The sequence below is a fragment of the Protopterus annectens genome, chromosome 13.part0, assembly GCF_019279795.1.
Source record: "Protopterus annectens isolate FY-2018-M chromosome 13.part0, PAN1.0, whole genome shotgun sequence".
Taxonomy (NCBI): domain Eukaryota; kingdom Metazoa; phylum Chordata; order Ceratodontiformes; family Protopteridae; genus Protopterus; species Protopterus annectens.
Window position 1 is genome coordinate 1153243947 of NC_056747.1, and position 72089 is coordinate 1153316035.

General features: G+C 38.1%; 1 protein-coding gene and 1 long non-coding RNA gene across 4 annotated transcripts; one reads left to right on the forward strand and one right to left on the reverse strand.

Moving 5' to 3' along the window:
- Positions 1 to 5119: 5119 nt before the first annotated feature.
- On the reverse strand, positions 5120 to 36829 carry COL1A1 (collagen type I alpha 1 chain). 3 transcript variants are annotated; one of them, XM_044055149.1, is made up of 51 exons: positions 36629 to 36829; positions 33886 to 34065; positions 32913 to 32950; positions 32708 to 32743; positions 32499 to 32591; positions 32314 to 32385; positions 30239 to 30283; positions 29806 to 29859; positions 29422 to 29475; positions 28569 to 28622; positions 27607 to 27660; positions 27165 to 27218; positions 26936 to 26980; positions 26444 to 26497; positions 25764 to 25808; positions 25071 to 25124; positions 24294 to 24392; positions 24144 to 24188; positions 23944 to 24042; positions 23458 to 23511; positions 23245 to 23352; positions 22460 to 22513; positions 21420 to 21518; positions 20254 to 20307; positions 20019 to 20117; positions 19371 to 19424; positions 18688 to 18741; positions 17988 to 18041; positions 17820 to 17873; positions 17048 to 17092; positions 16836 to 16934; positions 15972 to 16079; positions 15748 to 15855; positions 14689 to 14742; positions 14534 to 14587; positions 13519 to 13626; positions 13364 to 13417; positions 12967 to 13020; positions 11868 to 12029; positions 10977 to 11084; positions 10513 to 10620; positions 9458 to 9511; positions 9247 to 9354; positions 8881 to 8934; positions 8663 to 8770; positions 8072 to 8125; positions 7662 to 7769; positions 7263 to 7548; positions 6710 to 6900; positions 5881 to 6123; positions 5120 to 5679 (listed from the first exon to the last, which is right to left on the reverse strand). In XM_044055149.1, the coding sequence occupies exons 1-51, from the start codon at positions 36708 to 36710 to the stop codon at positions 5533 to 5535; spliced, it is 4356 nt and encodes a 1451-aa protein (XP_043911084.1). In that variant the 5' UTR covers positions 36711 to 36829; the 3' UTR covers positions 5120 to 5532. The 3 variants fall into 3 exon arrangements, with proteins under 3 accessions (XP_043911084.1, XP_043911086.1, XP_043911087.1); XM_044055151.1 differs by lacking the exons at positions 12967 to 13020; positions 13364 to 13417; XM_044055152.1 differs by lacking the exons at positions 20019 to 20117; positions 20254 to 20307; positions 21420 to 21518; ... (2 more) ...; positions 23458 to 23511; positions 23944 to 24042.
- Positions 36830 to 36924: 95 nt separating this feature from the next.
- Positions 36925 to 41219, forward strand: LOC122788170. The gene is made up of 4 exons (XR_006362615.1): positions 36925 to 37634; positions 38684 to 39170; positions 40061 to 40098; positions 40570 to 41219. It is a non-coding gene; the product is annotated as an uncharacterized LOC122788170 (long non-coding RNA).
- The last annotated feature ends 30870 nt before the right edge of the window (positions 41220 to 72089 follow it).

Genomic DNA, 72089 nt, shown 5'->3' on the forward strand with positions numbered 1-72089 from the left:
TTTCCTGGTTAGGGGTCACTACAGCGAACCACCTATCTGCTCATGATTGTCAGTGGAGTTTTACGGTGTTGAGTTGCCAGCCCGGTGTCCAACCTTCCACAGAAGGCACACACATGCATGCACTCATACCTAGGGCCAATTTAGAGTGTCCAAAGCACCTACAGTATGTCTTTTGGGATGTGGGAGGAAACCGGAGCACCCGGAGGAAACCCACGCGACCACAGGGAGGACATGCAGACTTTGCACAGAAGGCACCCCAGCCGAGGATTGAACCGGAGAGCCTCTCGCTGTGAAGTGGCAATGCTAACCGCTGCTTGCCTTATTTTTGTCTGAAGGGCACACATCTGTTAATCATTTACACTTTAGTTACTTTTTGGTGTCCAGTTAATTATTCATAGGTTCATAGGTTGGTACTAGGCTATCGGCCCTAGGGCCTATACAAACCTAACCATAACAATTCCCTGGCTATTTCTTCCCACAATATTTACTTCCCTGGACCCCTGTCTAGCAGGGCGAACTCTTATCCGTTTTCAAAACTTTGACTAGCAAGATGGATTTTAATATCTTGCACGCAGCTGCATTTAGATAATAACTTTATTGTTGTCTGATCTCGGTGGTGCAAAGCCAAAATCAGTGGAACAGAGCTGGAAGCATTTTATCTTTACACAGTTTAGCTTATATTCTGCAGAGCTATCCTTGACTAATCTGTTAAAATGCCCCACAAGAACAATTACATGTTAGAGTCTCTCCAGCTGTGTGGTGGGTGCAATCCCTGCTTAAAATCATAATGCTCTTTTGTGACACCCAGGACTGCTGTTATGGAACAACTGTGAAGTTACGAGATGTGATAATCTTAGAGCTGATCACTCTGTAAAACTCAAACAAACCATATTCATGCTGATGCCGCAAATGAAAAACAAAACGAAACAAACAAAAAATAGCTTGGAATATAGAGTTGTTAAGCATTATAATTAGCTTTGTGGCTACCTAGTTGCCAAGAATTTGCAGTACATTTATGTCCAGCCAGCTACTAAGAAATACAAGTATGTAAGGATTCTGCTATTTTGGATTATATCATCTTCCAGTTACCGCAGCTATACAACCAGAACAAACATTTCAGGGAACATGCCCCTGTATACTTAATGATGACATAACAGCAGCCAACATGTTCAGAAAAGGTGTAGTTGTAATGGCACCTTCTGGGGAATTCAAGTAATGATATCAACGTTCCATATTTTATTAGCTGCTTTTGTCATGTGTACAGTACCATGTGCTAACTGGACTGAGATGCAACAAGTGTGAGAAATAATAATTTACATTAACAGGCACACTAATCCTATAACCAATTGCTATGTTAACCCTCAGCTTTTATGTGTCTTTTAAAGATCTTGTAATAAAAGATAAAAATAAAAAAGCACCTACAAAGCTGTGCTTTTGTCATAATGATCAGGCAGCGATGTGCTTGATAAGACTGTACATGTTTTCATTTTTATTTATTTTCTTTCATTTATTTACTTAGTGTTGCCTGAATTAGTCTGACTAGGCTAGGCCTGGACTCTTTTAAAGAGATAACTATGTACTGACTAGGGGTAATCTGACCAGAACAAAGGGGGGCTTCTCTTAACTCTTTTCAGTAAATGCCATGTGATCTTTTCCATCCATTTCGGTTATCACCAGTTCTGGTAGGTGGGACCTTAGTTTAATATTCCATCAGTGGATCGGCACTTCGGAAATGCACCACCCTCTTTTGCTGCTCTACAGTGCTTGTACTGGAACACAAATCCAATCAGCCTTAGATCCAAAGCCAGTGAAATGGAATTATTAAAATGTGCAAAACCTAGTAACTTTTCTTTTTAATCTAGTAGTAGATAAACAGTTTTTGAAGCAAAGGATCAAGGTTGCATTTAATGAAGAATGATTGCTAACAGGTATCCAGTTTTTCTGTTGCGGTTTGATTCTTGTGCAATTCAAGTTGAAGGCAAGCTATTAGAGGATCCACTGTTTATATTTTCTTTTGTTATAAACACCTGTTTTCCCCATTGCCAGCATTTGTCTAGGTACCCATTTTTTCAAGTGACATTGCTTATGTACATATTTTCTAGTGTGTTTTTCTCTCTGTACATACCCTCCCTCCATCATGACCATACCTCTCAGGTACTAGAATCTGGCTACAACACTTATGATTTTGTCCTTGAAATTCAGCCTCGCTCCTCCTATGTTTAAAGACTTTTTTCCATAAAGTTAAGACTTTTAAGAGTACATATATTATGCAATAACTGAGCTATACATATGAACATTCTCCTTCTGTGTAATTATATACAGTTTAGTATTTGAATACATTTCTGTTCTGAACAATAAGGAAGTGCTCCTCTTTCTGTCTATCCTATGATGTTTAAAGCTATGAGCCTTGTACCTCAAAGGTTGAAAGCTATTATAATGACTGACTTGTCTGGGCACTTTTTTTCATGGAGTAAGAGCCTTATACAGCAATGTTTCTCTACTGACTATTTTCTTTTATACCAGTTTCTCTTCAGATGTTTTGATTCACATAATTTTTTGTTATTTCAGAGATAAGCAAAACTTATGTTATTTTCATGTTTTGTTTCATTTTAATATTTAATATATAAGCATATTAGTGTAGTGTGTCATGAGAGAATTATTAATCTTGCTGTTATTATATTCGGTTGCTTCACTTGGAATACACATTGTTATTTAGGTTACATGCATGGCATGTCTTTCTGCTGCAACCAGGGGTGAAGACAGAGATTTTCATTTTATACTTAAAAGACTCATCCTGTTCCCGCCATTCCAGTTCACATTCAAAATTGTATACATCTGTCCAAATGTAGTCACCTGTACAGGTATTAAATGTATGTGGGTGTGCATATGTGTTATGTGTATGTATATGCATATGTATATGTGTATGCATCACTCCCCTTAGCAATAAAAAATAAATTGTTTTTGGTGTTAATCATGTCTGTACCCATGCTTTGAATAAATTTCTGTCATAAGTGCAAACAGCTGTTGACTTTCTATCTCTGCAAGTCATAACATTTTTGAAAGTTGTTCAGAAAGAATATACTCTGCTAAGTACAAAGGCTACGTCTGGTTACACCCTTGGCTGCTGGAAAGAGTACAGCAAATGTTTCTTTGCTAAATGATGAATTTGTTTTAACAAGTGTTTTCTCCATCAGGTCTCTCTTGATCCTCAACTGCCAGTTGGAGGTCTATTCATACATTCCACCTGAGATTCCAGCTTATACCCCTCAGACCAGGGGCCACTCAATGATAGGTAGATGACTGAGGGAAGCACAGCACGGAACTATCTTTTAGGCTGAGGGGGCTACACAAGTGACTTCTGCTGGTGGTGTCAACTTTGGGGATATCAGTTCTCAATATTTTGGCTAAGATTAAGTGTGTGTAGCCATGGTAGCCTTGTTTTTTTTTTTTTTTGTCTTACCTAACTTATCTTGCCCATGACATCTGAACAAGTGAGTGTCTCTCAAATCCAGCAGCTGACCCATACATGCTTAAGCACATCTGTCAACCTCAGCTACACTGAATGGACACACTGCCTGCTGGGTGCTTGTCCATAGCCTTTTATGCTGCCTTAGTGAAACACCCAACCTCCAATGTGATTCAGTACTGCAAAAAGACTAGGCTGTTCCCCCCAGGATGGGTAAGGTGGTGTTCACTACTCACTCCAACCTGCCAAGTCAGTTCCTCTGCAGCCTGAACTACTGCTTGAAAATGGTTCACTTGGATTATAGTTATCCCTCTGAGATAATAAGCTGGGTAAAAGTATGTTTGTTTGCCTGAAATATCTCAAAGGTTATTCTAAAAGGTAAGTGCCTTTCAGGATAGTGGTTATAACACACAACTGTTTTACTGATTTAATTGTAGAAATTTAGGAATGGCACATAACTTGTGATAGCCTTCTGAACTAATGGACACATGCCTGAATCATAGTTCTGCCTTTATTCACAGTGTAAACTTGAACACAACAGTTTTCACTCCTTTATAATCCCTCATGTTGCCTGAATCATCTTTCCATGCTGAGTTTCTTCAGTTTATTCTCCCACTATGTGGATTAATTGAAATATTTAGAATAATCTTTTTTTTCTCTTGTTCAGACAGTACTTAACTAAACATTACTTATTATGCACTCCTTTTAGTATACATTAATTTCAGTGATGTATTAGGTGTGCATAACCTGTTCAAAGATCTCCTATGTGGCATACTCTTTATGTTAACTTATTTATTTTTTTATAATACTAGTATAACAACTGACACATATTGTAAAAAATATGATAGCCCTTTCAGGTGACAAGAGAGGCAGAGAAAACTCCAAGTGACAACTTTAAGTTAGATCATTTAACATGCTTTATTTCAGCATTCAAAATAATTAAAAACATCTCATATTATTATACATATACAAAATAGGTACAGATCCTTTGACGAAACCCCCAAAGTGTCTGCCTCTTTGGTTTTCTACTGTTTGTTTTGTTTTCTTTGTGGAGCCTCGTTTAAAACAAAAATGAAAGAGAAATGTGGGAGATGTGATGAGGCAGTGTGACAGATGCAGGAAGGAATGACACAGAGAAATATGCATTAGAAACAAAGAGCGGAGGTGAGTGAATGAAGGAATGAATGAAAGGGAAAAGACAGAAGGGTCCACCTGCTTAGCTCCGAAGATGAAGGCACATCAGGTGTAATTCTGAAACCAGCTATTGTCCCTTCCCCACTAGGTAAATAGCATAGCACCTTAACAGAAGAAAAAATTAAAAGTTATCCCTGGCAGCAAGAAGATGTTCCTTTTTTCCCTACATATTTTAGCACCATGGTACTGCTACATTATTGTGCAAACCCTTTCTTTAACACAACTTTAAAACCTCAAAAAGAGGTAAAATAACACATGTGACCCAATATTAGGATCATTAGCCTGGAACTGTTTACACTTGTAAGTAACAGAATGCATGAGGTAGGTGGAATATCTTTCTTTTTTTACCTTGTTTGTTAAACTTTTTTTGAGAAAGCCCCTTAAGTGTTAGCAAACAGCTTCCTCCCTGGCAGGTGATGGAAATGATAGGTGCTCAGTGAACGACATATGACACCTGGATTTTGGTTTTCAGATTTATTATTGCCACCTGAAACACGATACAGAGCATAGTTTCACTTGCGTTCAGTGGTTTTCTATGACACAGAAGTCACCTTGCAATAATTAATTAATCAACTTCTTCATTCCGGGGAGGATGGCACAGAAGGGAAATTATACATTTCTTAGAAAAAACAAATTTACAAGTTTATCATGTTTCTTATTGCCATGGAAACAAAGATTTTTTTCAAAGTGTCCCTTGTGGTGGTTGTGCAAGTAGTGGTCCCGGTTCATCTACCCCCATCTTCAGGGGCCAAGTTAAAGCAAGTGGACTGTCAGCGGTCAAATGAATTTTAGGTTTTTTTTAATGCATAGAAAACAAAAGTTTAGAGATGATGGCTAGAAAAACAAATTCAAGTCCAAGGCAAGTTGTCTTTTTACAAGAAGCAGACTGGTCCAATGTCAAGGCCAAATTCTTGATCTTCTGCTCCAATGTCCATGGGTGCAATGTCAATAACTGGCAGGCGAGATGTTTTAGATGTCTTGTACTCAATAACTGTCTTACCCCATGCGCCGGTGTGTCTCTGAAAAGGTGGAAATAAAGTAAACAGTGATCAGATTTCAACTTCCTTTCAATATACTAATTATTGTACTCTCTGACATTAAATTGTTTCAAATGTGGAAAGGGATCTACTAAATATAGCAAATCAATCCCAGTTTACACACTTTTTAGATCAAGTTAATGACAGTTAGAGGAGTAAAGAGATTATGTAAGAGATACTTACTGTGCAACCATCCTCAGTGACACTGTAAGTGAAGCGGCTGTTGCCCTCAGCACGGATCTCAATCTCATTGGCTCCCTGCAGCAACAAGGCCTTCTTCAGATTGCCAGCATCTTGGTCCATGTAGGCAATGCTGTTCTTGCAGTGGTAGGTGAGGTTCTGAGAGGCCTCAGTAGACATAAGACGCAGGAAAGTCATCTGGATGGCAACATCAGCTGGGTCAGATCCCTCACTTCCATATAGGAGCTGCAGGAGAGACATAAGATAGAATTAGTAAGCAACATAAACTTAACCAGCACTTTACAAACTGACTTGACTTGACTTAGAATTAGGCTTCATAACGAGGGGTTCATTGAGATTACTGCCTTTTCTGATTGACAGCTGTGCTATGCTGGGCATAAAATGTCTACTGCAAATGTTGCAGCAATATGAAGGTGATGCAAATGCTTAGACTAACAAGATTTACCTAAGTGCTGGCTGCAGAATATGAGTGAAGTGGTTTCCTGCTAATGTGACACTTATTTATTATACTGTATCACAGGGCACAGGAAAGCATGATAGTCACTTTAATGGTAAATCCAATGCTAGCTATTGCAAGTCACCATCTATACACCATTTCCTTAATCTAGGTTTATGCATGCCTTTGCAGAAGACTGTCAGCTTTGCAGTTGTGTCAGGAGGATCAGTGAGGGGACAGAACCCAGTTTGTAGAAAGCAAATAGAAAGGATAAAAAAAAAAAACAGCACAATAATTTGTCTTTTGTCAGTGCATTAATGTAATTTAGCTAATAAGAAGAAAGTTGAGACTTTATTGTATTTGATCACTCCATACCTGGAAGCCATCGCTCATAGCCTCGCTGAACCAGACATGTTTCTTTTCCTTGGGGTTCTTGCTGATGTACCAGTTCTTCTGAGCAATGTTAGCCTGGGATGGGTAGACACAGGTCTCACCAGTTTCCATGTTGCAGAATACCTTGATGGCATCCAGAGTGCAGCCCTGGTTAGGGTCGATCCAGTATTCACCTAATAAGGGAAGCAGAGGCAGAGTTTACATTAGTTTTCAATGCTTACCACCTAGCTCCTCAACAAACCCTTTCAGGAGTTATTTGGTTTAGTCAAAAGACTGTAGTAATAATGTTGCTCCCCATCTCAGTAGAATTTGCAAAAGGGACAAGCTCCAAGAGTTTAACTGGTCATATCAGGGAGCTAGATATGAGAAGCGGAGGATTAAGCCTGGCCAAATTCAGTATGTAGTCAGAAACCACTAAATATTGCTCTTTCATAGATCATGGCAGTTGCCATGGCTAGAGCTTCTGTGAAACAATACTTGCATCTTTGCTTATTTCTTTTATTGATTTTCTTTTTTTTTGTCCTCTACAACTTACCGCTCTTCCAGTCAGAGTGGCACATCTTCAGGTCACGGCAGGTACGGGCTGGGTTCTTCCTGGTTCCTTCAGGGCTGCGAATGTTCTCAATCTGCATACTCAGAGACTTCAGGGTAGTATCAATCTCCATGTCACGGTCACGCATCACATTTGCATCATCAGCTCTGTAGTGGAAGCGCAGAGGATCAGGGGCCTTCTCTTGAGCTGGTGGAGCCATGAAGCCCAAGTCGAATCCACCACCAGGTGGGCCAGGAGGACCAGCAGGGCCAGGAGGTCCAGGGGGACCCTGTATAAGAAGAAGAATAAGTATTGGGCATTACTTCTTAAGCTCCATTTTATTTTTCTTGTTAGCGATATACTAGAAAATGAAAAGAAACAGAACAGGTGTTCTCAACTTACAGCAGGACCGACGTCACCAGTGCGACCACGAGGACCAGGTGGGCCAACAGGACCAGCAGCACCATTTGCACCATCTTTGCCAGTAGCACCAGAGGGACCAGGAGGACCCTGGGGATAGACAGCAAGGAGTAATTAGTGTGCACAGTATTTCTAAGAAGAATCAGCACAGCACAGTCCTCATTAGACTCAAATATTTTATCAGAAAGGTGCTGCTAAAATTAAGAATTCTAGCCCTTAAATAGTTAGCTTTATCAGCAATAGTGAATGTAAAACACAACCTTAACAGCACTATTTTATGCTAAAATTACATGACATACTCAGTGATTTTTTTTTTTTACTAAGTCTCAATTTTCTTGCTATAAGACTATCAAAGCAAATAGTCGAAGATGTTACTGTGGAGCAATACTTACTCTTGGACCACTGGGACCAGATGGACCAGGTGGGCCTTGTTCACCAGAGGAGCCCTATAAAAATAGAAAACAACAAGACAGTTATAGAACAGATGAATACTCAATCATTAGAATGATAAAGACAGCAGCTAGAGTGGCCTACTAGTGACCAGTCTAGAAATAAATCCTAGTAGAAAACTACTGCAATCGTTATGGTGCTCTCAGCTGTCTCCCAATTACCTTGTTAGATGCCAGTTTGACAAGTGAATTCTGCTAAGCCATGTATACTGCTGAAAGAGTTTATAATGCCCATTGGATAAAAATGTACTGCTGGCAACAGGCTTTAGCAGGAGATGGTTGTACATACTATGCAGTTATTTCAACTTACTCCTATTGTGTACTTCCACAAACATGACATAGTAAAGAGATTATAAGTCATGCCCTTATCACATGACTGCAGAAACTAATATTGCAGCTTTTGCAGGAGTCCCCTTACAGGTGAGCTACACCTATCAGTTGGGGGGGGGGTGATTTTTTTTTTTAAAGAAAAAATAAGTACTGTGTTCCTTGCTGTGTCACCACAGTAAATTGACAGAAAGCTGGTGTACTTACAGAAGGGCCAGGAAGACCTTGAAGACCAGTGAATCCTCTGTGACCTTTGATGCCTCTTTCACCAGCTTCACCTGTTTCTCCCTTGTCACCACGGGCACCTTGAGGACCCTACAGAGGAAAAGGCAGACTAATCAGTAACAAAGTAGCATATTATTGAATGGATGAAATCTCCATCAAGCCCCCTAAAATATATGTAAAGTAGAAAATCCAGTACTTACAGTAGGACCACGGACACCAGCAGGACCGGCAGGGCCAGCAGGGCCAGCAGGACCCTATAAAAGACAAATACAACAATAGTCAGTACCTGAATCTTATTGCATTGTGGCTACAATCTCCAACTGTATCTTCAAGCTCTATTGCCTTGTACTAGCTACAGTGCACACACAACATGCTAGAAAATATGTTAGCAAATTACTGACTTCATTACATTATATTTTCAAATTGTAACACAGGGCTGTAGGCCTTACTGCTAACTGTCATAGACTTGATGTAGTCCTAGGACTTGTAGTTGACTGTCATAAGTTTCATGCAGTCTCTAAGTCTCACAGCTAACGGCAGTGAAAAGAATGTATTTTGCTACTTACAGTTTCACCACGTTCGCCATTCTTTCCAGCAGGACCGGCATGGCCAGGTGCACCAGGAGGGCCAGGAGGACCAGATGGACCAGCGGGACCAGCTTCACCACGTTCACCCTTGATAGGTAGAAGAACAGGAAAAGAGAATTTTAATGCATAACTTTAGAGGGGGAAGCAATGTCATATTTTGGTGCATAATATGAAAAGCAACTACTCTTACCCTCTGACCAGGAGCTCCATCACGTCCGGGAGCACCTTCAGCACCAGGAGATCCCTGAAATAGGTAAAAATCAGCTTAGTTAGCAGACATGTATTCATTAGATAGTATTACTTACATTTGTAAGAGAACACACACACAACAATGGCAGTGTTAATGCATTTAATTTTATAAATCTCAGCTGACTGATTAGCTATCAGAACCATTGCAACATAAAAAGAAAAAAGTCACTTCATACAGTGGAGTCACATCAAATGTAACTAAATCACTGAAAGGTTGGCATGTTCAGTTTAATCCTTTGTTAATAATGTTCCAATGAATGATATCTCATTAAGTGCTGGTGGATATTTATTACTGTCCTCTTTCCTTTGGCTAACTGCACTATTCTGCTATGTAAGTACTCTACAGTGCATTACCTGGCATTTTCTTAACTTTTTTCTTCTAATTATAAAAATAAGTCTGCTATTTGTGCTATTTCTGTCCTGCTCTAATGACTTGCTGAGATTTACCTGATTGTATTTTTATTTTAAGAGGTTGCATTTCAAATGAGACTACCTCACCATCAGTAATGAAATAATACTAATAATGATAAAAAAGTAAAGCAGGGGGTATATACATGATTGCTAAAGACAAAACAAGAACTTTACTCATACACTGAGTTGTCAGGTTTTGTTACCTTCACCGTCAGGTAGCCTGTTTATGTCTGTTGTCACTGCTGGTTCTGTGGTCATCACTGGTTTCATATTAGTATGCACAAGATTACTACTCTCAATCATTTTCATTTTGTGAATTCCTGTGATGGTAATCTTATAGAATTTTACAGCTCTACAAGAATACGAAATTGCGAAGATCTTGACAGGATATTTTACATCACCCACCCATACATCTGAAGAATACATGTGCAGTAGGTAGAGGAAGCCAATTCCTTGCTACGTACCAGTCTAACCTACCACAATTCTTTGTGCATAAAGAAACAACCCGCATTACTAGACTGGGAAACAATTTTTGTTTACTTTACACACCAACTTCTATGAAATCATTTACTGGACAGTACTTACTTCACGGCCAGGTTCACCAGGAGGTCCAGCTGATCCAGGAGGTCCAGATGGTCCAGGAGCACCACGTTCACCAACTGGGCCAGAAGGTCCTTGTTTGCCAGGTTCACCCTATGTGGAAACAAGATGCATTATTTGTAAAAGTAATCCAAGACCCAACAGTGAAAAAATTAAAAATAATATGAGAAACAGCAGCGATATGAGCCAGTGAAATGTCTTGTGCCAGCTATTGGAATTATTACCTTGGTCACCATAATAACCACAATGATACTTTATCTTTGTAGTGATACTAACACATCAGTATCATCATATGGAGCAAAGTGACCACTTATCTGTATGATGCAACAGACTGTAGTATTTTCTAAATTATATTATCACTGTTAATTCCAATCAAGTCAGTGTTAAAAGGTGTTTTGTTTTGTGACTAGAGTATTATAAATTTGACAAAATTAGGAGTTATCACTTACACTTGGACCTGGGAGACCAGGGAAGCCACGTTCTCCTCTCTGTCCAGGAAGACCAACAATACCACGTTGTCCAGCAATACCTTGTGGGCCAGGAGTGCCAGATGGACCCTACAGAGAACAGATGCAGACAAAGAAACAGAAGTCTGTGTTAGATGAGCAATAGATTCACTGAAAAAATATATCTAACACAATCTTAAAAGTTCCTGCTATCAGTGGAGGTTTTGTTAAACAAAAAAAAAACACATATAAGAACAAGAACTCTCAGAAAAGCCATTATTAATGGAATATTTGTAAATGCTGGTTAGGAAAGTAAATATATTATGGTTATTGATAGTAAGGAGGGCCTTTGTCCAGGATGAAGGTGAAAGGTAAATGGAGAAGGGAAAAAGAGGAAGTCTGGGCTATCACATTGCTGAAATCAATAGTTTGCGCTGCCTTTCTGTGATCCAGCTCTTTTGCTTGAGTATGTGGCATAAGATTGTGAAAATTTGTGGACTATTTTCCCAAGCCTCACCTACCCACTCTGAAATGTACAAATACTCTTTATATTGATGCCATAATAATAATAATAGTGAATTCTTATAAAAAACAAACTTCTTGTTATCTGACACTTATCACACCCATACCCACAATTTGTCCTGACTCAAGGGTGGGAGATGTCAGCAGGGCCATCTGCAACACAAGAGCTAAGCTCTGATAAACTGTGCAACACAAGAGCTAAGCTCTGATAAACTGATGCAGCCTAACTTAGCCTGCATGAAAAAAACGTACTGATGCATACACAAATGAGACATGCTTTGTGCAGTAGATAGACCTAAGGCCTATTTTATCTTCACTATGTACTAGTTTAACAGGTCTATGATGGGATGGTACAAACACATGGCTACTTACGGGAGGACCGTCAGAACCCTGAGAGCCTTTCTCGCCAGGAGGACCGGGTGGACCAACAGCACCAGGCTCACCAGTACGACCAGCAGGACCAGTTTCACCACGAGCACCCTTAGGACCTTCTTTGCCAGCAGGACCAGATGGGCCAGGAGGACCAGCATTACCCTGTAAAGGAAAGAAACAGAGAAATAATTCAATCAGATTGTCTGTAGACCAACAGCATGGTGCAGGACAAGTTAGACTCTTCGAAGGCCTTCCTTTTAATACATGAAATACAGGAACCCAAAAGGCAATAAGCTCATGAATCGCACTCAGCATTTTTGTTATAGTGCTTTTCCAGTTTCATTCATGTTTTCTAACAGAGTGAGATATCATCTAGGTTAAGCTCAGAACATATCTTATTCTGTTGTACATATTGTCTGTGGATATCACCTGATAAAAATGGTTACAGCCATGTTGAATGCTCTGGGGTTTTTGTGTGGTTTTGCTGTATGCATTCAGAGTGCAATATAAGGAGCAGACTGCATGCTACAATAAATGTATGAAGAGTATTCTTTCCAGCATGTTTGGAAATATATCTGCATACTGGTTGTACAGCAGATAAAGACTAGGAAAAAGAAAATGCGCATTATTAGGTTTATGGGTCATGGTGGGCAATGGTATACCCTGCTATTGTTAGCAATGCACAAAGAATGTTGCTTCATTCCTGTGATGCAACTTGAAGTCATATATATACTTGTGTGATATTACTGTCTTGCAGCAATAAATTAAATAATTTTACCTATATTTAAAGGAAACCAGCCTTTCAAATACAGTGCATGTAGGATATCCCTTCCATGAGTGGCATGGTAGGGTAATTCACCTAATAAGAATGGCAACAGGCAGTAGGTGGCAATAACAGGGCTGGACTTGCAGTGTACTTCCTAGGAGCTGACTTCCCCAAACAATGAATCTGAGCTACTGAATACTGCACATTATTTCTACAATTAAGGGCCCTAGCTTATCAGTCCCTGAGTTTGTGTTTTGACAACAGACTCTCTCTTAAATGACAAAAATATAATTAAAATTAAAGAAAAAGAAAACAGAAAAAAATGATACATACAGCAGGGCCAGGAGGTCCAACTCTGCCAAGAGCACCAGGGAAGCCAGTTGCACCCTACAAGAAAAGAAGAAATAAAATGATATGTCAGCATACGTTTCTGAATTACTAGTGTAGCTCTACATTGATTATTGCAGACAAAAATGATTTTACAGATCTGTACAATATTACTTTGGATGTTACTACTATAGTAAGCAATGACAAAATACCCTATAAAGGGTGTATGTTTCTTTAGTTCTTATCTATGCCCACCTCTAATATACTACTTTTATAGACTTAGAGATCAGGGTGGGTTAGTTGCAAGCAACACCTTCGAAAACCATAGTATTGAAGATGTGTAAGTACATAGAAATACTAAAAGTAATATTTTTAATAGTAAATGACTTTAAACTTTACTTACAGGAGCGCCAGCAGCACCACGTGCGCCTTTGGGACCGGTAGAACCAACAGGACCCTAGAAAATGAAGAAGACATGTAAGTAATGGAAATCTGATTCTCCTGGGAAGAGGTGAGTCAAAACGGAATAAGGTAATAAATGGAGTGACAGATACATACAGCAGGGCCAGGAGCGCCAGTTGGGCCGGCAGGACCAGCAGGACCAGCATCACCTTTGGCACCAGCATCACCAGGTTCACCCTTTGCACCAGGTTGGCCATCAGCACCCTATTAGGTGGAAAAAGAAGAAAAGGAGATGCAGAGTTGATTATTCATGACTGTGCAATATAAATATTAACAGCAGCACTTAAAATACCAGAGCAACAAAGCAGTGCAACTATATTTGCAAAGTTGGGACAAAACTATATGCCTTGTTAGCATATGTGGCTTCTGGAGTGTCATTGTGGCCTACACATGGAATGAAAGCAAGCCTCACTGGGCTGCAATTGCTTGAAGGCTTCTGAAATGCAAGTCTAGTCTACATACAGAACTAAATGGTGCTGCAATGAGCAGCAGTTGGTTACTTTTACATATCAGAATGCTCTTGCTGCATGCTTTTTATTCTTAATGCTCGTATTTAAAACTATATGGTCTAGGACACATGAGTAAGTCCCAGTTAAAGTAGAGCAGGGACACAAATAGCAAACTAACTCTGTGCCAATAAAGTATTGGCCATCTTTGTGAAAGTCAAAAGATAAGTAGCAGAGATACTTCAAGGATATGGTACCAAAGGCCTTCTTCTAGATCAGCTATGTTTATTTATGTTGCTCATAAAGCCATCAGGCATAGATTTTTCTTCAAGGCGGCCTAAGGATTAGGCTTCAGAGAGGGTAAGAAAAAAAAAAACTAACATCACAAACTATTCTGCAGCTTAGAGGATTTGATAAAATAGCAGTGATATAAAAACACTAAACAGACAAGGCAACACTAAGTGCAATGGAACTTAATAATGTGTTATACTACATGAGAGGCCTTATAGTAAAGTAAAAGGGGAGTGCTTATATAGACATGCACTACAGACTGTCCTGTTTAAGTAGGCAGAGGCTCAGCCTAAAATGGCGTAGGCATATTCATTCAGCAGAAGTTATCGCACTTTTAACAAGATGCTTTTGCTCGAAGATGTATTTATACTTACAGGAGGCCCAGCAAATCCAGCAGGGCCAGGAGGACCAGTTTCACCTCTCTCACCCTGAAAGGGAGAAGAAGAAGGTTATATGATATGATCAGGCAACCAGTGCTTTATCTGTAAAATGTGTATAAATAAACAGAAAAATAAATACTCTCACTTACAGGTGCACCACGAGAACCAGTAGGACCAGCGGGACCAGAAGGACCACCTTCACCCTATCAAGAGAAATGAAGAAAAAAAAAGCAATGTTAATTTCAGAACTGACTATGTATATGTTAATGTATATAACTATAAAAAATACACATATTTCCTAAAATCATCATTGTTTTATCTGTTTAGTTACAGAATCTGTTGCTTAACATAATAAAAACCTTAATTACTATTGTCTTTCAAGTCAAAATACACAGACAATGGATAATGTGATTATTGTATAATCAATACATAGGATTATAGGCAGTGTGTCCATGAAAAGGCAAGCATTATTACTAAAATGAAACAATGGCCCTAACTTATGCACTTTGGACGGTATGTAGGCCAACTTTCGCTTCATTCCATTTATTATACCAGCCGGATCTTCGGTTAGGCAATCAGTAGAGCGACGAGGGCCACAGAGGCCTGGATTCATTTGTCAGTACATCTTTGCACAGCCATGCTAAGTGACTTTCATTACATGGCTAGCTCGGTGCTGGTTTTCCTAAAACCTTATGAAGCATTCAGGAATTGAGGCTTTACAGGCCTCAGCTTATCCTGAACAGACGGCTGGCAACTTTGCTTAAATGGAAGTGCATATCCCTAAATCTAAAATCCAAGCAATATTTTTTTGTGATATTTCAAACAGCTGCTGGTGCATAACATAGTAGTTAGAGGTTAACTCCTCATATCCTCAAGCGGAAATAAATCAGTGCAAGAAACGACTGCTGACTGTTCTTACCAGTTCACCATATGGCAGTGTCTGTCATTTAACCTGGGTATTACAAGTACACCTAACTGCTAATTTTTCAGAACTGACACCAGCTAGCAACTCATACTGTCTATGAGATATGAAATAATGAGATCCCAGCACTGGAGATACCTCTCAAAAAGTCCATTTTGGCTGTGTTATTACAATACATTAAAGAAAATTCTTCAATCAGTGTAGCAATTACGTTAAAGCAAATGCTTCACTAAGTACAGCTTGTAATCTCTTCTTGTTAAAGGCTACAAAGGCTAATTTTTCTCACCTTTTCACCAGGAGCACCACTTGGGCCTGGAGGACCAATTGGGCCAGCTAAGCCTCTTGCACCATCTTTGCCAGGAGCACCATCATTTCCTCTGGCACCATGATCACCCTAGAATACAGGAAAAAAAATGGTGCTATCATTATTAACTATCTGATGAAATCACAGCAAACTGTTTATTTTACTGGAGGGTGGTTTGGGAAGTTGGAAGCAGGGGTAGTACTTACTCTGTCACCCTTTGCACCTGGCAAACCAGCAGCACCTCGTTCACCGGGCATACCTTGCATACCGGGAGCACCTTGAGCACCAGGAGGACCAGCAGGGCCAGTGTCACCCTATAGGAGACAAAACAAGAGACACCAAGTCATAAATACAAGTTGTTGACTCCATTTACTTTCTGCATATCTAGTTTACTCTGCTATCAGCAATCTTTCTAAACATTGCCTAGACAAAAATGGATTACACTGCTGCCAGTGCAAGACTCATAGCTATCCTCTTTTAAATGTAATCATCAATTTTCAGTTTAAGATCAGTTGGTATATATTTACTACATGTTCCTTGATGCATTTTCTATGTCTGTCTCTCTCTCTCTCTGTGTATCAGCAAGATGATTCCATTAGTTTTTTAACTAGCATAAAAGGAAAAGTCAAATACTGCTTACAATATTGTTAGTTGACTTAATTTCCATGTTTATTGCATGTAAATGAATAAATAATCCTTATGGCTCCATAGCAGATTGTGTTTTAAAGAGCACCAACATCAGTCATTGATAGAACAACTTAAGCTGTTGTGCTCTTTTGGGGAGAGAATGGAAAATGCAGTTCCATGATATAGATTAAACATCGAAAGCAGCTACTTATGACAAACTCTGCAGAAGCAAGCTTCATTCTAGATGATATGAGTACCTATAATACCTTTGAAACCCTTCATTACTATAAATCTGTGCCAATTTGCTGGCTATCTAATCTAAACATACTTCCTAATGGGTCTATGGAGAGACAGTAGCTTTAATGATACAAAAATTATTCCCCTAGTAGAAAACCATTAACCATGTTTTGACAGTGTTTGACAGCAAATATGCATTGATATACCTTAGCGCCATCATTGCCAGGAGAACCAGGAGAGCCACGAGCTCCAGCAGGTCCAGCAGGTCCAGGAGCACCACGTTCACCAGGAGAACCTCTCTCACCCTATAGTGGGGGCAGAGCAAATAGACAAATATTATAAGACAGAACAACTTAGATTAAAATAGTGTTATAATTTCAAGTAATAAGTACAATATATCCAGCAAAATGTAACTTACTCTTGATCCAGAAGGTCCAGGGGCACCAGCATCTCCAGGAACACCCTACAGATGAAAAGAAAGGATTACACTCATCAGCTCCTAATACTTTTATAGTAAATTAAATTTCAGTATTACTATATCTCATGCTTGTTACTGTTTGGCACTACATACAGATAATGCAGAAAGCCAGAGGAAATAGTGATTTAAAATACTCTGCCAGACTCATTTTTACCAGATGTAAGTCTAACCATAGCCTATGCCCATAAATGTCAATCTGTTTTTGTAATGGACATACATTTTCTATGTTAATCATAGACAAGAATATGTGATCTACAATCTCTCCCAATTTACCTTTGATCTCTTCCCGTACCCTAATTCACCGACTTCAAGGTCAAAGCATTTACTAGTATCTACAAGCAGCTACAGTTTATCTGCCCATGCATGTACATCAGACCAGTAGGTATAGTGCTTCTGATTTACAAGTCAGGTGGATCTAACAGAAGGAATACATAAAGAGTATAAATATTTCCATTATTAGTTATCACTGCCCTGATGAGCTATGAGTTGGTGCTAGGTATTTACACCATCCCTATAAGACTTATACAGAAATAGAATATTCTAGGCCTGACAAGTGCAGAGCTTTGATTTTTTGATAGCAAAGTCCCATTCCCTTAGCTCCTGCAGAATGACAGTATAAGCTCTACTGAAACCTTTGTTAGCTTGACATACTGAGGCCCTTGCAGAATAACACACTTGGTTTATAGTGATTCCATAATTCTGAAACACTCACTTGTTCACCAGGCTTGCCAGCCTCACCAGGGGGTCCGGGGGTACCAGGAAGACCCTATAAGAGAAAGGGAAGGATAGAAAAAGTTTTAGATGGTACAAAGGACATCATCAAATCATATCAAAACTGGAATTACTGCTTTGTGTCTCTGACTTTTTAAAGGCAACTTACTTGGAATCCAGGGGGACCAGCGGGTCCTTGTTCACCTCTTTCACCAGCAGGGCCCTAAAAAAGTTAAATTTGAATTAATTGCAGTTTTCAACTTCTTACATATGTGATAATGATAAGTAAAGATATTTATTATTTGGTTTAGAAAAACAGTTTCCTGTTTGTTAATGGGGGCAAGAGAGCTCTAGAGACACGCATAGGTCATCACTTAATTACTTATCTTTCAAAAAACTGGAGGTGAATGGATAAGTCTGGGTTATGACAAACACCATAGTCACTGAAACTAAGAGTAACTGTGCTCCTGTCTGAAGAATTAATTATCATACAAGGGTCTGATGTAGACTATGATAGGTTCATAGATTAGTACTAGGCTAAAAGCCCTTGCGAGCCATTTTAAGCCTAGCCACATATCCCTTGTGAGACTCAAACCCTGCACATCGTGTGTGTAAGGCAAACACCTTAACCATTAGGCCACCCTCCCAACCAACTAGCATTGAGGATGGGATATTTAGATGACATAAAGCCAGGGCACATCGACCACTATTATAAGGCCTAAGTAGCTAATTATCTTCAATAGACAATGAACAATGGGTACAAATCACTCTACAGATTTAAGGAGTTTTTTGGCTAACAATGCCTTACACCCCTGCCATGACTACATTGACAATGGCTGAAATACCCCATTAACAAGAGTCGTACTTACGGCAGGACCAGGGGGACCTTGAGCACCAACTTCTCCATCTTTGCCAGCAGGACCCTGCAGGACAGAAATAGAAATTAATCAATAATAGTAAACCATCAGGGTAATATCATCATTAAAGTTAACCTCGGACAGATCTAGCCAACAATGAACTCATATCACCAAGAAGACCAAGGTTAGACTACAGTGCTTTGTCACAAAATTTTGTAAGGAAGTCCATGGCATACTGGTCTCAAGACAAAGCATGCTGCATTTTTGTATACATTAACTGCTTTTACATTACAACAACAGGCTTAAAGGCCTAGTATGTGGACCCCTTCTCTCAGCAGTTTACCAGTTAGTTTTACTGACATCAGTCCTTTGATTTGAGGAACTTGGACGTATTTCTGTTAAAGCACATGCTATTACATTGAATTCCATCTTTATAAGAAGAGAATTTCCCCACTTTCTGTATTATTGTCACAACTTAATATCAATACTGGGAGAACAAGACCCTGATAAGTATTTAAAAGTAACTATAATGCAAATATACTATGCAAAGCAGGTATAATGGGAGTGTCTTTAGAATTACACTGAGGTAAACTGTGTTTTTCTTCAGAAAATAAATTGAGAAACTACTATGACATTAATAGGAAGCCATTTGTCAAACATCTATATTCAAATGTAAATTTAAGGATGATACTTACAGCAGGGCCAGGTGCACCAACAACTCCTCTCTCACCGTTCTTTCCAGGCTCACCCTAAAAGAGAAGAAGTGCATTATTGTTACTACTGGCATTTATGTCTTGCTTTATATTATCCATATGCCAGCTACTGGAATTTTATTCTGCAAGAGTATTTTGAGTCAGTGACCTGTACATTGTCTTCTAATTGGGCAGTGTCAAAAGCAGGAAGTGACATCACAAGAAGGAAGCTACTTTAAAGCAGTGGTTGCAAAAGTAGCTTTATAGTTGACTGGATACCATTGCATATTAGAATGATAAATTCCTATCAATTAATTGTTTATAGAAATATTTATTTTTATTTCAAAATGATAAATGCAAACATAGTATGTATAAGTGCATGTGTACATGTGTTTGTGTGTTTGCACTTCTATATTTAAAAAGAGGCTAGTTGCATTTAAATGTATTAAACCTTTTTCTGAACTATTATTTTTCAGTAATACTAAAACAATTTGTATTAATCCAACACTAGAAGCATAAAACACTTATTACATTTATGTCTTATCAGTGCCTCTGGTTTCATTTACTAAAAGCAATCAGTCTGGCCATAAGTGAACACTTGAAGCCATTATCAATTTGAGACAATCAATAACATGATTAGCTGTTACTCACAGTTGCGCCCTTGGGGCCAGGGAATCCCATAACACCAGGTTGTCCACGGGCACCAGCAGCACCAGGGGGGCCAGGGCGACCATCTTGTCCAGAAGGTCCCTAGAGATATTGAAAAGAAAGATAAAATGCAGATAAATTACTTTCTGGTAGATTCTTAGAAGGCTAACAGAAGAAAAATCAGTGAATTCCATGTAGCTTAATTGTAAGAATTTTATAAATATAAAGTCCTACTTACAGGTGGACCAGTCTTGCCATCAGGGCCAGGAGCGCCAGGACTGCCAGTCAAACCCTATGAAGAAAAAAAAATTAAAATTTTAAATCTGCGGACATGAATAAATATAGGTTCGTACTAAGCTAACTGCCCTTGTGAGCCATTTTAAGCCTAGCCAATTATCCCTTGTGAGACTCAAACCCTGCACCTGGTGCTTGTAAGGCAAACACCTTAACCATTAGGCCACCCTACGAACAGCATCATTCAAACAAGTGAACCCAATGTGAAGTTTAGATCACCATACAACTCTTAGGTGTGCAGTGTACCTTAGGGTAGATAACAGGTGTGAAACATATTCTGAACACTACTGTTGTCAAGGCAGGTAGGACAGGTACAACCCTGTGTAAAAGCTTTAGACCTTAACCTACAAAGTTTTAGACCTTAAGACACATTATCAGATACTGATTTATGTTAAACTGTCTCCTCATCCATTTACTGTTAATAGTGACACTGTATACTGAACTTCTGAATATCAGAACTATTTCTCAAACAGGTTTCTTCTGGGGCTGTGTATGTAGTATCCTGCTTATGGGGCAGGTAATCATATGACCCAGGACAGCAAATTACAAACAAGATAAGTAGGCCTGTAGGAAGCAGGAAGGTAGTGAAGGAACACTAGGGTTCTGTTGTTGGCTTTATAGGCAAGAGTAAATGGGCCAAATACACTTTCCGTTTTCCATTTTGAAGTTTAGCATTAGGCCAAAGAGAGAAGGAAATTTCATGAAACAGCTGATCTGAAAAGCTCTGACTCTGGCTAACTGCTAAGGTGGGACAGTCCTTACAGACTAGCTGGAAGGCCATTTTGCATTTGGAAATGCAAAGGGGAAAGACTCTGGGTATACAAAGTTTGCTGCAATTCCATGTTGTGTCTTTCTCAAGCAGTTTCACTGTAGAAAGTGGGCAAACCATCTTGCCATCTAAAGCATCATATTTTCTTTTAGATTTGTGGCACTATAAGCAGCCATAAAAACTATTCATATTCATTCAGAAATGGGACTATGCCAAATAACATTATCACTAAGCTGATCTACCTTATTAGTATTCAGTGCAATATATGTAGCTGAGCGGAGTACAGTTTAGGATGGGGGCAGAGAGATTTCAGGGGATTATTTTAAGTACACATTTCTCACCTTAGCGCCAGGGAGGCCAGGTTCACCAGGGCGACCAGCTTCACCAGTATTGCCTTTTGGACCTATTGGTCCAGGTGCACCTCGTTCGCCATTAGGACCCTAAAAAGTAGAAGAAATGCAAAGGAATGAGTTAACCAACACCACACAAGACAAATACATACATGCAAACCTAAAATTGTATACAATGTTAATAGAGAAGTTGTCACACAAAGTCTAAAACTATCTACAAACAATTGTACCAATGTCTAACTGTTATTAGCTAGAAATTAGAAACTGTCATCGTATGTGGTAAATTGAGCAATTTGTCTCTTTTTGGGTTTGAATACTGTATTGAGATGAATTAATGCTGATCAAAACATGTACTACCTATAGATACCATCTCAGAATACTTCATTTTGGAAATATTTCAATGCCATAAACAGGCACTTAGTTGTAAAATGAGAAAGGTGGCCACATTCAAGAGTGCAAATAAGGTTAGGTATAGTATTTTTGTAGAGGATTTGGAAAGTTTTAAACTGCACAATTGCAGTATGTTTGGTTCCATAAACAATGAAGCATTTCCCACATCAGCACTCTGTAAAGTATTTGCTAATGGTAAAACATATCTGAAGATTATTCGTTATAATGTAATGCAGTGCATTCTATAAGCAGTTATAAAATTAGAATGCATGATGTCAGTAATTTTTAAAAATTGTTAACATTCTGGACTAGGCAGTCATAAGGCATGTGAATGAGCCATCTAATTGAAAACATATTATTGGGGACATCACTGTTACTAAAGTTACTCAGAGAGGCTTACAGCAGCTCCGGGCAATAAAAAGATAGCTATTGCTGAATTATGACTTCCACTCACCAAACATTATAAGGAAACAGAAACTAAAATGTTTATACTGGAGAGAAAAGCTACAGCTAGATGACTAGGGCATACATGAAATACATCCTTGAGCTCCCATGATTATGGCTGTGCATCTTATTAAAATAGTATTTTTATTTAAAGTTTCAACTATCCTGTGTTCATTCTGCTACAAATATTTACATACCTTGGGACCAGGTGTGCCATCACTGCCAGGGAAACCACGACCACCAGGAGCGCCCTGTTGAGATAAAAGAGGAACAAATTCACATCATATGCTTTAAGTGTGCTACCATCATCAAAGCAGTATGATTACCTACCAAAGACTGGTGATTGTTGTGTGCATGCATACATACAACGTGTTGCTAATGCATTATTGTATTTTGAAAATATGACCCAGGAAATGTGAAAGGACAAAGCTAATGTAATGTGCAGTACATTTATTTATACAACCTGTAGTTCAATCATCTCGCTTTTGCATCACATCAACAGACAGAAGTCAGCTTTGAATACATGCTGTTTGTGTTTGTGGGGGGAATACAGTGAAGATATGTTTCAGTCCTGGCCTTTTTAGTCTACACAGCTTGCTCAGCTGGGCCAGGTAGCAATGCTACTGAAATGACTACCAGAACATCAGGGTTTTGGTATCATGGAGTGTAAAAGCTCCCCTTGAATACATTAAAAATAATGAAGCTTGTCCATTTACACAGTGAATGCAATGAATGCTGCTATTCTAATTTTAAACCACTCCATATAAAGTTGTCATTGCCAACAATGGAGATATTTGTTAATGCCCTACTCAACAGCAGGGGGCAGTGCAAAGCTAAATAATGTAAATTGAGTAACACTGCATGTCTGCTTTTCCTTGCCATTTTAAGTACTTTAGCATCATACAGTATTGTATAAACTATCTATATATTCAGAACTAGTATTTAAAGGCACAACAGAAGTAAGGTATGTGGGGAAACTTACACGTTCACCAGTAGGACCAGCTGGGCCAGCAGGTCCAGGTTCACCACGGGATCCTCTCTTTCCTTCTTCACCAGAGGGGCCAGGTGGGCCAGCGGGACCAACTGAACCCTACAAAACAGAAAACAACATTGTGCTTTATATCTCAACGAGAAAACAACTTCAAATAACACTACAAAACCATAATCTTGTTTTGTGTTAAAGGAATATACTTACAGGTTCGCCTTTAGCGCCAGGTTCACCCTTGTGTCCAGGGGCACCAGGTTCACCCTAAAAAGCAATGAAAAGAAGCAAGCGGATCAGTATGCCTTTGGACAGGATGACATCACCAAAAGCAGGTTACAATGCAATACATTTAGCTTCCTGCTGAATCATAAAGGCCAAGGCTTCTAACATTCATGATGCTATTTGTTTCAAAAATATCTTTTTGAAGACTTACTCTCCATTCACGCTATTCATTTTTAAACATTGAGATTATGCATCTTAACACAACTTGACAGATTTTCAAAGTCAGTCTAATTTAAAAGATTCTTTAACAGCTGCATTACTTCCTGTATAATGGCAGCCTTCCTGTAATATCTCCATTCCCTGTATTGCAAATTACTGTGAGATTGAAATAGACTTAGGCAGCCAAAGTAATAGGGACTTAAATTCAACTGTAATATTTTTAGTGCTTCATAATGTAACAAACAAGCTACTTACATTGTTTCCTTTGGGGCCAACACCACCAGCAGGGCCTTGGGGACCAGCAGGACCACGAGCACCAGGGAAACCAGGAGCACCTGCAATGCCTGGAGCACCCTAAAGATGAAAACAGAACCATAATAGGTTACAACACTCATTAAGGAACGAAGTAGAGCTTTTTTTTAGATTTGTAATTTTCTGTATTTGCGATTGCTTACAGTTGCACCCTTTGCGCCAGCTTGACCATCACTTCCAGGGTTGCCCTAATTTGTGCAACAGAGAAAAACAGATTTATGTCAGTATTAGACTCATCACTTAGATCAAATGCACAGAATCAGTGTTATGGATTTGTCTTAATCAGTACTTACAGCAGCGCCAGCAGCACCAGCAGGGCCGGGATTGCCAGGTTCACCACGAGCTCCTTGTGGACCTTCTGGACCACGACCGCCTTGTGCACCAGTGTCACCCTACAGGACAGCCGAAAGGCAAAGGATTAGCAACTGGGCCTCTAAGATTCTACAGCTCACAGACTCAGCTTATGCAAGGCACTGAGACTTTACACTTTAAGTGCCACAATACTAATATTCTATTGCTTTCTTTTCCTAGACTGTAAATGAAGTCAGACTTATAATGTATTTGTTGTTAAGAAGGATTAAATTCTAAATCCAGTTGTCCACAATATTCATTGTTTACTAACCATATGAGAAGCTTAAATCAAGAATAAACAGAATCTTTTTTTTCTGTTACTTTCGCATGTCATGGAAATGCAATTTCCTGCAAAACTAATACCAGTAGAATATTCTGCACTATTTACAATTATTTACAAGCATTAATTTATTAAAAATAGTATTTCGTATGCCCCTGTTCTTTTAGCTTTTTTAACTATGAACAACTGTAGATAGTAGTTATCTCAGGATTTAGGTCCTGTAAAGCTTACAAAGGCCTTGGTATACTAATTCAATTTCCTTAGTCATTCTTGCCTTGCATGAGGTGTTTTAGCCGAATCACACTGGTGATCTCTTACTAGGTCACCTGTTGTACACTACAGTCATGCACTACAATTTATACAGGTACGCAGATTCTAGAGAAAAAGAACAATGAAACATAGAGACAAGGAAATAATGTCTTATTTCTAAGTTACATACCTTAGGGCCAGCAGCTCCAGGGAAACCAGGTGGACCAGCAGGACCAGTGGGGCCCTAAGAAGAATAAAAGAGGTAAAACATGTTCAATATTTGCAACATTTATATGGAAGTATTTGTGTGGGTTCTATTTTAGCATGTGCATCATTGTATAAAGTGGAATATTTATCTACTGCAATTCAAAAAGGTGAGTGTGTGAGTATTTGTGTGTGTATGTGTGTGTGTGTGTGGGGGGGGGGGGCATTTAGCTTTTTCATGATGAACCCTGAAAAGAGGGGAATATTTTACCTAGTGCACAGTGTGCACCACCTATATCCCTCCCCAGTGCATAAGCATGCACAGCAAATGTTTCACAGCTCATACTCAAGTTCTGTTCACATGACTTGGCTAAAAAAAAGGGATTGTCACTAGAAAGGAAAGTGCATGCAGTTTTTGTTCAGTGCTGTAACATCAACAAAAGACTTCCATTCCTGCCTGCTAGAGCAGAAGATGCCTCTGTTATATCATTCAGTTACAAGGTGACAAAAGCCATAGAACAACCTTATTTAGCTGCTCTGGCTTAGTCAAAGTAGATACCTGTTATTGTGAAATTCATTTTGAATAGGGAAGTGTTTGTGAATGTGAAGGCATTTATGAGACTATTGAACAAATGAGGTTTTTAAAAGACAAAGTAGAAGTGAAAATTTCAATACTTACAGGTGGGCCGGCAGCACCAGCGGAACCATCATTACCACGAGCACCCTGAAATACACAAGAAAATCATGAATCACTATGACTTTCCTTCAAACTGTTTCAGTCCAAGGTCTTCACAAGTAAGGCATAATGATTACTATGTAAGAGTTTCTTCTGAGCCTTGAACAGACTGTGGCTCTCTGCAGAGTCAGTAATGTTTGCATACATGGTAATATATGTTGTTGGAATGATGGGTCTGCTATTTGTGAGACTCCTGCGACAGAGGGATGTTGACATGGAGCACTTTACACCCACTGGATAGGTGAAAAGCTTTAATATAGATGGTAGTTGCTGTGCTCGGACTATTATGTCTGTTTTTCTAGGCTTGCTAATGAGCCTGTAAATGAAGTGCAAGTATGTTTCTAGAAAGTGTAAATATTGGACTTTGTGAACAGCAAGGTAAAGACAGGTTTCATACCAGGCCAGCTTCAGACAGCTAGTGTTAGTCAAAGGCTAGCATTTGCCTAGTAACTGCTAAATGCTTAATCTCAAGTATCTTTTGTGGGTTAGATTTTTTTTCTGTTAAACTATCACAGATATACAGAAAGAAAGAAGGTGATGTCAGAAAAGCACTACAAGTACAGTATGCCCAGGAAATTTTTACAGTGAACATTATGCCAAACAAGTTTTTTTTGTAAACTTACAGCAGGGCCAGGAGGTCCAGGACGTCCTCTCTCACCAGGCAGACCACGGGGACCCTGTAAAAGAAATCAACAACTAAGGTCAATAGAATCCTACATGTACAAGAAAAGTGCTTGCTCTTTGCTACTGCACCCCCCCCCCCCCGAGAGAATAGCTCTGCTCTAACTAATGCCCCCTTTGCAAAGATGTACCACGCACAAGTCCAGTTTTACTGAAGTCAGGAGAAATATATTTACATTGCCATATGAAAAGTCAGCTTTATGCTGTGTTATACATGTAGCTATACTACAGCTAAATATAGCATATGCAATAATGTAGCCATCTTGGTGACAGTGCTTAGCTTAGACAATTTTTTGCACATTGTTGCATATGCTATTTAGGCATAAATAGTCAATTACCTAGTATTTTACTACACAAGAGTCTTCTGGCCTTAAAATATACTCTAGCAAACAACTAGGAGTCCAATGTTCAGTGTCAAAAATAAAGGCACTCACCATTTGGCCAGGAGTTCCATTTTCACCAGGACTGCCAGGTTCACCCTAGTGAATAAAATCACAGAAGAATCAGGGTCAGTTGAACTGGGAGCATGTTCATTAAATATATATGCTATAACGTCTGAAAATCAGCAATGCAGAGAATGAAACTGAAACTCTCCATATGTACAAATTATAATATCAGTATATGCATGAAATGTAATGCTGAATGACAAGAATGTGAACTTACCCTGGCGCCAGCAGCACCAGTGTCACCCTTAGCACCATCAAGACCACTGAAGCCCTAATATAAATAAAGAAAAGAGTCAATTAGCTTTTGTTACTCAACTCACCTGGATGTATGCTCATTAGATTTTTTTGCATCAGTTTTTGAACATGTTCTAAACTATAATGCTCATCGAAAAGAAAAAAAAAAAACAAATTAATACAAAAAAACGATAAAATTATTTTAGTTATATATTTATTTATAACTATTACTAAAATATATTAGTTCTGAGATACAGATTAACCAGCATGTTTGTGAACACTGCTGTCTCAGTAAGTCTAATGTTTGGATTCTTACATACGCCTGTATTTACAGTTTGTTATATCTAAAGTGCATGTATCTGTGCATATAAATATACATACTGAAATATTTATTGTGATTTTTTTTTTAAAACATGCATACTTACTCTGTGACCCTTCATGCCAGGGAGACCAGGAGTTCCGGGGAAACCACGAGCACCCTGGGAAAGTAAATGGGAGAAGTTATATAGAATGATCTGATAAGGTAGTACTGCTTACTGCTTTTGTAACTAAATAACTTAATAACATATCACATCAAAATTTTGAAGAATCTAATCACAATTTAATAATAAAATAAAGTAAAATAAAAGACAATGAAAAAAATAATGCCCCTACTACTGAATATGTATATCAGCCACTCCAACCACCCAAGCTTTAGGTGCTTCATATTCTAAATATCATTCTAAACAATCTTTGTGTGTATGCTCAGGACACATTTGCCAATAGATGCCATAGGTGTAATCAGCTTCCACAGATGACATTACATTCAGCCAATGATCTTCTAATTCCTAATCCCCTCCTCCTTTCACCAATGATGCTTCTAATTCCTAATCCCCTCCTCCTTTAAGTCCTAACCTCATGACTCTTTTCTTTTCCTCCATGATGCTATTTCCTTTTAGCTATTTTTTTCATCTTTTCCCAGTTCTACAGTTCTTGCACAAATATGTAGTCCCATTTAGAGAACCTGGTGAAATCATCTCTGTGGGGCATTCCAGTTAAATTTGGCCCCTCAGCCCTGGACCACTGAAAGTGAAGAGCATTTATGAACACTTCAGGAAGTTGCTCTTATCTCAAACCTTGCTTACGCAGCAACTAGAAATCATTGCACACCACTCTAATTATAAAGCCTCTTGCTGTGTGCTTTTAAGCAATTTTTCTAAGTAAATGCCTCTATGGATTTCTAGTAGAGTTTGTATACTGTAGTTTCCTTTTTTTTGAAGGTAGCTGAAAAGGACACCCATTTCATTTGGCCTTTGGGTAAACAGGTTACCTGCACCAACACTTACAAACATTTTACCCTCCATAGTGCAAAGTTTACAAAGTACATGACTGAGAAGAAGTATCTTACCTGAGGACCAGGGGGACCACGCTCACCAGGACGGCCAGGCTTTCCAGCTTCACCCTGAGAATAGATACAACATACATGTCAGACCAAGAAAAAAAAAAAACTTGGTCCATATCAAGCTGACAAAAATCTGACATGTTCTGTTTACAGAACAGTACTGTCATGCATTGTTCTGAATCAAAATATAATACTACACTTCCCATTCCTATCTTATGTTTTCATGATAAAAGAAATACTGCTTCTAAGTTTCATTGCGATTATTAAGAATGTTAGGCCATGCTTTGAGGCCAATGTAAACAAGAAATGTTGCTGTAATTGTGTAGTTACAACTGATTAAATATAATTGAATAAAATTATAAGACCATGCAGTAGTAAGAATAATTTAACATTTACCACTCATTAGTTAATTTATTTAGACTTGAAGGTCTTTTATACTTTAGTAGATTATACTTTGTATAATAATTTTTGTAAGGAGGCTGGCACTCAGTTTAAAAATTCTCTTAAGAGTTAGGTGGGGTTACAAAGGTCCTGACTCTCCTTACTAATTATATTATTAAAAACATAGTTTGGGCGTATTATATTGGGGGAAACATCACGTACATATGCACACACTATATTCACAGTGTGAAGCATACATAGTACATTATTGTTAGTGGTAATCTTCTCATTGATGATACAATATCGCATCTCATTTTTGTTTACCCTCATCCTTTCCACCACCCCAGTCTTCACCCTCACCCTCTCCACTTCTACTGGTAACACACATATACAATAAGAGATACTCTGCAACTAAGTTGAGAAGCAGTCTGACCTTGTTATTTGCTTATTTTTCCCACAATTCAAAGGGGCTACTTACATCTTCACCATTCTTGCCAGGAGGACCTGGAGGACCACGTGGACCAATAGCACCCTAGGAAGAAAAAGAAAATTAAATAATTTGTTTCAATAAAGTTTGCAAGTGACATGAATGGCATTTTATTAGATATTTTGTATGTCACAAAGCAAGCTAAATAGCTCAGAATTTACAAAGTGCAGTATTTACAGATCCATATTGAATGCATCTATAGTGTCTATATGGCCAGAGAATGATCAGTATAGCTTAAGAAGAAAGGCACAAAGATGCTATTGCTTACTGCAGTGCTACAGGCAGATGTATGAAGCATTCAGAAATACACATGAAGATTTGATACAATGTTTATATTTAAGGTAGAAGTATCAGACGTGACCTGTAGATACTTACAGTTGCACCTGGTTCACCGGGCTCACCGGGATGACCTTGGAAACCTTGAGGACCCTAAAGGTTAAAGCAGAGATAGACAGAGGCATATCATCAGAAATAATGCAGTCAAAACGCACATTATCAGCAGTTCATTCAGCTTTCACTAGCTGTGGCATCCACTTTAAATTCACTGCATATTTACCATATCACATTGCAAATGTTCTACAATTGTATAAAGATAATAAAAATATAAGAACACGTTTTCAAAATGAAAATGTATCACTAATTTAATGTGTATATATTTTTGTGGCCAATATATCACAAATAGAGAACCACATTAACAGATTTTCTTACGTACAACAAAACAGTCATAAAAAATATTCTTTTCTATGTAATCATAATTTAGCTGCTTTATTTATCTGAAAAAGAAGTGTAGAAAATGTGGAATACTTACAGGTGGACCAGGTGGGCCGGGAGGACCACGAGGACCCATTGGACCCTGGCAAAAAAAAAGCAAAATAGGCATCAGTCATTGACTGTTTACAAAAGGCATAATTTTAATGCAATGCATTTTGCTCTAGCCATCATGTTTCTATAGCATTACTCCAAAACCACTATTACAATGCATAATCTGTTACTTCTAAAAGTATCCTTATAATCTACGTGTTTTTAGTTTTAACTCCAATGGCCACCTCAAAGAGATCCACTTAGAGGAAAAATGATACCCTAAAAATATATGTACTTCCATACTCCAAATGGTGAGATCATAAGGGACCTTCAGAATTAAGTTCTCTAAGTACTACTGTAGCAGGGAATATATAGATCCACCACCAGTTACACAAACTACAACATCACCATTGATTGTTTATAAAGGCTCTCTGCTTGCTTGCAGAAGTGGACCTACACTAAATAAGCAAAGTGTGTCATTATGCAAATTAGTAATTTAACATATCATTTAAAAATAACACCAGCATATCATGCTAATAATTTATGCTTGGCCACTGGTAATGATTTTTTTATACACTCACCATAAAATCTAACAAACTGTGCTTCACCCTTATGGATAAACCATGCTGTTTGTAGATGAATCCAGCACCACGGACAGTTAAGCTGTTATTATTAATTTACTCAGATTCTTATTTCATCATATTGTAACAGTTTTTACTCTTCAACCCTCAGTACTGTTACATTATAATTCAAATTCTGCCATCTTCATAACAGAAATCGTGTTATTTGTCCACCATGTAGGTAGAGAATATCTACACTTTACTATGTTATTAGTGTAGAATAACAACATTCTGTTCTGCAATGCTTAAAGAAAAGATTAGAACATTTCTACTAATATGATGGGATACTGTCATTTTACAATCTACCCAATCATGTTACAGGTTATTTATCTAAATCTCATCATATTTGTTTTATGTGTCTAGTCCCTTTCACACGGACAATGCATTAAGCATATACATACTGTCTTAGAGCAATTGTTACAGTTCATTGTACATATCCCAACCTGCTCCAGCTGTAGAGCTTTCATTCTGTTAAAGCAACATAGGTTATCTAGACCAATTTTAACTGACAAAATACCTTTATCATGGTAAACTAAAGCAGCTGGCTTATGTTCATTTTACTACAGTATCATGCAACATAGCAAACACTTTAAGTGCCATGTTTCACATTAATAAAGTATCTACTTTTCTACAGTAAATTTACACACTACAGCACAACCATAATGCGTATAAATGTGTTAGGTTGCAGTAGTTCATCTTGTGCTGAAAAAATGTAACTGTTATGTTATACTATATCTTTGACATCTTTCTATGTGACAACAGAGCAGACTAGGTCTCATTTTGACATCTGGAATATATGTGTCGGCCAGTCTGCCATTCTGGTAGTATATAGCTATCCTTCAGCCATCTTAGTAAAGCATGTCTAGTTACTGTCTTTGCTGTTAGGTAAATATTACACTGCTTATATGATGCTTTAATTTCCCATTTTACTTCCCATTGCTATGTGATTTACTGCTACTTGAAAAATACTGCTTGAAACTCTACATGTACCCATGTAAATGTATTCATCTCTACTCAGATGGGCTGTAGCTAAAAAAACCTGAACAGGTCAGCCTTTCTTCCTGGTTAACAAATGTAAACTAAAATAATAAGCTGCAAATGCCAGATTTAATTTAAAAATCACAGTATGTCTGACTTGTATGTTTCCAGACTTCTGTTTGGAAATTGATGTTATCACTTGATATACAATAAGCTTTCTCTGCAGATTAAATTAAATCTATGTACATATACTTAACTACAGTCTGCATCTGTATTTTGGAATACATTTCTCCTCTTGATTAACTAACTGGAGACTCCCATCTGATTTGATTAGTGTCCCCGTTTGCTATGAATGCCAAGTAAACACACTCAGCAATTCATCTATGATTAGATTCATTCATTTTCTTTGAAAAACAAAATATTTTACCCATTTAGCCCCAAGTAGGATAAGAATTACCAGAAAGAGCAAAAGTAACATACATACCATAGGTCCGGCAACAGGAATGGCACCGCCAGATTTCTCATCATAACCTTGAGCCAGTTGTGGAGCGAAGTTCTGGGAAATGATACAAACAACAGGAATGTTAGATGCAGGGACGGTAGGTTATTTCAAAGCTACCATTTTAACAGTGGTAGACACAAAAAGAAGGCAAAGAATAAGGCACTCACTCCGCCAAGGCCAGGGGGACCAGGTGGGCCAGGGGGGCCAGGAGGTCCAGGAAGGCCGTCAACTCCATCCCTTCCAGGAGGGCCTGGTAGTCCCTAGAGAAAAAAATAGTTTGAAAATGTGGTATTAGTGTTGACATGTATTTAAAATGGCACCTGCAGTGGCAGTACCTGTTTCCAGAATTATGATGGAATAATAGACTATCACCTACCCTATCTCCTTTAGGTCCAGTTTCTCCCCTAGGTCCCTAGTAAAAAGATGAGCATAACACAGGTTAGGGGAAAAGCTAAGAATTTGTTAAATGTTTCTTTTACACAGACACACACACACACACACACACACATGCACAGACATGCGCGCACACACACACACTGATTCTTCAAAAATGGATAAAATATATAGTGCAGCATTATTACCTCAACCTGAAGAAATTCTGAGTCTGTTGCTTCAGGACCTGAAGAAGAAAAAAATAGTTCAGCGTATATTTGTGTAAGCTTCTGAGCATTTCACAACTTTCCAAATGGCACAACACAATCATTTTTATAAAGCTGTATTACAAAGCTATTTCATGAGATATAGTGTAACTTTTGTTCCATGGTTGGTACAGTGCTGGCATTGGAATGGCTATTCCATACTACCAAGCTTAAAACTTTATTTAGGATGAACTTAAAAAAAATGAACCATAAAACTATCAATGCACTTGCACAGCTCTGAAACCCCAAAACATGCGCATTTCAAAGTCTCCATATTTCTTCACAGAAATCATCAAGAACACCTTTTGTGTTCCACAGCTCTGTCGTAAATTACTGAAGCCAAACAGTGTGTGAGCTAAAAGTAGGTTATTGACAGGCAATGCGCTGCGTACGTTAATAAACTGTCAGCCTGTAACCTCTGTTGTTGAGCTGGCATGTATTTTTCTTGCTATTTTTTTGAATATAATGTCTTTACACTTTTTTATGAAATACCTTTCCTGTGATGAGAGGCGCTCTTAAAATGAGATGTTAGGCTATATATGTTATCATAACAGATGCACAAAAACGTTTAATATATTACAAATAGAATTTAGTGTTTTGTTAACTTGAAAAGTTACACAAAAGTAACTCCTGAATGTGATGGTTGAACTTCATAAATACTATATTGTAGCATCGAGTGTGTGCGAGTGTGCGAAAGTAGAGCAAAGTTTTTGCTGATGAGAGATACCCATTTCAACCTCTAGAGGGCGATGACACACCACACAATTGAAACATTACACCTATTAATTCCAGATGTGGTTTCCGGCACATCTGCAGTGTCATTTTTTATCCTTTTCAGATGTGCCAACGTTTTGTGACTTAGATTACTTAACCGGAGCACACGTACACACAATGTTGTCACGATGGCACTACTTACATATGGGGCAGCATTCTCCGTCGGGCAGTATTGGATTGGGGCAGTCGGCTATCTCTTCACAGGTGACTTCATCACAGAGTACGGTTCCGGAGTCACAAACACAGATCTTGCAATCAGCGGATTTCCATACGTCCCTATCTGCATATATCTGTCCCTCATGAGTACATGTTATATCTTGTACTGGAATACAAAAGGGTGGAGGGGTGATCAGAGAAATCCATCTTAAACCTGTTCTTATCATCAGATGACAACAAACATATGGTCTTGACACAGATCTGTAAACATTCTCCGGTTAATTCAGCATTATACAACACACAAGCCCCTTGCTTTATCTTTCTTTGTTAATTTTTGTCTCGGTGTTGGGATAGCAGAAACCTAAAGAACACCCAGCAGACAGTCACCAAAACTTTTTCATAAAATTGATAATGAATACAATCAGTTCAATCTATCTCTCTCTCTGGCGCACTCACTGTCAGGAATATGAGTTACATAGCTACTAGTGACCGTTATATTCACACACACACACACACACACACACACACACACACACACACACACACACACACATATTCTCTTGACTTGGCATTATTTTACAGCTCACTGCACGGAATGTATAACCTAATAGATGGGAGGGGGCTTACATGTGCAATGCCAGTCAGTAGTAGGGCAGTAGCTCTGAGGGCGTTTCCTGTACCTGGAGGGCTTAAAAAGGTGGGGCATGGGGAAGTGACACTACACTTGAAGCCAAAACATCACCAACAACATCCATGTAGCATCAGTTCTAATAACCAGCACACAATTAAACCACATTTTCCGTCAAGTGTAAAATCAACCAATATAGATTTGTTGTTTGCACCTTCAACAGAAGATAGATGAAATGCTAACTTTGACCTTGGTTTGTAATTCTTGCCCCTTGTCTTCAACAAACACGCGTGTGCGTCTTCTGTGGGCGTGTGTGCCCGCACGCGCGAGTTTATACACACACACACACACACACACACACACACACATATATATATATATATATATATGTGTGTGTGTGTGTGTGTGTGTATATATATATATATATATATATATAATGTGTGTATGTGTATATATATATATATATATATATATATATATGTGTGTGTATATGTGTGTGTGTGTGTATATATGTGTGTGTGTGTGTGTGTGTGTGTGTATATATATATATATATATATATATATATATATAAATATATATATATATACCTACATACACACCCACCCACACGCATGTGTGTATGATGTGTGTGTATGGTTCTGTGTGCGTGTGTCTGTGTCGACAGTAAAAAAATAATTATTAAGACTTGTAAAGTTAAACTGTTCGGCAACATGTGCATATTCAGGCGAACACTGAATCCCCCTCACTAGTCACATTATTTTATCTCGCAAAAGAAAATACCGCAGTAAAAGAAAACATACACAACTAACACATCGCACAGAAATCAACTTGAGAAATAAATCGCATTCAATACTGGTGTATTATAATACTGTAATATAATACTATCCAAAGATAAATCGCTTTTTAACTTTTTCTATTTGCACCAAAATGAGCACAATAGGTATCCCGTACAATAGAACGTGTACTGATACATAACAAAGCTCCTACACAATATCACTATCAATTAGTAATGATTAGGAGTCGCCGCTAGATGGCAGGCGAGACTTGGAAGTGGGCTGCACCAGTAATGCCTCGCACGGCACCTGGCCACTCATGCAATAGTGTCATAATATATTCCGTTCTTTTGATTATTTGGGCGTTAACACATTCCCATATTTGTACATAACATTTCATGCTGCTGGCTACTCTGCTGCCTAAAACGAATAATTTAGAAGATGTTTTGAGTCTGCAGCTGATCTTAACATTCATTCTTAACTTCACAACGTCAAAATATTCACAAACGCTCCTTTTTGGGCTTCAGATAACTTTCTCTGCATGATTCTTCTTAACAATGATTCTAACTAACTTATGAGCAAGATAAATATATTGGCACCGGTTCACATCCATATCTGTGTGGAACCCACATATCCCCAAAGCTGCTAGCTTGTCTCAAATGCTTTCATCTCTCACTGTGAATATGACAAGTATCGCCTAATAAATATGTTTTCAACTTTTTTCTTTGTCATCCATAACTAACTTTTAGCTGCATGTTGTTATGCAAAGAGGCACAACAGCGACAAAGCACCCGCCCTACCAACATCTTTAAACTTTCCAGTTCAGGAATTTATGTAATCCCTCAAGCAACATGCTCATACAAGAGCTTTCAAGCTGTCTTTAGCCTTCATCCACCAGGTGTCTAAAAATGAACTAATTTTGCTAACTAAACGTGCTCATCAGACTCGCAAAGACAGGTTGCTTTTGCAACTGCACATCTGTCCAGCTGGGCTGGACTTCACTGGGTAGGTAGCCTTTCAGCGCCAAACACCGAGCCTGGTTATTCCTTGCAGAATACTGTAGACAAACATCTCATAATAGCTAGCCGATGAAATTAATTCAAAGCTCCCAAACCTCATCCAAATTTGAAGACTGCCACCAGCATATCTGGAGTGGCTAGATCTCATATGAAAACTTTTAACTTGAACCTGTTTCCCAGTACCAAGGTTGCAATAAAACTGCACAGAGGAACATCTGGAAAATTTAGCCACTGTCACCCAGACGCTAAACCTGATCACTTCAGAGTCTCTGCAAGTTGCAGAAAAGTGTTTAGAAGTTTCTACTCACCATCAGCTTCGCCTTGGCACCGTACCAGGAGGACTGTTGCTGCTAGGAGCAGCGCTAACCGAGTATCCACAAAGCTGAACATGTCTAAATATTAGACATGTAGACTCTTTGAGGCCCGTTTGTTCTCTTTAGATTCCACTCATTCAACGGATGACAGATGAAGTCGATGTATCTCCAATCCAGACCCCAGCAGAAACTTCTACTGTTTCTTCAACTTGCAGCACCCTTTTTATACGGTCCAGCACCCTTCAGAGGTGGGGATCACAGACTACTGTCCCAGCTTGGAAATGAGACGTGGCACGCCTCCTTCATCCAATCAGAAGGCTGTCCGGACCAGGGAGCCCATCCCATACAGGTCCAATCTGAGGGGTGCAACTGGCGAAAAAACTCATCCAACTCAATGGTGCAGCCATTGGGCGGGCGGACCCTCTCCGGTCGGAGCAGTGATCACTCCGGTCCATTGTTCATTTCATCCCTAAGTACAAACTTTGCTAACAAATGTGTTTTTCTAACAAGTAGATCAGCATGCTTTGGAAACCATGCATTCCTGCCTTTGCTTGGAGCCTGAGGGCAACGGTACAGCGGACAGGTGGAGCTGCTCATTTGGGCATTTGTTTTGCTTCTGCTTTCCTTTACGTAGAGATCTTTGGTGGTATCGACCTATTTCTTTCCCCCCTTGTTTTACCACCTGGCTGCAGGTTGCCTCTTTCCCGTTTCACACACCTGCACAACTTTTTCCTGCTTCTTTTCTAACAATTTGATTTTAAGTCCTCATCTGCAAGATAAGCTTGCCAACCTAGTATCTTTATTATTTAAATATAGAGAATATAAATTGTATTGCATGTAGCTGCACAGAAGGAGAAAGAAAAACAACAATCAAGAATTTGAATCTGTGTTCGTAGAACATTTTTAGAATTAGATTATTTTTTTTTATTTTGCTGCTCAGAATTTTACTGTAGAGTAATGATGGACTGTCTCCACTTTATAACTCTTAAATGCTTGTCAGGTGTGTTTTATCACAATAACTTTGCTTATTTCGTTTTTGGAAAATTTGAAGTGCATTAATGACAGTTAATATAAATTTCAACACAGTATTTACAATAATAGTATATGCATTCTTCAGAATCTTATGCACGTATTGGATATGCTTGCATATGTTTGTTTTTGCTGTGAACTCAATGCCCAGTGATGATAGCTAGAAAACCATAGCTTTATTTTTTTCTCCCTAATGTTTAGTAATATTTGCTACAAGCAATCACGTTCAGAAGAATCGACATCTCATTAATGAAATGCATAATTTAATAAACATAATTTGGGATGGGGATACAATTCATTAACAATAAAGGATTCAGCTGCACCCCTGAGAAATATTGCTGGCAGTATGCCAGTATAGTTTTTCTGAAAAAAAGAGCCACGTTGGAGGACGAGCCCCATGCACTCACTCATCCACAAGGATTACAAAGAGACACCATGCAATTTGGGGGAAGGTATAATTACAATGTGAAACACATATACTTATGGGGCAATAACTGCATGCGTGTGTGTCCACGTAGAACGAAAAGTTAAATGAATTGTGTCAGATATTGTAAATGTGATACAGCACAATGCAATATTCTCATTACTTTGGAACAATGGGCATTATTTTAAGTTTCGGAGTTTTTCCCAGCTCTTCAAATAAAGGTACACTCTTAAGTGCTTACAGAGTTTTTTTTTGGGAAAACTTGTCATGACAATACTTCCATCAGTCTATACATTTTAATGAATTTATTTCAGTCCCCCCTTCTAGCAGGACTACGCTGTAAACAGAATAACAAAGTGTACATCAGTATCTATCTGAATGTCTGTCTATCTATCTGTCTTATTTATGGTGCATTAATGTGCAACGTTTTGTTTCTGACGGAAATATAACATAATGCTTGTATTAGTTTATTTGTACAAACAGGGACGGGACCACCATTTTCAGAACAGTATCAGAAATAAGAACTCATTCTGGGGCCTGTACTGGGTCCAGCATAACTTTTATATAATTATATTCTGTTTCCCGTTACTTTTCAGAAGTGGACACGTTGTAAAGTCGAGGAGGCGATGATCACACCGTGACCCTACCATTTTATGGACTATAATTAAATGCTACACAGGCTGCTCCACCCAAGTATGGATGTCTGTTTTCTTCCTAAAAAAATCTGGCTTTGTTTCAAAGCTGTATCCAAGCGCCCGGGACACGTTGCAGGCTAAGAATGTCCAATAGCGGACTCGCTTTGTACTTTCCAAAAGCTGGAACCAGTCCAGTTAGAAGATGTGTCTTTAATTTTTTAAGCATGACAGCAAAGAAGAATGCATTTTTTTCACTCTAAATATGCCACCTCATCACATAGAGTTTAGACTGAGGACAAAGACATACGAGATCATTCGTATAGTGAATTAAAACTGAAGTCTGCACTATAGGGTAGCTATTGTTAACTATTTAGCTGTGAAAAAAGCAGAACAAGGACATTGACCTGTATAATACAGCGATAGGCGATTTGTTAACAGTCAGGTAAAGGTAAGCTGTTAAGAGGCATGAATTTGCTCACAGAAGTAAGAATTGTGTTGCTGCTGCTTTATTCTTTCATACCTGTCAGCCTTGCATTCAGTTTTGCATAGTTTAATCCGTATGCAGATTATAAATGTTGGTCAGGTATCTTAAGCTATTACATTTTTATTTATGTAATTTTTTGTTCGGATAGAAGCACTTAGTTATAGGTAAATAGCAAAGCTTTGCTGGCATCTGCACCTTTGCAGCTCAGGTGTTTGAAGAAATTTCCTTGGGATAAACTAGACTTACTCCTGCAAACAGTACAAAGAATACTTTTTATTTATATGTATTTCAGTTGCAGCTAAAATATCCCACTCTGCACTCACTGCAATTATCCCTGCTGAGATACCACAGCCATCAGAAGATCTGGCTTACCCAATAGAATAGAGAAAGTTTGCACTGCAGCCCTTTACACTTTCTGTGAATGCATCAGTCTTTTCGGAATAACAGACAAAATGTCATATTACATCCCTTGTGTAAAATACTAATATAGAATGTACAGCTCACAGAATTGTGCATTATTATTCATTCTTTGTGATAATCCTATACAATCCTAAAAGTCTTCCTGTCACCTTGTGTGCTAAAGAATTTATATTTTTCTTCAATATTTACATATTTACTCTATTTTAAGGCATGCCATAAGGACTCCATTTGACACAGAAATTCAAACCGACCCCCCCCCCCACACACAGACGCCCTCTTTCTCACTGTGTGACTTTCATTTTTTTCAATGTGTTCATTGCTTTCTGTATCTGAATTAATCAGTATGAATTGTTTTCCTTCAGTGGTTATTAACTTGTTCAGTTGTGTCAACAACTGTCATTTATAAATGAAGTGCCTTGATGTTTTTCTTTCAGTGTACATTCAAGGAATGCTGTACTACGGGAGCAATCAGGTAACTAGTTCACATGGGTAGCATTCATTTTAAACTTGATAACATGGCAACTTAGTACATATGAAAAATGAATATTCTTCAGAGAAGGTGCACAAACTGCTTAGGAGTGAATGTTTAAAATGAGCAAAACGTATGTATGTCACATAGTCATTCCTGGCAAAAGTAACCAATTTGAAAACTGTGTTTCTTTCAAAACCTGCACATCAGATAAGTGTTTGAAATAATTAGAAGTATCTACTAGTTTTCAAAGCATTTTATCATAATCTTTTTCAAAGAAAACTGCCACATATGGTACTTTCTATATGTTAAATGTAAATGCATTTGCATGGAGGAACAGGTGACAGAATTTTGTTTTTATGTAAACATCTGTGATATTACTCCATTGCGGAAAACCTTAGAACATATATATTCTTGTATGTATTGTCAATGGTTCATCCAGTGCTACTGACAAGTGTTTTTTTTTTCTTTCAGTGCTGAAAAGTGTTGTACCTGTGCCAGCAGAATCTTTGGAAAATTACATTATCACTCAAGACAGGATAGTGTGTAATTCACTGGGAAAATTATTGCAGGGTTCCACCTGCACATTAAGACAAATCTCAAATGACAACTTTTTAAATAATTGCTCATGTTTAATATATTAAGTCTGATTTTGAGTCTTAATTTTAGGCATATCACCCAGTGTAAGTAAATAGGATGCTGGCTGTGGCCACAGTTTTGCTCTGGTGTTGACGGACATTTAATATTATGGGAGATGAATTTGTTGTTCATTGACTGCATAGAGCATGTGTTGGAAATGTACACAATCTATTGGAGAATGGTGAATGTGAATCATTTGTTTTTCTTGCTTGATTTCATAGAATAACAATTCTAAATGAGGTTTAGTGCCATTTTTGCCCATAGAGCTGGCTTCCCATTCTATGATAATCCACCATATCTCCTCTCTGGAGCAGAAGTCCATGGCTGTACATATTATTTATGAAAAAAACTGATAACTAATCACATGTGAAGAGAATGTTTATTTAATCTTTCCAAAAAATGTTATCCTAGCACCTGAACAACTACGCCATTCTAGGGGTGTAAGAGTAACTTCATTCATTTTGACATCAATGTTTACAACAACAATTAAATTAATTCATTAATTCTTAAAGGCTTTGCAATAATTTCATCTCACAACTTGAAATATTTCAAAATATTACAAAATGCTGCAAATTTAGTAAACAATACAAAATATAAAAACGCATAAGTTGAATATATTATACTAAACATTTACACGCACATCAACCTTATTATCCATTCATGAATTAAATATCGCAGTGGTACCTGGATAGTCAAGCCATGGGGATGGCGAATGAAATAACACAGAATAAACTTCACATCCATTCTATTCAATGCCCTAATAACATCACCTACCCTTGGTGAATACGCTATCCCAAGTAAAACATTTTTAAAATCTAAAACATTGTCCACAACAAAATCATAGGCATGCTGAGTATTTGACCTGAAAAGTTTATAATGTCTAATGCATCTTATGTGCACTTGAACATACTTCTTAATGATCTTCCTAGTTTCTCTAGCACAGTTGGTCACTGTAACCAACGTAAATTCGTAAGGGAGATGCAGTTATCTTCACACAGATTTCTTCTTCCTTTAAGGAATATATTGGTGGCAGAGACCTTATCCTGTTTCTGGCAGATGTATATGTGGGAGAATACCAGTGAGAATCTAAAAAAGAGTTTTCTATGTTTAATCATACATCATTTAGTCAGCACACAATTAATCTAAGCTAAAATGTTTAAATCCTTGGGGGGAGTCTCAGTATCAAAGTAGTGACATTACTGAGGTTATAAAATGCACAAAAAACTTCTTTTGCAGGGGGTGGGGTGGGGGCATTTGTCTGGATTCTCCATACCCCAACCTGTAAATTCAGAGAAGAGGGCGAGGATGTTTTTTTTACCTCTTCCTTTCCACTGATTGCACAATTTAGTTAATGCATGAGCTGGGCCGTCAGACTCAGTAAGCAAAACATTGCCTACGGGACAATTGTGACCTTCCTGTTCTGACATTCTAAAACTTGCTATTCCATGAGTAGGTTTCTTTTTACAGAACATTTGTGAGGTACCTTTCTCTTGGGTCATTCAGTGATCTGAGGTATGCTGGATCAGTGTTGGTGGCATAGAATATGTTGGTCTTTCCCCTGGGCAAATTTCAGTGCAATTCAAAAATATTTTCTACAGAGTAGCAGCAGTCCAGTGTTGGCAGCTGGAATTGTTTTGGCACCTGAAGTGGTTTATATATCAGTGAATAACTGTCTGGTAAATTTCCTGGTATTATCATAGAAGCCTTTTTAACAGTGGTGTGAATTTTATGGAAGTTTATAGTAAACCATGTAAGCTGCCTGCTCCATGGATTCTGTTTGTTTAGGAGCTGCATTTTAACATTGCCAAGGTGAAGCAAACTTACTTCTGTTTCATAGACCCCTTTAATACCAGCATCAGCAATGTACCACCATTCATGAAAAGTTTTTTTCCATCTATTAAGATTTTCCATATGTTTGGAACTTTTGTAAAGATTTCACCATTGCAGATGGAAAAGAGTTAAGCCTTTGGATTTTCACTTTCTTGTTTTCTACTTCTTTCCTGTTTAGAAAACAAAAACAAATCGAGATCCTAGATTTTTGTTCTATTCCTTTATCAGCTATGGTGGAAGTTCTGATTCATTTTAGGTTCCTTATCTCTAGTATGCTTTCCTACTCAGACTTAGTTTTATTTTTTGTTCTCCAGGTAAGACAGCTTTTTCTGGCAACAAAATGCCCTTAAATCTTGTATCAAGTTATTTTGTAGCCTTATTTAATTAATCATTCACAACTTAGAGTAAAGACAAATCTGATTTTAAACCAATCATTCAATTTCTTCCACTGTGATGTTAGAGTTACTATCTTTTGTTAGCATGTATAAGTGAGAAAGAGCTTCTAAGTGGGAGGTGTAGGGGTGCTCTCTTGAAAAAAAAGAAATATATATATATATATATATATATATATATATATATATATATGTGTGTGTGTGTGTGTGTGTGTGTGTGTGGGTCTACTTCACATCACCTAAAACCCATTTGACTGACTTTCATTTCACTGAGACAAAAATCACCTAATTTGTCAAAATACTGAAAACTGATTTGACTGAATCTCATTTCACTGAAAGCTTACAATGCTAAATTTCAAAAGACTAAATGTTAAACCATAAACAAGCATACTCGCAACATTAATAACTACCTCTTCCCAGAACTTAAAAACTACTTAATTACCCTCTTAACAATAACCGGACAATATAAAATCAAACTAAGTGGGGGGCTATGCCCCCCCACACCCCTCCCAACTATATATACCAACTCCAGGATCGCACTACAGTGGATAAAATGGCACATACCTTTTACTTGCCTTATAGTACTCTACACGCTGCCACTACTGCAGGGAATGCACAAAACATCTACCATATTACTTTAGATACTTCCCATAAAAATTTGAAGAGATATGCCCACATTTAAAAACACTTCTCTAAGTTATTGCACAACGGCACAACTCCTATATTGAGCCAACAGATATAGCCAACATACTGGCTGACAGATTCAGTGCCAGTGTTACCCCCCCAGGGCCCTATGACAATGCCAGAAGAAAGCCTGGTACCCACCATTTCTGCGGCATAGGTAAACGCTGCATTGTCCAAAGCCAAGAATACAGCATCCATGGGACCTGATAATATCCCTGGCTGCTTCCTACATGAGCTACAAAATGAACTGGCACCACATCTGTGTGCCCTGTTCAATCACAGCCTTACCTCAGGCTATGTCCCTAATGAATGGTGCACTGCTAAAGTCATCCTGCTCCATAAAGGAGGAGCAACTACAGATCCTAGGAACTATTGCCCCATTAGCCTGGCGAGTCTGGTATGCAAAGCTATGAAGCACATCATCATGGACCTGCTTAACAAAGATATAGGCAATCTCCAAACTCTTGACTCTACGCAGTTTGGCTTTGTCAAGGAGAGATCCTGCCTGCTGAACCTGATTGACTTCTTCGAGGCAGTCACCAAGGCTGTGGATGAGGGTAAGGCGGTGCATACAGCCTACCTCAACCTGGCCAAGGCTTTTGATGCCATTCCCCACTGGGGTATCATTGATAAACTCACCAAACTAGACATCAATAATTACATCACTAGGTGGGTTGCAAATTGGCTCATAGACAGGACCCACAGAGTGAAAGTTGCGGATTCCAAGTCAGACTGTCGAACGGTCAAGAGTGGAGTCCCACAGGGCTACAGTCCTGGGCCCTCTCCTGTTTGGCATCTACTTGTGAGAAGTCCAGGCCAACACAGAAGGACTCTGGCTGACCAAGCTCGCTGATGACTGTAAGCTAGGAGTCATTATCAACTCCCAACTGATGCAAACATCCTACAAAAGGGCCTCTCTGAGACCAATGACTGGCATTGGAATCAAGACCTGAAGCTTAACCCCAAAAATACATTATCATCCCCTTTGGAAAAAACTCAGTTTCCATGAATTACCACATTGATGGGAGCCCACTGAACACTGAACGGGCCATAAGAGATCTGGTCACCCAGGTCGACAGCCACCTCATCTTTGACCACCACATTGCCACTGTGGTCAGAAAGTCCTACTACATGGTACATCTTATAACCAAAGGTTTTGCATCCAGGAAGAAAGAGGTCATTGTCCCTCTTTACTCATCCCTCATTAGACCAATCATTGAATATAATGCCCCATTTGGCACGTACCTGACCAGACATCTATAGGCCTTAAACACATGTCCTACGTGGACAGACTCAAGAAACTTCAGCTGTTCTCAGTCTCTTATCATCTACTTAGACATAATCTCTGCTTGACTTACAAAGCCATGTCTGACCTAGCCCTACTTGAAATGCTACACCTAAAGAAATCCTAATCCCCCTGTGCCACATGGTCCAGAGATCACAGCCTCATTACCACAATTAACAGAACATGCTGGAGGGGCAGGTTCATCTCCTGAAGACTGCCCATACTCTGGAATAAGCTTACCATTCATGTCAAGCAGAGCACCTTGCTGGCCCTCTTCAAGAGAAATCTTGACGAGTGGATGGGTAACAGAAAGTTCACTCCAGGGATCTCTCCAGTTACCCTACTGGATAGGGGCACTGTGAACTAATATCGGGTGGCATGGTGCCTGGGCAATTTTTTTGGGTTAGGCTTGTAAAGGCTCCAGGGCCATTAGCCTAGTACACACCTATGAACGTCTGAACTACTTTCTACATGACTATCTGTATTTTGACAGTCAGAACTGTAAGTTACAGAAATTCTTTTTATCACAAACAGGTCACAGATTAATGGAAACCCACATAATGTCAATGGCTTACAATTCAGTGAAATGCGATTCAGTCAAATGAGTTTTCAGTATTTTGAAAATTAGGTGGTGGTGCTGTGGTAGCGTTGTCGCCTCACAGTAAGACGTTGTCCTGTTCGATTCTCAGCTAGAGCATTTTCTGTGTGGAGACATGCGTGAATGGGCGTACCTTCGTTGAAGGTTGTGCGTCAGAGCTGGCAACGTGGCACATAAAAATCTACTGCCAATCATTAGCTGACCAGAGTTCCGCTGTGGCGATCCCTAACCGGGAAAAGCCAAAAGACACAACAGGTGATTTGGTCTTGGTGAAATGAAAGTCAGTCAAATGGGTTTTAGGTACTTGTATTTCATTCAATATTATATTTTCTATTCAATGACAATATTTTAGTAATATGGTTTCAACAAAACAATATTCTATATTTTAGTGTTCTGTGATTAATTACATACCTACAAACACACACACACACACACACACACACACACACACACACACACATATATATATATATATATATATATATATATATATATATATATATAAAATGAAAGGATATTAGGTTTAATGTTTTCATCCTTTATTTCAGACTTCTTCAGAATCAAAAACATCCACAGATAGTAAACATTTAACTAACCTACACAATCATGATATGACACACATCCCTTACTTAAAGAGGAAACACATCTTATAACATAAATTAATTAAAGTGATTTAAAAAATAAAAATACTACTAATAATTATGGGCATATAAAGTACTTAATTTATAACTTTGCTGTTTTTAACTCTAAAACATTCAGAATGTTTATATTGTCTTGTAATTTTTAATGTCTACTTAGACATAATCTCTGCTTGACTTACAAAGCCATGTCTGACCTAGCCCTACTTGAAATGCTACACCTAAAGAAATCCTAATCTCTCTGTGCCACATGGTCCAGAGATCACAACCTCATTACCACAATTAACAGAACATGCTGGAGGGGCAGGTTCATCTCCCGAAGACTGCCCATACTCTGGAATAAGCTTACCATTCATGTCAAGCAGAGCACCTCGCTGGCCCTCTTCAAGAGAAATCTTGACGAGTGGATGGGTAACAGAAAGTTCACTCCAGGGATCTCTCCATTTACCCTACTGGATAGGGGCATTGTGAACTAACATCGGGTGGCATGGTGCCTGGGCAATTTTTTTGGGTTAGGCTTGTAAAAGCTCCAGGGCCATTAGCCTAGTACACACCTATGAACGTATGAACTACTTTCTACATGACTATCTGTATTTTGACAGTCAGCACTGTAAGTTACAGAAATTCTTTTTATCACAAACAGGTCACAGGTGAATGGAAACCCACATAATGTCTATGGCTTACAATTCAGTGAAATGCGATTCAGTCAAATGAGTTTTCAGTATTTTGAAAATTAGGTGGTGGTGCTGCGGTAGCGTTGTCACCTCACAGTAAGACGTCCTGTTCAATTCTCAGCTAGAGCGTTTTCTGTGTGGAGACATGCGTGAATGGGCGTACCTTCGTTGAAGGTTGTGCGTCAGAGCTGACAGCTTGGCACGTAAAAATCTACTGCCAATCATTAGCTGACCGGAGTTCCGTTGTGGCGACCCCTAACCGGGAAAAGCTGAAAGACACAACAGGTGATTTGGTCTCGGTGAAATGAAAGTCAGTCAAATGGGTTTTAGGTACTTGTATTTCATTCAATATAATATTTTCTGTTCAATGACAATATTTTAGTAATATGGTTTCAACAAAACAATATGCTATATTTTAGTGTTCTGTGATTAATTGCGTACCTACAAAAACACACACACACACACATATATATATATATATATATATATATATATATATATATATATATATAAAATGAAAGGATATTAGGTTTAATGCTTTCATCCTTTATTTCAGACTTCTTCAGAATCAAAAACATCCACAGATAGTAAACATTTAACTAACCTACACAATCATGATATGACACACATCCCTTACTTAAAGAGGAAACACATCTTATAACATAAATTAATTAAAGTGATTTAAAAAATAAAAATACTACTAATAATTATGGGCATATAAAGTACTTAATTTATAACTTTGCTGTTTTTAACTCTAAAACATTCAGAATGTTTATATTGTCTTGCCTCTTTCACCACAAAATGGAATGTTTATTTACATTTTTTGATTATATGTTTATTATGTGGAAAGGGAATGCAAAATAATTGATGGATTTATTTGTCATATTAACCAAACTACAGAATTTCTAACCTTTGTGCATTCTGTTTCCAATGGAGGGATAAACTTTTTAGATGTTTATTTATGCAAGAATTTAACCAGTTAAGAGTTTCCAGTCAAAAAATTATTGCAAAGCGACTTTTAGTAATTCTTATTTACACTGCAAAAGTTGTCACACTTTTTTTAAAAAAGAAGCCTGGTAAAAAGGCAGTTTGTTAGGGCATCTAGGATTATTTCTGATGAAACAATTTTTTTTTAAAATGAAGTTGACCATATAAAAGAAATGTTGCGTGAAAGAGGTTGCCCTGACAACCTATTAATGGGTACAGCACAAGAAGTGGTACATTTAAGAGGGAATGATTATTCAATTGTTTTAAAGTGTAACAACACAGGTAGGTGTATAGATATGAAATAAAGTTCTGTCAACAGTAATATCAATAAGTTTTATTAGATCCTGGTGACAAATTTTAGAGTGGACTCTTCTAGGTTAAGGGAAACTATTATTAGAGACTGGTATGTGTCCAGAGTTTTTAACATACCTATGGCTATTATAGGGGAGCAACCCAGACTAGCTTTTAGGAGATCTAATAACCTGAAGGAAAAATATGAAAACATTGGTAAGACAAGTCAGAAGGAACATTATGGTAGTATTGGTTTAATTACAACAACAAAAAAATGTGGCTGCTGTGTGCAATGTTCGTGCATTAATGTGGAACATATAGGGAATAAGGACATTTTGAGTAAGGTTTGAAAGGGCAAAAGTAATGGTGGTTGTGGGATGAAGATGGTGATTTATTTGGCTTTGTGCTCTAGCTGTCCTTCTTTGTATGTAGATAAGACAGAAAAGAGTTTAAGACTATGTAGAGCTGTTTACTGAATTTCCTGTTTGCACTTATTTTTAAAATCGTTTTTTTCTCACAACTTGCATTTTATCTGTCTTTGGCCTAGCACTCTTGTGTGGGGTCATTTACTGCACTTTTATAACTTGTTGATACTTGTTAACCTCTGCTATCTCTGAAAAAACAAAAAAAAAAACAAAAAAAATCTTGCTTTTTCCCACTTTTCTGAGATTTAAAAAAGTTCAGTTACAGGCTTGCTGTTCTTGAACTGTTTGTAAGTTTCTGTGAGGTCGTTGTTTGCTTGGGCTAAAGGGAAGTCTCTCTGTTGATCAGTGGCAGTGAAAAACATTGATCAGCCTGCCTGCCCCATGTGGGAGTGGTTTCTGACTTGAAACTGTAGTTTTATTGGCCATTTTGGGTCAATTCCAAAACTCCTTCATCTTCCTCTCTTAAAACCCTCTTTTGCGCGGCTTTGCACGTTTTTGAGCATAGCACAACAACGGGCAGCGCCGCCTAATTGGGTTTAAACTATTCCTGGCTCCACAAAGTCTGCTCTTCACTTTTTCCCTTAGAACTGCTCTATCTCTCAATTTAAACACCATATTCTCATTCTAAGGCCCTTCACTGGTCCAATTAAGTAATCCTACAAGTTAGCACTATTAAACCATAGGCACTACTTACTCTTATACTCTCTACGATTACCCTGTCCTCTATTGGTCCGTCTTAAATTCAGTTTCCCTATTACTATAGCATGTCCAAAGGTCAGTCAATGGTTTCCTCTCCAGTCCAGCTGGTGAATCTGGGAATTTTGAGGCAATGTTACAACTGTCTCATGTACACGGACAACCCTCTCCTCCTCCAAACAGGTTCAAATATATGTGAGAGATGCAACTATTTAGCCAAACTGGAGGCTGAGCTCTCTCATCTCAAAACTGGTGTAACCAGTCAGGAGGAGAAGGTAACCTCACATAACACAATTCCAGTATCACATAGTCCCACCACATCAGCGAACCAAACACATAAATACACAAAACATACTGAGGCTCTAAATAAAAATCTACCTAAGCAACAGAGACCTCCAAAGCAGACATCCAAGCAAACGCTACCTCAAAACAAAACACACACAACCAACACATAACCCACAAAGTCAGTGTGCCAAGCAGCCACAGCCCTCAAGGCTGAATAACACACCTGATACTCTTGTTATAGGTGACTCTATTGTCAGACACACTGATGTCCTGCTCACCAGGCTGAATAAAGAGAAGGTCATGGTGAGCTGCCTGTCGGGTGCTAGGATCCAACACATAACGCAAGCACTCAGGTCCCCCCAAAGCAAATACAAATATGACTCAGTCATTGTACATGTTGGTGTGAATGACCTGAGACGTACCTCCCTGGACTACATGAAAAGAGACATAGAGGAGTTCTCTGATCATGTAGCCCAGGCTGGTATGACCCTGACCTTGAGCAGCATCTTACCCTCACCTAGAATGATGCCACAGTAGAAAGACAAAATGATCGATTTTAACAATTGGCTAAAATTTTGGTGTCATTCAAAGGGGATCCAGTGTCTGTCAGCCTGGGATGACATGCTCGACAAGCCACGTTGTTTCGCTAGGGACGGCTTGCACCTGTCACCACTGGGCTTTCGGATATTGGCAAAGGCTCTTGCCAGCCCCATAGTGCCTTTTTTAGGCAAGGCTCAAAAGTCAAACCCACCCCCATAGACAGCATAAGGAACAAGAAACTAAGGGTAATGCTGTTAAACGCCAGAAGTCTTAACCTCAAGATGCACGCACTCGAAGCTCTCCTCAGTATGGAGAACATCGATATCTGTGCAGTGACAGAAACCTGGTTCAAGGCTCCAGAGAGCACCCCAGCACTACCAGGCTATACCTCATTTCATGCTTTTTGCCCCCAAAACCCAGACCAAACCACAAAAGGAGGGGGAGTTTCCATATTTATCAAGGATATCCACACCTCCAGGTTAGTGGCATTGCACAAAGTATCGGAGACCATCCATGTGCAACTAACAGTGGGCAAGACTGCTTTTCAGTTTATAGCATCCTACAGACCACCCTCTCAAAGTCAGGAATCCCATTCGGCTTTCCTGAAAACATTGGAGAACATGAAGATCTCTCCGAACACCATTATATTGGGCGACTTCAATTACCCAAACATTGACTGGGAGCACTATTCAAGCCCCGGCACCTTAGCCCAAAGATTCCTGGAAATTATAAACTCAAAAGCTATGGAACAACTAGTCACCACTCCCACAAGAGGGGACAACATACTAGACCTGATCATTACCAACATGGGGACTCTATGCTCCACACCAGAAGTATATCCCTCATTGGTAAGATCAGACCATAAATTAATTTCACTGGATGTCCACATCCCGACCCCACCCCCAGCCCAGAAAACCACAGTGAAAAACTTCTCAAAAGTGAACTTCTCACTTCTCAAAACCTGGAATCCTTCAAGGCCCCAGGGCCAGTGGAAACTACAGCCCAAACTGCAGAATCCTATATAAATGCATTCTACGGACATCTCCAGGAATGCATGGATCATGCTATCCCAAACAAAACCAAGACCCAATCACCCAAAGGCAGGCGTCCAGTCTGGTGGACCCCTGCCATAAATAAACTGTACAACAGAAGGAGGAAGCTACTACATGATAGAGCAAAATCCCTAATAGGGAAGGCATCTCTGATCAGTACTAGCAAAAAATTACGATCCCTCATAAAATCCTCCAAGGCCAGCTTCGAGAGAAAAATTGCACAAGACACCAAAGACAATCATAAGGCTTTTTTCAGTTATGTTAGAAACCTGGGATGCAACTCCCAGACTTGTTCTGTGTTGATTCTAAATGACAAAAAATTCACTGAACCCACAGACATCACCAATATCCTGGCAGACAGGTTCAGTGCAAACTCCCCCAAAAGAGCAAGGATCTATCCCGGCAGGGGGCTGCGTCCCAAACAGGTCAGATGCTCAGGTGAAGGCTGCCCTCTCCAAAGCAAAAAACACTGCTTCCATGGGACCAGATGGTGTCCCAGGTTGCATCCTACATCAACTACAAGAGGAACTAATCCCTCAAATAAAACAGCTATACAATCTCAGCCTCACTACAGGATATGTGCCCACAGAATGGCATACAGCAACAGTGGTCCCACTCCACAAAGGTGGAGCCTCTACGGACCCTGGAAACTATCGCCCCATAAGCCTGAATAGCTTAGTCTGCAAGGCTATGGAGAGGATCATCATGGAGCTCATAAACAAAGACATTGGGGACCTACAGACACTAGATCCTACCCAGTTCGGCTTTGTCAAGGGCAGATCCTGCCTTTTGAACCTGGTTGACTTCTTTGAAACAGTCACCAAAGCCATAGATAAAGGGAAGGTAGTCCACACAGCCTATCTGGACCTTGCAAAGGCATTTGACACAATACCCCACTCGGGCATCATAGATAAGCTATCCAGCTTAAATATAAACCCTATGTCACAAGATGGGTCACAAACTGGCTCAAAGACAGAACCCACAGAGTGAGAGTTGCTGGAGCCATGTCAGACTCGAAACCGGTCACAAGTGGCGTCCCACAGGGTTCTGTCCTGGGACCACTCTTGTTTGGTATATACTTTTCCGAGGTACAGGCAAACGTGGGAGGACTATGGCTCACCAAGTTCGCAGGCGACTGCAAACTGGGTGCCATAATCAACTCTCCAGCTGACACAAACATCCTTCAAAAGGTCTCACAGAAACAGATAACTGGTGCCAGTGCCATGGTTTAAAGCTAAATGCCAAAAATGTATAGTCATACCCTTTGGCAAAAACAATGTGCCCACAAATTACCACATAGGCGGAAACCCATTAAGTACAGAGAAAGTTATTAGGGACCTGGGGACCCAAGTAAATAGCAATCTCTCCTTTGAAAACCACATTGCCAAAGTGGTTAGAAAGACCTTCTACATAGCCCACCTCATCACGAAGGGTTTCACATCTAGATCAAGAGAGGTAATCGTGCCCCTTTATTCATCCCTCATCAGGCCCATCATAGAATACAATGCCCCTTTTGGGATGTACTTTACCCGACACCTGCAGCAATTAGAAAGACCCCAAAAGTATCTCACCAAGAGGATCAAGGGTCTCAAACAGATGCCATATGCTGCTCGGTTAAAAACTCCAGCTCTACTCAGTTGCATACCGCCTACTTGAGGCGATCTATGCCTGACATACAAAGCTATGTCAAATCCAGAATTAATGGACATGCTCCACCTCAGTAAATCTAAATCCCTTAGAGCCACACGCTCGAGGGACTTGAATCTCAGCACAGAAATAAATAGAACTTGCTGGAGAGACAGGTTCATAACCCAGAGGCTCCCTACACTCTGGAATAGAATTCCAGCTCATGTGAGGCAGAGCACCTCACTGAATCTCTTCAAGAAGAATCTCAATAAGTGGATGGGGGATCGTAGGTTTGTCCCAGGGATTACTCCCTTGTCACTATTAGACAGAGGCACAGTAAACTAAACCTTAAAAAGGGCACAGTATACTCAAATCAAGGGGTGGCGTAAGCCATACAGAATCGGGCTAGGCTTATAATTGCCCCAGGGCAGATAGCCTAGTATGAACCTATGAACCTATGAACCTATGTATATCACCATTACAGTATTTTCACGAAAAATACAGTTAGTGGCCTATATAGACACACAGTTAACTATATTTCTTTCAAGTGTTTCAGGTTTCTGATTATTGATAGGTTGACACCTGATGAAAAAGGGGACAACCGGTAAAATAAGTTGGTTATTTTAGAGTTAAAATGGCAGTGATGGTTAAACTGCTGTTAACCCCCCGGGATTGAATGACAATATAAATTTATGAGTGTTTTAAGGTTAAAAGCAGCAAAGTCATACATTAATTACTTTATATATACATAATTATGATTAGTACTTTTATTTTTTTAAAGTGATTTTAATTGATTTGTTATGTTATATTGCTGACTTTCCTCTTTAAGGATGTGTTGTTTGTCATGTGATGGTTTTGTAGGTTATTTAAACATTTATTACCTGTGGATTTTCTTGGTTCTGAGGAAGTCTGAAATAAAGGCTGAAAGCACGAAACCTAACATCCTTTCATTTTATATGTGGTGATTTCGGCAGGGTTAACTACATTTTAAGTTTACTATCGATTATATGTAGTTGCTCATTTCAGCGTTTTTTTTTGTTTTGGTTTATATATATATATATATATATATATATATATATATATATATATATATATATATATATGGATCTACTTATCTATACATGGATCTACTTCTAAAGGTCAATGTTTCAAAACTTCAAACTTAAAAAGGCTTCCAGAAGATCAACATTTTGAAACTTCAAAAACTAAAAACTAAAAAAAAAAAAAAAAAAAAAAAAATGTTTTTGTCAGGGTGCAAGCCCCCCTGAACCCACTACACCCCCTGATAAATAAATATACTAACGCTGAGATCACATGACAGTGAAGAAAATGGTAACTATACCATCCCACATTGCACAGTGATCGCCATTCAAAATGTTCCAAGTTTCAAAACTTCGATCTTCTGGTTTTGGCCTTTTGAAGTTGGACATTTTTAAACTTCGAGCTTCTTATGTATATATGAGAGTCATGTCTATATGTGGTTGCACATATGGGTGTATGTAAATTGTGTTATTACACTTTTGTGTGACACACAATTGATCTAAAATGTTTGGTTTAGAAATAATTTAATTAACAACACATTTGTGTTAAAATATTTGGTCTAAACCCAATTTGTGTGAAAAAAAGAACATTGGCAACACAGTCATCTGCAGACAGAGCTGATAAATTCTTTGTGTATAATTTTGTGTTTATAGTACTGTCTATAAAATTTCATCTTATGGAGGATGTCATTCGTCTTATGAGGGAATTCATACATGTGAGATGTAGGGTGGGCTTGCCTCTCTCGGCAAAAAAAAAGTTTTTCTGTTTTTTAATGCTTTGCAATTTACAGTTTTCAAAATGTATGTTTAGGAGTCACGTCATTTGAAATATTGTGTCTCAGCTGAATCCAGGTAAATCCCCCTCCAGTAAACCATCTTTGAACATTCATGTCAATGACTGACACTCCCTCATGAAAGGAAACCTAACAGTCTAATAGCTTTGCTTTTGTGCTCGCCATAATACTACTGTCTGTACCCAACTGTACTGCATGCATGAAACTTATCCTGTCCCAGCTTTTCCTTATGCTTCTCTAATAAGCAACTGCTTATGCACTCAAGCACTTAGCTCTTCGCCTCCTTCTTTCAAGTTTTTCTAAAGTACTGCAAAAAGCTACAGAGAAAGCATGCTTGCTCAACAGCATGCGCAGATGGCTATTTTACCAATCAACATAAAACACAGAAATTCATCTATGTGTGAGGCCGTGCACCTCTGACATGGGGCTTCAACTCCATACCCCTCACTTCTATATACTAACTCCAAGCTTGCATGATCATGACCAAAGGGAAATACCACATAGTGTGTTATAGTTTATGGTTTGTGAATCAGCTGTAACAATAATCAATGAAAATTGCTGAACATTCTTGTTGTGTTGTTGATAAGCATAATTACCTCTCCTATCCATCGACAATGTGAACAGTTGAACAAAAGCATTGTACATACACACACATATATATGTATATATATCTATATATCTATATATATATTTATATGTATATATATATATATATATATATATATATATATATATATATATATATATATATATATGAAAATATCCAAAGCTGGAAGGAACGCCACCAAATAACTGTCTTCTCAAAGTCAAGATAATAAACACTCCTTCAAACGTTAAAACAAAGTAGTTTAATACAGTGATGTGAGCGCTTTCGCGGACCGCACATCCGCTTCTTCAGACATAATGAAACACAGATACTTCTTACATTTATAATCTTGATTAACCAACCAGAAGAAAAAACGAATTAATCAATTAACTAATTGAAATTCATCCATATATATGACAAGTATATAAAGCATCCCTAACATTCTTAAAAACACTTAATTGATAACAATGTACAATTATTATACAAAGATAAATAAAATTGAATATTGTGAATATTGTTATACGCCCAGCAGATAAGGGTGGACCGGTGGTTGTGTTAGATTCTGAGTATTATTTTAATACAATGTTACAAATGTTAGCTGATGAAGCTTATGAGGTAGTACCATACAGTATTGTTTCTGAAATACAAACCAACATTCATAACAATTTACTTGAGTGTAAACTTATGAATATTATAAATGCTGAATTGTTTGATTATCTAAGTGTGCAACATCCAATTATACCTAGGCTTCATGGACTACCCAAAATACACAAAAATCCGGTCAAACCCTCTTTTAGACCGATAGTATCAGGTTCAGGATGGTTGACTGAACCGCTTTCTATATATTTAGATTCAGAATTGAAGAAGGTGTTATTAGTCTTTCCTTATATTTTAAGAGACACTGAACATTTCTTAACTGATTTGTATACTTTTGTATTCAATCTTGATACTATATATGGATTATTGCTTGTAACCATGGATGATCACTTTTTACATGCATTCCGAATATAGAAGGAATAGGTCTATTGAAAATGTTACTTCTTGAATGCGATGTGATTGAAAATGGCAAAATAGATTTCCTTAGTTTATTGTTAGAATTAGTGTTGGAATCTAACATCTTTGTCTTTCAGAATACATGTTACAGGCAACGTAAAGGGGTAGCCATGGGCACTAGCTGTGCCAACAGCTATGCCAATCTAGTCATGGCTGCCTGGGAAACACAGCATATATTGAATCATCCAAGTGTACTTTTTTATAGAAGATTTGTAGACGATCTCTTCTTTCTTTGGAAGGGTACACATAATATGCTCATTTCTTTTGTCAATCAACTGAATAATATGGATTCATTTCTAAGATTTACCATGGAATTTTCTAGTGAGAGCATTAATTTCTTGGATGTGACAATTTACCGGGAAATTAACTGTTTTAAAACAAAGGTCTACCGCAAACCATGCTATAAACCAGCATATTTACATAGATCGAGTATGCACAATCACACAGTTTTTAATAATATCATTAAGGGACAGGCCATGAGGCTATCCCGGTTATCATGTGAGGAAACAACTTTCAATGAGGAACTTCATAATTTTGAGTTGGGACTTATAACGAGGGGTATATAGTCAGCAGAAGATATCTAGGGCTTATTCACAAGTAGCTAATTTGAGGAAAACAAGGGCGAGACCTTATTATTCAAGTAGGAATAACCAATATGTTGCAGTGCCTCTGGTCAGCAACAGAGAAGAGAATCTATTATTCTTCCCTATAGTAATAATTTAGATAAGGTGAAGCATGCCATTACTTCCAATTGGAATATATTGATGGTTGATGACAGAGTTAGAGATATTGTTGGTCCGGTTCCCATTTTCACTTACAGTAATATGAGAACACTAAAACAACAGCTCTGTTATCATGACTTTAGAACTGATGAACATATCACAATCCCTAGAAATTTTGGTGGTATGAAGAAATGTGGTGGTTGTTTACAGTGCCAGCATATTGATGAGTCACGTTTTTTTAAACACCCAGATACGGGTCGTTTATGGGAGTTACGTAACAACAGTACTTGTAACTCCAAAAATGTAGTCTACGTGGCACACTGCCTGGTATGTTTTTGTTTTATGTTGGTAAGACCAACAGAACTCTTAGGAGCATTATTAGGGACCATGCTTATTGTTTCAATAGGAAGCAAGATTATAGTGCATTGTCTAAACATACTATGCAGGAAGGCATTGAGCATGTATTCCATTTTCAAGTGTTACATATGCAACAAGAAAACATACGGATGGGTGATATTGTAAATTTAACAGAATTAGCAGAGGTTAAATGGATACTAAGGCTTGCTGCCCATCGGGGCAGAGGCCTCAATGACGCTGTCTCCTTAAAACCTTATTTAAAGGCTAGAACACTGAGATAGGTATTATTCATTATATGTATTATTTTTACTATTTTTATCAGTTTTATTTATCTTTGTATAATGATTGTATATTGTTATCAATGAAGTGTTTTTAAGAATGTTAGGGATGCTTTATATACTTGTCATATATATGGATGAATTTCAATTAGTTAATTGATTAATTAGTTTTTTCTTCTGGTTGGTTAATCAAGATTATAAATGTAAGAAGTATCTGTGTTTCATTATGTCTGAAGAAGCGGATGTGCGGTCCGCGAAAGCGCTCACATCACTGTATTAAACTAATTTGTTTTAACGTTTGAAGGAGTGTTCATTATCCTGATTTTGAGAAGACAGTTATTTGGTGATGTTCCTTCCAGCTTTGGATATTTTCATCTATTTTCTCTTGTGGACTGGGTATTATTTTCATTGTATATATATACACATATAAAATCTGTGTGTGTGTGTGTGTGTGTGTGTGTGTGTGTGTGTGTGTGTGTGTGCGCATGTGCATGTCTGGATGTATAACTAAAGACTGAATACACTCAACGTCAACATAGAAAATGATGTAAAAACATAAAAAAATGCCAACATTGACATGTACCTCTGCATGTGTTGATAAATGGCCTCTCTGCATGCTAAATTTAGAGTAAAAAAACAAATAAAAACATTATTTTTCTCCCTGCACTCCCACACCCACTGCTAATTATACATACTAAATATGAGGTCACACAAACACAGGGTAAGGACATATTCCACAACCCCAGGAATTGGATGATCTTAGACACCTGTTGATCAGTTGCTTAGTCGATCATAAACGATTGAGTAATCAAGTGTCATCCAAACACCCATTCAGCCTTTGTGCAGGGAACCCATATATCTATATCTATCTATCTATCTATCTATCTATCTATCTATCTATCTATCTATCTATCTATCTATCCATCTATATCTATCCATCCATCTATCCATCCGTCTATCTATGTATCTATCTATCTATCTATCTATCTATCTATCTATCTATCTATCTATCTATCCATGTATATCTATCCATCCATCTATCCATCCGTCTATCTATCTCTCTCTCTCTCTATATATATATATATATATATATATATATATATGTGTGTAGGCATATATACATGTATATGGATATATATGTACATATTAAACTGTTGATCTGTGAGGTTCTTAAGAAGCCTAGCCTTACATTCCTAAGGTAGTTTTTTAATCCATATATTTCTTGTATGAATAACCCAGAGGTGGGCAGAACAAAGCTATTTTGGATATATTTCCCATATAAATAACACAGAAATGGGCAGAACAAAGATATCTTGGGGCATTTACTTGTTGGTCCATTCCATAAGGGACATGGTTGCTTAGCTGAGGAGTGAATTTATGGTTTCCCATCCAGTTATTCAAATTTCATTTGTAGAGAGAAAGATAAATACTTCACTTTGTGCAAAGTGGAAGGCAGTTCCGTAGCAGCAGCAATCTCTGTCATACATATATATCCCTCCAATATGTCCTGTTTATGTTGCAAAAGAGATTGACATTCCTTTTCACTACCATTGGTGTTGTGAAGGTGTAATAGGTCTGCCAGGATAGGGTCTATTCAGGCTGTATACATGAGGCATTAATGACCTCTTAGTAGCCTGTATGATACCAAGAGGAGGGACAAAGCTTGAAGATGATCTGCATAGATTTTATGATTTAGCAATTTTATTTTTTTCATGAGAAAGCATTGTGGTCATTCCAGTTGGGCCTAATGACTGGGCAGGTACACTCATCTATATAAAAATCTGTCTATCTATCTGTCTATCTATCTATCTATCTATCTATCTATCTATCTATCTATCTATCTATCTATCTATCTACCTACCTATCTATCTTTGTTGATAGTTGTTTACTGGGAAAGTCTGATTGGACAGAGGTGCCCTTTTTCAGCAGAGGCTTGGGGAGAAAAGCTCCAGGGTAACAAATTTAATGTAATTATATTTAAAATAATACATTTTACAATGCAGTTTCAGTGAATACATAGTATAGTGGTCAGTATAATAAAATTTGTATTGATATTCACACACATATTTAATATACAAACATTGTACTGATAATTTACAGATGGAAGAATGGTGTATAAGGTAGGAGTTACTGAAGAAATACATTAGAATGAGATATTAATGGGAATAAGCAAGTTTAAGTGTCAAATGAGAAAGAGTAATGGGATAGTAATTTGGTTGTGCTGCTTAGAAGTTGGTATAGTAGTTTAAGAAGCAGAATAAAGTGAGGTGTTAGAAGGGGATAAGCAGGTGATTTAGTGCTTTAAAGGGAGGTATAAGAAGGTGATGAAGGGTGTTAGAGGGGTATGTCCCAGATGAGGAGCAGGGACAAAGCCAGGGGGCAGAGAGGAAGTCTTATAGCAATGGTTTGAAAAGATGAAGGTGTGAGATAGGCCTAATTGATATAGGAATGTTAATCCAAGTTCAAACAAGATTATTGGAACAGAGGCTGAGCTCAGTGACTCTTTTTGGGTTGTAGATGGTAAACAGTTTTTTATCATCTGAACAAAGGGCACAGTTTGGTAAAGAGTACTGGAGTATGGGGCTAATTGCTGAGTGGGCAAATGGAGTATGGATGATTTTGTGAGTTAAGATGAGCTGGGTGTAAGATAAGTGGTGAAAAAGTTTGAGCCAATTAAATGTTTTTAGTGCTAAACAGTAGAGACACTAAACGCAAATGTTTTTGTGGGGGGCAAACTCCTCTGTACCCCACACCCCCCTGCTAATTATATATATTAACTCTGAAGTCACACAATCCCTACGTGAGGATTGCCAGTCTTGCATATCTGTTGACCACCTTTTGAGTCAGCCAAATGAGATGTAGATGTAATTGGTTGTTTGGCGAAGTGCTGTAAACCTGTATTTATATCTATATCTATATTTATATCTATATCTATAAGCACAGTTTTGGAAAGAAGACAGGAAATGGAATCTCAAGAAAAAATATGGGGGCATGAGGTGAAATGTGTGGCACACACAGACAGTAATTAAAGATTTGGACTGAACACCAGATTTTGGAGCTTTGAGGACATAATGTTAAATAATTTGCAAATGTGTCATTTTGGCAAGGTACTAACATAGGCAGGCACGAGACTCTCTCTCTCTCTCTCTCTCTCTCTATATATATATATATATATATATATAGATTCATATCACTTCACTGAAAGACCATTTCATTGACATCCATTTTACTGAGACCAAATCACCTAAACTTCATTTCACCTAAAACTCATTTCACTGACAAGTAGTATTCTAAGGCAAGTCAAAGGTATGTATCCTTTTCCCCCACTGTAGTGCAGTCCTGGTGTTAGTGTATATATAGTTAGGGGGGTGTGAGGGGTGTAGCCCCCTACCTAGCTCGGTTTTACCAAATAATGTAAAACAAAACCAGACAACAGAAAACTAAATTAACTGGGGGATATGCCCCCCACACCCCCCTAACTATATATAGTAACACCAGGATTGCACTAGAGTGGGGAAAAGGACACATACCTTTGACTTGCCTTAGAGTACAACTTGTCAGTGAAATGAGTTTTAGGTGAAATGAACTTTCAGTGAAATGAACTTTAGGTGATTTGGGCTCAGTGAAATGGTCTTTTAGTAAAGTGATACGACTTTATATATATATATATATATATATATATATATATATATATATATATATATATATATGGGTCCCCTTCAGATGGCCAAACTTTTAAAAGCTTGACTTTCATATGCTCAAGACTATATGATCAAACTTTTAAAAGTTTGAACGGTCTGAATGGGAATCTCCATTGAGCACAAAACAGGAAGATTTCCCTTTACCGCAATGTAGTGTGATATCGGAGTTGTTATATTTAAATAGCAGGGGGTGTGGGGGATGCAGAGGGGCTTGACCCTCCCCGCTAGTACTGTTTAGTTTTGTTTTTGTTTATTTATTTTATTTTCACATTTTTGAACCTTCAAATGTTCGATCATATGGTCTCAGCCATATGAAAGTCGAGCATTTGGATGTTAGATTCTGTGATGTAGACCCATATATATACACTATAAATGGAGAACAAAGTAATCAGTATCACCACCACAACAACGACCAAGAACATAAAATAAAACACTGTCAATAAAAAATTTTTAAAAACAAGTTAAGATCTGAAGAAGGGTATTGAATTCATTTGAAAGTGCTTATCTTGTTTTTAAAAAAAGTTTTATTAAAAGTGTTTTATTTTACATTCTTGGTCATTGTCATGGTGATAATACTGATTACTTTCATTACATTGGTGCTACAGTATTCATCTTTAGTGGTCTCTTCATTTTTTTGGCTGGTTGTTTTATATATATATATATATATATATATATATATATATATATATATATATATATATATGGGTCCCCTTCACATGGTCGACTTTTCAGAAAGTCGACTTTCATATGGCCGAGACCATATGATCGACTTTTGAAAAGCCGACCATGGGGAACCACTATCTTCGTACAGTGCGGAATAGGAAAACTTCCTTCTTCCGCACTGTAGTGCAATCTCTGAGTTCATATATTTAAGTTATGGGGGTGGGGGGTGGAGCCCCCTGCTAACAGTTTATGGTAAGTGTTTATTGTGTGTCAAGTGTTTAGTTTACATGGTTGGCTTTTCAAAAGTCGATCGTATGGTCTCGGCCATATGAAAGTCGACTTTCTGAACAGTTGACCATGTAAAGTAGACCTATATATATATATATATATATATATATATATATATATATATATATATATACAGAGAGAGAGAGAGACAGATTTTATATAAATATATATATATATATATATATATATATATATATTATATATATGTATGTATGTATATATATATATATATATATATATATATATATATATATATGTGTGTGTGTGTGTGTATAAATATAAAATTGTTCCAAGTTCTTGTCAGTTCTTCCATCTGGGTGTTACTCCCACTGCACCAGAAGACACCTTCTCTTGTATTGTATCTGTTTTCCACTCAAAATTAATCATTTAACTTTGGAATAGCTAGGTTTTGCTTCTGTGGTTACCATGGTTTTACTTTATTCACTGTTTCCTCAAGTGTCATGGATGACAACAAAAAGTCTCAAATGTTTTTTTTTCTTCTCTACTACAGCAAACTTAAACAAACTACGCAACTACAGAGGCAAAAAGTCACACACTTTCCTCATTGAAAAGCTTTTGAGAAAAAAAGGAAAAGAAGTCAAAGAAAATATTTTATAGAACAAACTAAAATGGAAAAAAGTCAAAAAGTAATAAGAAAAGTTTGAATCTGTTCAGATGAAGATCTTGTGCCCTGCCTGTGCTGGTACCACTCCAAATCTTTTGACTGTTTTGAGGCTGCTACTTCCTTTTTGCCAGTATAAAAAGATAGTGTTATGAAATCAGATTCTTTTTTGTCTTTTAGACTTTGCCAACATTAGTGCCTATTACATAGAAGCGGGCCAGTTAAGGCAGATTGACTACTCAGTGTATGAATTAATACTGACCAATACAGACAGCTTAATTGGTCAGTATTAGTTCATACTTTGGAAATGTCAAATAGAATTTTGGAAGTTAAAAAGTTGTTTTTAGCCCAGAGTTTCTGAGGTGGATAAAGCCCTCTTTACCCAACTGTTTTCTAGTGTGAAGGGCCTTGTCCCTCAGTTTCCATTATGCCTCTCACAGACTTCAAGATGATGGCGAAGAAGAGTATTGGCTTTATCAGAGAAAATATCAGGGCTGATGTCGGACACATTTAGAGGCAGATAAAGGTTTGAATTCAGTATGAAACAATCTGCATCTATGTCACTAAAGATTAGGGAAAGAGACCACCTAGAAGACCTTCTGTGATTGCATCTGGAGAAGAGGAAATTACCGTCTCTGCTCCATTTTTCTTTCCACCCAGTCTTTTCTGACCATGATGATTCCTCATCATAGTCAAATAACAAGAGTACTGAGGAGGAAATTCCAAAAAGGATACTATTACATGTACTGAGAGCCAGAATCCAAAATAAACCCTTAGGAGCCAAGGTGTTCCAAAGTAAAAAAAAAGTAGGATGCACAGAAAAAAACAAAAAAAACAAACAAAACAAAAAAAAAACAGGTGTACAACGACTGCAATGTAAATTTATTAAGACACTAAAATAGCAGCAATACAACAAATGCAAAGCTTTTGAGACAAGCTCGTTTTCAATGCTTCAACAGTGACAGCTGCATCAAGCATACTTAAATACAGAAGCAATTAAGTAACTCATTTAAAAACAGTTAATTGGGCAGCCTATGGGAAGCTTGTGTTAATTATTCTCATTTAAAACCATAAAAGGTACATTCCTATATAATATATACATTAATATAAATATAAAAATATAAATTATAAATGATCACAGCCTGGAAATAATTATATACTTATTCCCATGAAAACAAGCTACATACTCATTTTAAATACAATCCTGTCTGACTTTAAAGACTGGCTTGCTTCTATGTTGGTTATTAAGACCTAGTAATATATCTGCTCTAAAATAATTTATCCATTTATACACTGACATTTCCGTTTTTGTAACTAAACTACCCCCTCGTGGAGAAGGATGTACCTGCTGGAGGACTCTACATTTAAACTTATGGTCTTTCCCTCTCACCATAATGTGTTTAAATATAGCATTGGTCTCAATTCCTCTTCTTATATCTGAAAGATGGGAGCTAATACATTCTTTCAATTTTTGATTTGTCTTTCCTATATAAAAATGATCACATGCTACACAATTAGCAAAATATATTACATTTTCAGTAAAACATGTAGCATAAGTGTTAATCACAAATTCGTTTTCCATAATCAGATGTAAAAAATAGTATCTGTATTAATAAAAGTACAAAACACACAATTATGACAAGGTATTGTGCCTTTCTTTTTAAGATTATCTGTTGTAGAAGTATATATATATATATATATATATATATATATATATATATATAAAACATAATGTTTGTTTTAAGTTTCATTCTCTTCTATATGTAAATCTATGTGCCTCACCTACAATGCTTTTCATATCAACATTAGATTGTAATATAGGCCATTTTTTCTGATAATATGTTGGACCATATTTGTATGACTGTTATATTTTGTAATATATTTTAATTGATTTTGTTGATACATATTATTAGCATGAGCACTGTTCTCTCTTCTTCTATCAGTAACATGGAGATAAGGCTTTCTTATACCATGATGTTCATTTACAACCATTTCTTTAGTAATTTCTATTAATTTTAATCATAACCTCTAATCTTAAAATTATCAATCATTCTGTATAATTCTTGAACAAAATCTTCCTCTTTCATGTTTAACCTGCTAGCTCTAGGAAGTGGATTTTTAACACATTTTTATAGATATGTTGGGGATGCTTACTTTTTGAATTAACATAAAGTGTAGCCTGCACATCTTTTCTATATATTTTAGTCTCAAAATTCAATCCATTATACATAATACACATACCAAAAAAACTAATTTCTTCTTTTGAATAACTCATATCAAAGAAGAGAAAATCAGTAGTGGTATGTAAATAGGAAACAAAATTTCTAAGGCTATCCAAATTGTATACCAAAAGCATAAATATATCATCAACAAATCTTTTACAATGCAATACATCCTTCATCCTAAATTAATTTATCCCACTATTATTAAATATGTACTCTTCTTCTCATCTAGTGAGCACCAAATTGGCATATGTATTTGCAACAAGGGTGCCCATGGCTACCCCAAGTTGCTGATGGAACAGTTCACCATTAAATAAAAACACATTATTGTGTAATAGCATTTCCAGCATTGAACATATCATCTCAACAAATGTAAAATAAAATAAATAAATAAATCTCAATTTTAGTTCCAGTAAAGTCTGTATGCAAACAAAGATATTCCCTTATACATTACATAGTTGCTCCAGAGTCTATGAGGGAAATTCTTACTTTATTTAAAACCTTTCAAACATTAAAGGCAGCAATTTTTGTAGCCGTTGGCTACCTACTCATAGAGCAGAGAAAGTTCATTCTTATGTTTATTACCATCTGAAGTCTGCTCCTGTCATTTAGTTAGTCATTATCAGTATGGCCTTTCTAGTGCATCCACTCTGCCACTAGGGTTTTTCTTTTGAACAGAGAAGTGAAGTTATTGGAGATGTATGATAAGAAGGTTTACACTTCTAGTGCTTTGGCAGTAAAGCCCCATAAATATTTGGCTGACATATTATTTTACCCAACAATTATTTTTCTAGATGCAGGATAATTAAAATATATGTCAGTTTGTTAAGAAAAAAATTAGTCAACAATGGTCATGAATGCCGAATCTGTAGGTCTTCAGGCATTAAAATGTTCATACAATTTCTGTGGTGTGATTATATTAGTAACTATGATAAGTATTCGTATTTAGAGATATGCTGAATTATTGTCAGAATATTTGGCTGAGTGTATTATGGATGAGCATTTTAGATGATCTTGTTACAGATTATAATGTTTTCACTGATGGCCCATAAGGAGACCTTTTAATGTCTTTGCAGGAAAAGTTAAAGATTATATACATCAGCAGGAAGGATATCTTCCAGTCATTCCATCGTTCCAATGATGTCATATGTACTCTGGGACATACCTTCAAAAAACAGACTGTAAGAGCTTTCTCATTCCAAATATGCCAAATACCTGCACTATAAATCACCATCTGCAAAAGATGAGTAAGGAGGTGGTTGCTTAATGTACCTTGAATATGGTAATTGTTAATATTTGTGTATTTAAAAATTGTCATATAGCTTAGGTACTCTAAATAACTGTTTTTTTTTGTGCTTGTTTCATCTTACAACTAAGAAACAGACTAACATTTTCGAACAGAACATTTATTTTTTTCAGGCTGCAAAGTTGCTCCCTGTTGGCAATATGAAAATTCAGCCCTGACACTTCAAAAAACTAACTGCAACTCAGAAAGAAAGAAAGGAAGGAAGGAAAAAAGTAACATCCAGGAAGAAAGAATAATCACTCAGACATATATAGTAAAACATGTTTAGAATGGCACTTAAAGTAAAGTGTGAAAAAAGAATTCCTTGGTGTCAAAGTCAACAGTTAAAGAAAATGAAAAAAAAACAAATAAGCACCATATAAATCAATTTATTAGGTAATCAGTTCTTATGATTGTCAATAAAGCAATTCACACATAGATCTAGACAACTAGTGAGAAGAAAATCATTGTTGCTGTGGATACATGAAACTAATGATGGTTTCCAGAAGCTGAATCAGATCTGTTATCTTAAAGCTATCCCAATATTGACGACAAGTGGCCATTTGTTGATTAAGTTATCTAATATACTCTGTAACCAGGATTGACTCATTCATTTTAGACTCTATGGCCTTAACATCTTCCAGAGAAGTAAAATAATAGATTTCAATGTCCAATAGGATTAATATGATCAATTTTCATTAATATTTGTTCCATATCAGACATCATACCCATCACAATTAATATATTGCCAGAGTTAACAGTCATCTTATTAATAATTCATTGTAGCTATCGTTTCAGCTCTTCCAAGTTAGAACCCTCCCAAAAATATGTAGCCATGATACAGAAGTCTTGTCACTACACTGCCAACAAGAAGCATCAAGTTAACTTAATTTTTTTTATTTACTCCCTAAGCACCTTTATAAAAATCAAATCAAAGCATGTGAAGGGGTGGCGAAAGCCACATAACTATGGGCTAGGCTTATAAATGCCCTTGGGCAGATAGCCTAGTATGAACCTATGAACCTATGAACCTATAATATGAATGATAAAATATGAAAAAGAACACTGACAAATTTGAAATGGTGTGTCAAGCAAAATCACCCTAAACAGATAAAGAAAAACTGTTAAAGAAAAGCACATAAAACAATCAAAATGATCAAAGTAAACTATGTTGTATATTAAACAAGGCAAACATTAATTATTAAAATTGCAAAGAACAGTAACTCTTTTGTAGTGTAATAAATATAACAGTTAAAAAACAAAGACATACAGATCTATAACATAGCAACTTTAAAAATTGTGCCAGAAGCAAAAATGTCTGATCTGAAATAAGCAGTAGCCAATAGTTGACCAAGCCTACTAAATAGAATGACTGATCATTCTGCATAGTCACCTTTAAAGATCTGTTTCACCAACTCAGACTCCATTCTAGATATAGTCAAACATAAGCCTAAAACATGCCATTAAACATTATCTTGAGAATTCCCCAGACAGGTGGAAGTAGGACATGTTCATACGTTCATAGGTTCATAGGTAGGTACTAGGCTATTGGCCCTAGGGCCTATACAAGCCTAGCCAAAAAGGTACCCTGCCTTTTGCACCCAAGAAAATTATTTTCCTGTGCCTCTGTCAAACAGAACCACAGAAGTGATCCCTGGGGTGAATTTCCTATTACCCATCCAATCATCAAGATTTTTTTTGAAGAGTGCTAATGAGGAGTTGTATTTGACATAGATAGGTAGTCTGTTCTGGAGTATGAGAAGTTTCTGGGACAGGAATCTATCCCTCCAGCATGTTCTGTTTATTGTAGTGACAAGGTTTAGGTCTCTAGAGCATGCAGCTCCGAGGGATTGGGATTTCTTTAAGTGGAGCATGTCCAACAGCTCTGGGTTTGACATAGCTTTGTATGTTAGGCAGAGATCGCCTCTGAGTAGGCGATATGCGATGGAGAAAAGCTGGAGTTTTTTTGAGTCAGTCTGCGTAAGGCATCTGTTTGAGGCCAGTAATGCTCTTTGTGAGGTATTTTTGCGGCCTTTACAATTGTTGTAGATGTCTTGTGAGGTATATACCAAAAGGGGCGTTGTACTCTATAATGGGTCTAATGAGTGATGAGTAGAGGGGAACAATAACCTCTTTTTTTCTGGATGAGAAACCTTTTGTGATGAGGTGTGCCACATAGAAGGATTTCCTGACCACTGTGGTAATGTGATTATCAAAGGAGAGACTACTGTCCACCTGTGTCCCAAGGTCTCTTATCACACTTTCGGTGTTAAGTAGACTACCGCCTATGTGGTAGTTCATGGGTACAGAGTTTTTACCAAAGGGGATGACAATGCACATTTTGGCATTGAACTTGAGACCATGGCTTTGACACCAGGCATCTGTCTCAGTAAGGCCCTTTTGTTGGATGCCCACACCATTAGGAGTTTCGATTATGGCTCCTAGTTTGCAGTCATCTGTGAATTTAGTTAGCCAAAGACCTTCTGTGTTAGCCTATACTTCAGAGAAGTAGATACCAAACAGGAGAGGACCCAGAACTGAACCCTGTGGTACTCCACTTGTCACTGGTCTGAAGTCGGATTTGGAGTCTGCTACTTTCACAGTGTGGGTTCTGTCAGTAAGCTAGTTGGCAACCCATCTTGTGATATAGGGATTTATACCTAGTTTAGTGAGTTTATCTATAATTCCAGAGTGGGGGATGGTGTTGAATGCCTTGGCGAGATCTAGATAGGTTGTGTGAACCACCTTACCCTCATCTATGGCTTTGGTGACTGCTTTAAAGAAGTCTATCAGGTTTAGGAGACATGATCTGCCTTTTACAAACCCAAACTGTGTGGGGTCCAAAGTTTGGAGATCTCCACTGTCTTTGTTTATGAATTCCATGATGATACGTTCCATGGCCTTGCAGACCAGTCTCATCAGGCTAATGGGTTGGTAGTTTCCAGGGTCTGTTGTGGCCCCCCCCCCTTTGCGGAGTGGGATAACCGTCGTGGTGCACCATTCAATGGGCAGAAAGCCTGAGGTGAGGCTATGATTGAAAATGGTACTTAGGTGGGGTGCCAGTTCATTCTGTAGTTCGTGCAGAAGGCAGTCTGGGATGTTGTCAGGTCCCATGGATGCTGTGTTCTTGGAGAGTGAGGTTTTTACTTGTGCAGTCGTGATTACAGGAACTTTGCATTCTTCTGGTATAAAGATGAGCCCTTTAGGTGGTAAGAGGGGTAAAGTTAGCACTGAACCTATCTGCCAGGATGTTGACAATATCAGTTGGTTCTGTATATTTAGTGTCATTGTGCTGTAACTCAGAGCATATCTGAGTGTTGCCATTAAGATTCTTGACATAGCTATAGAATGTTTTGTGACTGTCTTTAGAATCAGTAGCAATTTTGTTTTCATAACTAGCTCTGGAGGATTTTATGAGGGATCTGAGCTTCTTACTGAAGCTGACCAGGGAGTTCCTCCAATCATAGGATTTTACTCTTTTTTGCAACAGTTTCTTTCTTCTGTTGTAGAGCTTGTTTATGGCAGAAGACCACCAGATTGGCTTCTTTTTTTTGAGGATAGCATCTTGGTTCTGTTAGGGATAGCACGATACAGGGACTTGTGTAAGTGCTTATAAAGTGCATTTGTGTAGGATTGAACAGTTGTACCTCTATTGTCCATCTGCATGGGTGTCGTGAAGTTTGCCACTTCTGTCTTAAGAAGCGTGAAGTTGACTTTGGAGAAATTTTTTACTGTTGTTTTCCTAATGGGGGCTGGGAACGGGATGTGGATGTCTAGGGTGATTAGCTTGTGGTCGGATCTGACCAACGAGGAGATGACCTCTGGTGTGGAACACCGGTTGCCCATGTTGGTGATGACCAGGTCTAGGATATTGATGCCCCTAGTGGGGGTGTGGATAAGCTGATCCAAGGCATTGGAATTGATGATATCCAGAAAACGTTGAGCAAAAGAGTTGGTACAAGAGTAATTTTCCCATTTAATGGTGGGGTAGTTGGAATCACCCATTATTAGGGTGTTGGGTTGTACCTTAATATTTTCCAGTGTATCAAGAAAAGAGGAGTGGGAATCCTGGGGCATGGTGGGGGGTCTGTAGTAAGCTACAATCTGGATTGCAGTTTTGCCCAGAGTTAGTTGAACTTGGATAATCTCAGATGAATTATGCTGAGCAACTAGCTTGGAAGTGTGGATATCCTTAATGAATATGGACATGCCTCCACCATTAGTGTTTCGGTCCGGGTTTGGTGGCCAAAAAGTGTGGTATGAATTATAGCCTGGTAATGCAGGGGTGCTTTCTGGAGCTTTGAACCAGGTCTTTGTCACTGCACAGATGCCGATGTTCCCAATTTTAAGGAGTGCCATGAGTGAGTGCATTTTGAGGTTTAGACTTCTAGCATTGAGTAGCATTACCCTCAGATTTTACTTGCTTGTACCTGTTACAGTGGTGAATTTGTCATTTAAACCTTGCCTAAAAAAGGCACTATAGGGGTGGCAAGAGCCTTTGCCAGTATCCAGAATCTCAAGGGCGACAGGTGCAGGCCATCTCTGGCAAAGCAGCGTGGTCTGTCGATCATGTCATTCCAGGCAGATAGATACTGGATTCCCTTAGAATGACACCAGAAGCTTAGCCAATTGTTAAAGTCAATCATTTTGTCCTTGTACTGTGGGATCATTCTGGGTGATGGCAGGATGCTACTCAGAGCTAGGGTCATACCTGTCTGAGCAACAAGATCAGAGAGCTCCTCCATGTCTCTTTTCATGTAGTCCAGGGAGGTACGTCTCAGGTCATTCACACCAACATGGACAATGACAGAGTCATATTTGTACTTGTTGTGGAATGACCTGAGTGCATGCGTTATGTGGCAGATCCTGACACCCGCCAGGCAGCTGACAGTAACTTTCTCCTTGTTTAGCCTGGTGAGTGGAACATCAGTGTGCCTGACTATAGAGTCACCTATGACTAGAGTGCTGGGTACGTTATGCCTTATGGGCTGTAGTTGAGTGGCACACTGAGTATGTGGGCTATGTGTCATTTGAGTTGTGTTGGGGGATGGAGGTTGCTTGCATTTCTGCTTTGGAGGTCTTGGTTGTTTGGGTAGATTTTTACTGAGAGCCTCCATGAATGTAGGTGTGTGTTTTGTGCTTCTGTGTGTGTGTTTTGGTGGTGTACGTTTTGAGAGACTATGTGATGAGTGGGGTGCGGTGCAAGTGTTTACCTTCTCCTCTTGGCTGTCTAGTCCAGTTTTCGGTGAAGAGAGCTTTGCTTCCAGTTTGGCTATATAAGTGCATCTCTCACAGGTCATAGTGTTGGATGGTAGGAGGAGAGGGTTGTCTGTGTACATGAGGCAACTGCTGCATTGTCCCAAGATGCCCAGATTCATCAGGTAGACAGGAGAAAACACCAGGAGCTGACCTTTAGACATGCCTGGATAGGTGCTTATTTATTAAGTACTAAAAACTGGTTTCCTCTAGACAAGTGAGGAAAGTTGAGTGCTGTAGTAATTTATAGCTTATTTAGTGCTTACGAGTTCTGAACAAGTGCTGAGCTCAAAGAAACAGATTTGAGTGCTAAAACTAAAAAGCTGGCTAGTTGCAAGGGACAATTTGAAGGGCAGACTTTATGGCGCCAGGAATAGTTTAACCCTAGTTAAGTGGGGGGGGGGGGCTCAGGAGCTCACAAACAGTCCTGGACACAGCAAATCCTTATCTGGACAAGACCTGCCACAGGAAAGGGGGGAAGCAAG

Bases quoted from the DNA above. Each gene is read 5' to 3' on its own strand.
- COL1A1 (XM_044055149.1), bottom strand. From the start codon at position 36,710: ATGTTCAGCTTTGTGGATACTCGGTTAGCGCTGCTCCTAGCAGCAACA. The intron at 8,935-9,246 runs GTAAGTAGCAAA...TGTCTTTTATAG, and splicing joins ATGGCGAACGTGGTGAAACT to GGTCCTGCTGGCCCTGCTGG. The intron at 8,771-8,880 runs GTAAGTACTGGA...TTTCCTCTGTAG, and splicing joins CTGGTGTCCGTGGTCCTACT to GGTCCTCAAGGTGCCCGTGG.